Below are 65,949 nucleotides of genomic sequence, written 5' to 3'. Positions count from 1 at the left end.
CCCACTCCCCCACACCCCCACTAAACTGTTTTTGAGAACCTTAGCTTTGAGTCTTGTATGTGACCCGTAGCTTAGTCCTCACTATTCTGAGTGCTGCTGCTGCTAAGTCACTTCAGTCGTGTCTGACTCTGTGTGACCCCAGAGACGGCAGCCCACCAGGCTACCCTGTCCCTGGGATTCTCCAGGCAAGAACACTGGAGTGGGTTGCCATTTCCTTCTCCAATGCATGAAAGTGTGCAGCCTTGTGGTAAAATGAAAAAAAAAAAAAAAGCAACACAAAATAAACCCCATAACCTCTGGTTTAAGGTTATGCATTTCAAGCTTCCCTAAAGAATCAATAGTCAGGACTGAATTCAGCCAGCTTTGGATCACTCTTGATTTCTAGCACACAGCTTTGAGAGTCTAACCTTTCTCATTTGAGATTATGGCTCTATTGCCATACTTCCGGATAATGGCTAACTATATGAAACAAGCTGTTTATAGATGCCTGCATTTGAGAAGAGGTTAAGGAGACTCAGAGTGGCTTTAAGTCATAATAAATTAGGCTCCTGTGACATCACTTCATACGTAAAGAGGACCGAAGTCGTGTTCCAGGAGCCCTTGGGGGGCACACGGAGGCTTTCCGGGAGGCTTGCTGGTCGCTCATCATGAGAGCTGATGCCAACATCAGAGCTCCGTCTGTCCAGCGCTGTTACACTCAGCATAATCACTGCAATCTTTTAAGTAGGAACTTGAGTGTGCCCTATTTTCAGAACGCTCAAAATAGCAAAATTCAAAAAACAGAAATCAGGGACTAACGTCACAAATTAATTATTTGCTTTAAGGAAAGATTCACTGCCTGACTTCGTTTAAGGGGCAGACTCCCCAAAGGCATTTAACATGTAAGATGGTTAATATGAACTCTGTTTATGCAAAACATCTAGTAGCATAGAATAGCTGACATTTCTGTGGGGGCTGGTGGATTTCAAAAGGATTTGACATGGGTTTTCATATTTTATTTTGTCATCAGGATCACTTTGCAAGATGGGGGTGAGTATTGTCGTTCCAGTGTTACAGATGAGAAAACCAAGCCAAGAGAGCTAAGTTCTTGGCCTGAGGTCACATAGCTGGAAAGTGTCTGAGATGATGTTAGATCCCAGCTCGTGGGACTCTTCACTGAAACACTCTTCTTTATAAGCACACTTCTTTTTTAGAGTTACTTTTCCCTTTGTAGCAGAACTCAGATATTTAAGAGATATTTTGGAGTATATTCAAATTTGAAATGGAGAACTGTTTATAAAAAATGATTTGACTTCTTCCAAAGAGGGTAACTGGAGATCTGTGTGGTTCTGAAAAGAGGATCTAAAAATATGCTTCATCCAAATAACTGATGAAGCTTTAAAAAAAAAAAATGATCATCCCAGACTACAATTATACGCAATAAGAATTTCCAGGTGTGGGTTTGTTTGTTTTTCTTTAAAGAGGTGAGTCAGCTACAACTGAAAAGCACAAGTTTAAATGTGGCCAGAGTGAGGAAATCTGAGGATAGCTGAAACGATCAAGTTTTTCAAAGTAAATGGCTCCTGTGCTCATAGATTTATGCCATTTCCTTGCAGGAAAACTTAATAAAATTAATTTGCACTTAACTCCTCTAGCGGAGAAGAATGAATCATTTATAATTGAAGACAATCAAGAATAAGTTCTGTTTAGCTTTAGAACATGGTTCTTTATTTATGCTGAAGATCTAGCCTATAAGCTACTTCTAGAGTGACGGTTCTCACACACAGGTGGCTTAGTTATTATATTAATTAATACTACTTCTCTCAGAAGTTTGTCATGGTCTCCCATGACCCCCTAAATACCTGTAAGTCCATCAGTCCACATTAGAGTGCTTTTTCAGAAAGCACTAGATTTTATTTGTGTCTTTATCCATGTCCCTCAATTAAAATTCCCTTTACTTTTCTCTTCCCCAGTGTCTGCCTGCTAATTTCTGTCTGTGGGTTGACTGGACTCGCCTGGGAAGTTCTCAGTTGGGGAGTTTCCTGGGGTGCTATCTGGAGGGAAGCTGGGGCGGGAATCATCTGAAAGTTTGGCTGTCCCCGGGGAGGGCTCACACATGTGGCTAGCAGTGGATGCTGGCTATTGGTTGGAACTTGGCCAGGGCTGCTAACCAAAACATCTTCATGTTATCTCTCCAGGTAGTTTGGTCTTCTCACAGAATGACAGTCACATTCTAAGACTGAGCATCTCAAGAGCAATTGTCTAAAAGACTCAGGCAGAGTTAAGACTCATGACCCAAGGCTGTCATGAGCGAGTCTTGGAAGACCCAGAATGTCACTTCTGCTGTCTGCTGTTGTCCAAGCAAGTTACTAAGCCCAGACCACATTCAAGAGGCAGGAGATTAGATTCCACTTTTTGATGTGATGATCACTATGCAATCACAGGTCAAGAAGGCCTCAGTGGCAACCTTTCTGGAGGTCTACAATACCTTCGAATAAAGCTAGAACACTGCTGTAAGTGATGCCAAACCTTGGCCTCTGTGTACCGGTGCCAAATTGAATCTCAGAGACAGAGTTTGGGGTGGAAGTAGAAACTAGTAGCTTTATTGCTTTTCTAGGAAAAGGGGAACATAGCTAACACCCTCAAAACTGTGTGTTCCAACATGGGGGATTTGGTGAGGAGCTTTATAGCAGTGGTTCAAGGGGCGGGGGGGGGGTTTGCTGATAACGGTCAGGGTGTGTGCAGAGCCTACATTCCTTTAATCTGGGCTTAGGTGGTCTCCTGATGAGCTTCCATGGTTTTCAGGATTATCAGACTGTGACCTTCTCTCTGGAATGAAGAGTGCTTCATCAAGTGGTTAACACCTTCCATTTGTTGGGGGTTTTAGTTTTGCAGAAGAGCTCAAAGATACTGTTATATTTATCCTTTGAGATGGGACCAGGATCCTGTCCCAGAGCTGTATTGTTTCTTGACTGCTCTTCCCTTGTTTCTGCATTGCCTTCCTTTCCTAGTTAGCAGCCGTTTGAACCTGCCCTATGGAACTCAGGGAAGGTCATGGAGACTGAAGTCTATTCCCTACAAACAAGAAACGGAGGACACAGAAAGGTTTTCATGCCCAGGATCCCCACAGGGTCTTATTTGGTTTCATAAGCTCCATTCTCAGTGTAAGAGCAAAAAAGAAACAGACATGAGACAGAAGTAATAGACTTTGTTTGTGTGGACCCCTGAGATGCAGGTGGAAAATTTGAATCACAAGCCAGTTCCTGGGGAATTATGGCCAGAATTTTCACTATCTGTGTGGTATAAAAAAGAAATCCAGTAGTGAATTTAATCTAATGTGGTCATAGGATTGCAATGCATTCAAGAACCTGGCAGAAAATAAGGGCAAAACGTCTGTGGAGGAAAGTCAGTATGAGTCTCAAAATTTTTTCGCTGATCAAAATCCAAAGTATAGGAGCCCATAGTCACTACACCCCCCAGATTACTCCCTCCCGACTCCCAATCTCTACAAATAGGACCTCTATTTCCAACATCTTTTCCAAGAAGAAAAGTGAATTCTCTATAGAAATCCATCTCCCTTACTGATATCCCTCCTAACACATCTTTAACTAGTTTGATATGATCTCTACTCCAGTTCCTGGTGGCTCAGATGGTAAAGAATCTGCTTGCATTGTGGGAGACCCAGGTTCAATCCCTGGATTGGGAGGATCCCCTGGAGAAGGGAATGGCTACCCATTCCAGCATTCTTGCCTGGAGAATTCCATGGACAGAGGATCCTGGTGGACTACAGCCCATGGGGTCTCAAAGAGTTGGACACGACTGAGCGACTATCACATCACTACTCCAGAAAAGATTACAAATCAGCTTAACTAAATCAAAATCAGAGAATTGGTCATTTAAAATAGTTACAAAATAGAATGGCATTTGCCTTTTAGGTCCCATGGTAAAAGCACAGTCCCAGTATCATAATCCTACTAAAGTTTACACAACAAAAATCTTTTCTCCCCATTGAACAATATATGTACTTATTTGAAGAAATACCTAACTTTTCAAATAAAAAGGACTGTACCTAAAACCCCAGACACTCTTGGCTTTCACTTTAGTAAATGAAGAGCTCCCTTTTGTTTTACTGTTCAAGGACAACGTTCTTCACCCCAATGGGAAAAGGAAGTCTTGGGAAAGAAGAAAAGTAAATCATTAAATTCCTCTCTCTTAAACACACACACACACACACACACACACACCATAGACTTAAAGATACTAACTCACAATGTTGTCATCACTACTCACCCCAGGGATCCTTGGTTGCTCCCAGTATCCCTGGCTTTACTTAGGCTGACCCTTGGAAAGTTATTGAGATTTCTGTGCTGGGTTGTGCTCAGTTGCTTTAGACATGTCCGACTCTTTGAGACCCCATGCACTGCAGCCCATCAGGCTTCTCTGTCCATGGGATTCTCCAGACAAGAATACTGGAGTGGGTTGCCGTGCCCTCCTCCAGGGGATCTTCTTAATGAGATCAAACCCCTGTCTCTTGCGGCTCCTACATTGCAGGTAGATTCTTTACTGCTGAGCCACCTGGGAAGCCCCCATTGAGATTTCTAATTGCCATTTAAAAATATCTAAGACTGTACAATAAAAACATATGTTTTAGCTTTCACCCTTCTTTGAGAACATCATTCCTTCCACCCTGCTCAGTTGCTGGGTCTGTCGAATGGATTCAGATTATGTCCATTATAGATGGCTGGCTGGCTGGGGGTTCTCTTTCCACTTCACTTACAACACAGAATATGTGGTTTCTCTAAGCACCATTTCAACCTGTTCCCAGGTGAGATTTCAATGGGTTTAACCATAACCTTCTGCTATGGCTCAGCGGTATCTGTGTGCAATGAAGGGAACTCCGGTTTGATCCCTGGGTCAGGAAGATCCTTTGTAGGAGGGAATGACAACCCACTCCAGTATTCTTGCCTGGAGAATCACTTGGACAGAGGAGCCTGGCAGGCTACAGTCCTTAGGGTCACAAAGAGTTGGACATGACTGAAGCAACTTAGCATGCACGCAACCCTAATCCCTCTTTCTTTTTCCACTCATCTCTCTATTTATTTATTTTTATTGAAGTATACTGATTTACAGTATTGTATAGTTTCAGATGTACAGCACAGTCATTTATTATTTTTATTTATTATACTCAATTTAAAGTTGTTACAAAATAATGGCTATATTTCCCTGTGCTGCATAATACATCCTTGTTGATTGTTTATTTTATATGTTCAGTTCAGTTCAGTTGCTCAGTTGTGTCCAACTCTTTGCGACCCCATGAACCACAGCATGCCAGGCCTCCCTGTCCATCACCAACTCCCGGAGTTTACCCAAACTCATGTCCACTGAGTCAGTGATGCCATCTAACCATCCCATCCTCTGTCATCCCCTTCTCCTCCTGCCTTCAATCTTTCCCAACATCAGGGTCTTTTCAAATGAGTCAATTCTTCGCATCAGGTGGCCAAAATATTGGAATTTCAGCTTCAACATCAGTTCTTCCAGTGAACACCCAGGACTGATCTCCTTTAGGATGGATTGGTTGGATCTCCTTGCAGTCCAAGGGACTCTCAAGAGTCTTCTCCAACACCACAGTTCAAAAGCATTGATTCTTCAGTGCTCAGCTTTCTGTATAGTCCAACTCTCACATCCATACATGACCACTGGAAAAACCATAGCCTTGACTAGATGGACCTTTGTTGGCAAAGTAATGTCTCTGCTTTTCAATGTGCTGTCTAGGTTGGTCATAACTTTCCTTCCAAGGAGTGAGCGTCTTTTAATTTCATGGCTGCAGTCACCATCTGCAGTGATTTTGGAACCCCCCAAAAAAAAAGTCTGACACTGTTTCCACTGTTTCCCCATCTATTTCCCATGAAGTGATGGGACCAGATGCCATGATCTTCGTTTTCTGAATGTTGAGCTTTAAGCCAACTTTTTCACTCTCCTCTTTCACTTTCATCAACAGGCTCTTTAGTTCTTCACTTTCTGCCATAAGGGTGGTGTCATCTGTATATCTGAGGTTATTGATACTTCTCCCAGCAATCTTGATTCCAGCTTTTATAAGTAGCATCCCCTTATTTCTATCTCACCCCTCCACCTTTCCCTCTCTCCACTGGTAACTGCTAGTTTGCTCTCTATACTGTGAGTTGGTTTCTGTTTTGTTAAACACTTGTGATTGATTTATGGTTTCCACGTAGGTAAGACCCCTTAATTTCTTGTAGGGTAGGTTTAGCATTGATGAATGATATTCACTTTTGCTTACTTGAGAAATCTTTATCTCTCCTTCTATTCTATTTTATTATTTATTTATTTTGCTGCACTGGGTCTTAGCTGTGGCATGCAGAATCTAGTTCCCTGACCAGGGATCGAACCTGGGGGCCCCCTGCATTGGGAGTGTGGAGTCTTAGCCACTGGACCACTAGGGAAGTCTCTCCTTCTATTCCAAATGCTGATCTTGCTGGGTAGAGTATACTAGGTTGCAGCATTTTCCCTTCAACACTTTAAATATATTGTTGCACTCCCTCTGGCTTGTGAAGTTTCTCCTGAAAAATCAGCTTATAACCTTTAGGGTTTCTCTTGTACATGATTCTGTTTTTTTCTTGCTGCCTTTGGAATTCTCTCTTTATCTTTTAACATTTGCCATTTTAATTATTATATGTCTTGGTGTGGGTCTGTTTGGGACCATCTTGTTTGGAAACTTCTGTGCTTCCTGTACCTGGATATCTGTTTCCTTCTTCAGTTTGGGGAATTTTTCAGCCATTATTTCATCAAATACATTTTCAAACCCTTTCCCACATTTCTTTCTGGGACCATTATAATGTGAATATTGGTACCCTTGAGGCTGTCTCAGACTGTCCTCGTTTTTTAAATTTATTTTTCTTTTTGCTGTTCTGATTGGGTGGTTTATGCATTCATTCTTCTGTATCACATAGTCTGCTCTTAATTCCTGCTAGTGTGTTTTTCATTTCAGTTATTATATTCTTTATTTCTGACTGATGTTTCTCTATAGTTTCTGTTTCCTTGTTAAAATTCTCACTGTTTTCATCTGCTCTGTTCCCTAATCCAGTTACCATACTTTTTACTACTCTTCGTTTGTTTCATTAGTTGTCTTTTTAGGGGATTTTCTCTTGCCCTGTCAATTGAAAGAAATTTCTCTCTTTTCCTTTTGCTTAACTTTCTCTGTCTCTATGAAATTAGGAGAAACAGTTACCTATATGAAGGGGTCTTGAAGGGCTATCCTAGTATTGGGTCACCCCTGTACCCCCTGCATGTGCCACGGGCTTTGGTGGGAGACCTGGATCTGAACACGTGCGTGCTAAGTTGCTTCAGTAATGTCCTACGCTGTGCGACCCAATGGACTGTACCAGCCCACCAGGCTCCCCAGTCCATGGAATTCTCCAGGCAAGAATACTGGAGTAGGTTGGGATCTGAACACAAGTTCCATCTTCCTCAGGATGTGCTGGCAGCTATGGTCTTGGTAGGAGGTGGGGCTGGAGGTGGAGGGGCGAGAGTCAGAGCCCGATGTGTGTGGATCCAAGCTGGCTCTTTCCTTGTAAGCGTCTGCTCTGCCGGCTCCCAGAACTAGCAGCCCACCCCAGACGGGAGCAGTGCTGGAGCAACAAGGGCTTGCGCGGGCGCTTAGCATGGCTGGCGGCCTGGGCTGTGGGATCCAGATGCTTCTGCTTCTGCTGAGCTGCCTGTGGAAATAATGGCTGCCCCTCCCTCCACACACACACACTCAGCTACCAGTGGGGGAATCTGAGCCTCCTTTGTCCCTCAGCGGCCGCACTGCTGCAGCCCTTGCCCCAGCGCGGAGCTGCGTTGTGAAGCAAGCCGGGCTGGAGCCGTCCGTGGTTCAGGCGGGGGCGACTGTGGAAAACCACCGGGGCAGCCGTGCAGTTTCAACCCACCCTCTCCACCCTGATAAAACATTGTGTACATGTTTCTCACGAGTGGAGTCCAGCCTTCCCACAGTCCTCCTCTTAGTCTTACCAGGCCTCCAAGCAGCCAGAGGGACGCGTCTTCCTGGTGTCCAACCCCAGGGCAGGGGTGCCTGATATGTGGTTCTAACTGCTCACTCCCCAGGGAGGGTCTCCACACATGTAATCTCCCTTCTCTTCTGAGCCCCAGTAGCTTCTCTTCCCTTCCTACCTGATTCCGTGTGCATCTTTCTTATAGCTTTGATTGTACATGAGTGTTCCTGCCAGTCTCCAGTTAGTTTTCAGTCAGAATTGTTCCACGTATGGATGAATTTTGGATGTGTTTGTGGGGGGGGAAGTGAGGTCTGCATCCTCCTACTCCGCCATTTTGATCTCCTCCCCCAACTCCCTCTTGAGGTGTAGACTCTGTTCATCCTCACTCAGAGAAATCCCTTACTTCTTGGTTTATTAAAGAGCTGGTGTGTAATCTGAGTTGTTTAGTCACTAAGTTCTGTCTGACTTGTTTTTGAGTCCATGGACTGTAGCCCACCAGGCTCCTCTTTTCGAGGGATTTCCCAGGCAAAAATATTAGAGTAGGTTGTCATTGCCTTCTCCAGGGGATCTTCCCAACCCAGGGGTCTCCTTTATTAGCAGGAGTGTTCTTTATCATAGAACCGCTAGGGAAGCCCATGTAATCTGAGTAGGTCTATCAGAAGGAAGCCAGTGATTTTGTTAGATGACTTGGGCAGGATATACTATTTCTTTTCCTGGATACAAGTAAGGAAGCATGCAGCCCCTGGCTGTTTTGCAATCAGCTTATTTCCATGAGGTGATTCAGCCTTGGGACCAAGCCCAAACCCTAAAGAGGAAGCCTAATAGACATCCTGGCTGAATAGGACCTGAAGCCCAGCTTTCCTTTGTATGGTTCAGTTATATGATATAGTGACTGTTTAAGCCCCTTGTAGTTGGGTTTTCTGGTACTTGCAACTAAAAAAGAATTCTGTCATGCCAAATCACCCCTGACCTCATACTCCCCTCACCTCAAAATGGAGCTTCTTTTCTGTGGCAAGGCTGGGTGGGCTACCCTCAAGGGCCCAGATCCAAATGTACTCCTTTTCTGCTTTCCTTTCTTCTCTCAGTGTTCAATTTCCATTTCTGGTAGCCTTTCTTTTCTTCCTTGTCTTTTTTATTTTTTAAGGCAGAATTAATTTGAATTTTAAAATTTAATTTTGACTTAATTTTTATTTTATTTCAGCAATACATAGTCACAAGTTAGACAGTTAAATAGTTATTAAAAGGAAAAGAGAAATCCCCACCCTATCTTCCCATACCCAACTTCTCTCCAAAGGCAATCCTATCAATCATTTTTACTGTTTATTCTGGGCTTTAGCTTCTATTGTTAAATAACATTTTTATACAGGTAGTTATCATTCTTTAGCTTTAGTTATCATGCATTTTCTGTGATAAAAAGTAGGGACATAGATTTCTTATACCCCTCCCTCCACATACACAACCTCCCTCCTTCATTTCCTGAAAAAAATTATATCACAGTATTTTGCTATTTATATTCTCCATGTAAATATTGTTCATAGCTGAAACATGTAGAGTACTATGGTTTTATTTCCATTCTTGAACATCAGTTTCTTTCCCCTTAGTATTTAATAATTGCCTTGTCTTTTAACTTGCTTATTTTCCTGTGTATTGTTACCAGTTCATTCCACACTATCCAAGAAAGACATAAATCTCTCCAACACATGTAAATCAATCAGTTTCTTGTTTTTCTGCTGTACACCAACGTCCTAGGAATTTTCTTCATCTTTATCCTGTGTTGGAGTTTCTGCTTTCTAGATGTCATGTTTTCCTTTATCTTGGTTTACTCTTTTATTTTGGAGAAGCAAACTCTCCTGTAGCTTTCTGTTAAAAGATGCGAAGGTGTTGAAAATGTTGAGACCTTTCATACTGAAAATGTTTCTATCTACCCTCTAATTTCCTGTTGCTTTTTCACGTTCTGGCCCTTTTCTCCGATGTGTAGTAGTCATTGACTGCTATCCTCTAGGAGGGTCCTCCAGGCATCTGTCTTGACAAGGAGTGAGTCTGTTAGCATTCTGGCAGCTGAGTGACCAAAGAACTCTGAGGCTCCTGTTCACTATGAGGTCATTCCCTCAGTCTTTTCCTAGTTTCAGAACACCACCTCCTTCCCACCCTCCACTCTATATTGAGGCTGACAATTCCAAAGAGAGAAACTTCAGCCTTCAGTCTTTTAATGAGAGGGAGAAGGGGTAGGTACTTGATGAGGGAAGAAAACTCTCACTTAAGACGTTCAAGTAATGTCCCTGGAGGGTTGCCAGGGGAACGGTGGGTGAAGCACCCAGCCAACCCCTCTGTACAGATGTTTTTAAAATTCTTGTGGAGCTGTATGAACTTGAACAAAATTCTTAATTTCTCTGGGCTTTAGTTCCTTCATCTGTCAAATGAAAATACAGGGCTTTGGTGTGAGGGTTAAGTGGGATTAATGGATGAGTAGTGCCTTGCACAGGCTTCTCTGGTGGCTCAGCTGGTAAAGAATCCACCTGCAGTGTGGGAGATCTGGGTTCAGTCCCTGGGTTGGGAAGATCCCCTGGAGAAGGGCATGGCAACCCACTCCAGTATTCTTGGTGGAGAATCCCCAAGGACAGCAGAGCCTGGTGAGCCACAGTTCACGGTGTCACAAAGAGTCGGACATGACCGAGTGACTAAGCACAGCACAGCAGAGTGCCTTGCACAGTCTGCCCAGCACAGAGAGGGCACTCGACTGTTGGCAGTACAGTGGTCATGGTGGTAGCAGTAGGTAGTTGACTTGGTTTTGCTTCAGTGGGCAGACAGGACCCCGCCTCCCACAAACCAGTGCTTTTCTACACTCTCTCAGAAGAAAGCCACCCTTCTCATGTTCTGTCAAAATGTTCATCAAATTTCATAGAATTTCAGGGGTACCACAATCTTTGCAACTTGCTTTCCAGCTCACCCTCTCTCTGAGTGCCCAACCAAACCCTTAGCACCATCTCCTCTATTCTGGAGGTTTATCCCATCCAAATGGATTAACTTGTAGGATGAGAACTGCAGTAAACAGCCCGAACCCAAATCTCAAGAGTAAAATTGACCTCCTTCTTTCCTATTCTGCACATAATCCCTCCACCCTGAGGGCATCCTTCTCCTGATCTTCCTGTCTTTCCTAAGCCCCTGACAAGAGGAAGGCATAGCTTTTGCCTTTGGATTTTCATTTTGCACTGGAAATCCTCTTCTAGTGCTAAATGAAATTCTTTTTCCCCTTTCTCTCTTGTCCCAGGGCTTCTCTGTGTTTTTCCCCCTCAGTTCTTGTTGGGGACCTTGACTCTGCTTTGTTAGAGGGCAGATTTCCTCTTCACAATCTTTCCCCTGAATTCTAAGGATGCTTTTCTTATCTGTTCTGGGGCCTCCAATAGCTTTTTTAATTGGCTGTATCTCAGGAGAATGAGATGGTTATCATCACTGACTCAGTGGATATGAATTTGAGCAAACTCTGGGAGGCGGTGAAGGACAGGGAAGCCTGGCATGCTGCAGTCCACGGGGTCGCAAAGCATTGGACACATAGTGACTGAACAAGAATAACAACAGGAGCTCGAAGAAGGACGAGGAACAAGAGAAGCTGGAAATGCTGGGGTTGTCTTAAAACTAAGCATTTAGAATGCCTAGTGGGCCAGAGATCTGACTGATACAGAATTTGATGAGAAGCAGCAGCCACTGTGCTCAGCATGTTCTCCCAGTCTGACATTTCTGGTTGCAAGACTCTAAAGAGGATTTTTTCTGCTGTACTCCTTATTTAGGCTCAAACACTGAAGATACACCTAATGAAAAATCTGAAGTAGGTCTTATAATAAAATCACGGTCAATTAAATCTTGGGAATCGACCTTTGTTGGGAATGGTGTAAATACATGGTCTTTTGGATGAAGGTGGACACAAGACATAGGAAGAGCCTCGCCCAAGAACCCCTTACACTCTTGTTTCATTTTTCAGCCACACACAGAAAGGAAAGCTGCACTTTGGTTCCTGTGGATGATCTTTCCTGAGTGCAAACTTTAGTCTGTCCTTAAAGTTCTCCCCAGCAAAGTAATAAAGCAAAGGGTTGAAGCAGCTGTTGGCTGCCGCCATAGCCAGTGTGATGGCCACAGCTTTATGCAGCAGGTCTCTGCATGTATCCGCCTCCCACTGGAGCAGGTGGAGGGTTCTCAGTACATGATAGGGCAAGAAACACAGGAGAAAGATGACCAAGGCAATGATGATGGTGGTCAGTGCCTTCCTGTGAGAAAGCCGCAGCCCTGATTCTGGGACCTCCGCCTTCAGCAGAGCTCGAATGATCAGCAGGTAGCAGATGCTGAGCGTGCAGAAGGGCAGCAGAAAGCCCACCACCAAGGCAATGTAGTTCATGGTCTTCAGTTTAGGAGCTTTATTACGATTCAGCTCCAAGCACAATGTGACATTGCCCTTCAGCTCAGAGCCATTTTTCAGAAGCGTTGTTGAGGAAGCCATGATAAAGACCCATATGATGCCACAAACAATCCAGGCATTCTTGATGCTGGTGGCATGAAGGAGCCGGAAGGGGTGAACGGTGGCCAGGAAACGCACCACACTCAGCACAGTCAGGAAATAAATGCTGCTGTACATGTTGACATACATAGAGTAAGACATAATCCTGCAAGTCAGGTCCCCGAATATCCAGTTGGACCCTCTGAGGTAATAGTCCACCCTGAAGGGCAGTGTGGCTGTGAACAAGAGATCCGAAGTAGCCAGATTGAGCATGAAAATGTTCACAGATGTGGACTTCCTATAAGGTTGCAGGAAAACGTATATGGAAAAGCCATTTCCCAAGGCTCCCCAGATAAATATTACCAGGTACACGATGGGGTAAAATTCTCTCTTAAAGTTCTCAGCGGCGCAGTTCCTGTTGCTATGGTGATCGCTGAAGGTGCTGTTAGTTTCCATTTCTGAGGCGGAGATGGATGGAGATAAGGACACAAGTTTTCTTTCCATGCTGAATCAAAAAGAAACAGATACAAAAAGTTGCTTCCTGCTCATTGCTTACATTTATCCAGGTTTTAATGCAACAGAGAGAAATACTAGCTCTTCTTTGAAACTTGAATCAAAAAATATTGGCTATGTCCTACCATGTGCTTATCCTTTTACCATCTGTCTTTACTATATGTTTCATTTCATTTCATGATAAACTTCTAGAATGCAGAATAACCATTCATTTATTTGACTGAAGCTGAAGTCTCAGACTAGGGGAACTCTTGCTCAGGGTCCAGATGAAGATTATCTAAAGCTTGTCTCTGACCCTGGAGAAAGTCATCAATTACACATCTGCTGCTCTGGAAGCTGACAAAGATTCTCTTCTTGATGAAACTCTAGCCAGGCTCCTCTGAGTCCTCTTGTCAACCAGGTGTCAACCTTGGCTTACTCTGACTTGAATAACAACTAACATAAAAACACTAACATAGTTATGAACAACTCAAGACTGCATCTCAAGGATGACCATAACCTCCCCTTCTTACATAGCCTGAGAAATCTCAAGGCTGCCAGAAGAATTCAGTGTTTGTTCCAGCCAACACCTGGACATAGGGCCTCTGCCTCAAGCCTCTGTGGGAGGATAAGAGCCTAATCTCTTAAGTACCAGTTAGAAAACCCAGATACTTTCCACTTGGACCCAACCCCTCCTTCCTATTTGTAATTTTTAAAATTCCCTGACTCTACTGAGCCCCTGCTCACTCACTCCACTCTCCTTTCTCTCATTCTCTTTTTAAAACACCCAGGGACTTCCTTGGTGGTCCAATGGGTAAGAATCTTCCTTGCAGTGCAGGGAATGTGGGTTTGATTCCTGGTCAGGGAACTAAGATCCTACATGCCATGGAGCAACTGAGCTTGTGCCCTGCAACTACTGAGCATACATCCATGACTAGAGAGTCCAAGCACAGCAGTGAGAGATCCCATAGGATCCAACAAGGATCCTGTGTGTTGCAACTAAGACTCGGTACAGCCAAATAAATGAATAAGTAAGTATTTTTTTTAAAAAAATAAATAAAATAAAACATCCAGTTACTTCTGAGTTCAGTTCATGTTGGACTAGTATATTATTGAAAAAATTGCAATAGTATATTATTGAATACAATCCGTCTTACCACTCTTAGAAGTATGCAGGTTTGTTTATCTTTGACCAAGCATTGGTTTAAATGTAAATTTGCTAGGCATAGTTGTCATGCATGGTTCTTAATTTCTTCTTTTCTAGTTAAAGAGAAATTTATACTGAACACTTCTTGCCTTACCTACGTAAATACTACAGGACAGCCCATAACTACAGAGGTAGGGGCAGACTTCTAGATGTTTAGGGAAAAAACAAGTGGCTTGGGGAGACATATTTTCATTGTCTGGGTATGGCAGTCTGGGTCCCTATTTTACAGAGTTTTTTACAAGAACTAATAACCATTTTTGTTTCTGCAAAGTCCTCCATTTTTTTATCTAAATCCCAAATTACCTAACACAAGCCCAATTCCTGCAATAATTCTTTTCCAACACCCTCTTCCTGAGATATTCTGATTTCCTATGGTGTGCATTCTCCTTGATACAACAAGTCAATAAACTCAATGGTGTTCAACTACAGGGGTGTTCCTAAAGGCCTTTGACTAGAAGACACTGACTCTGAGAATTCACAGAATGATCTAAAGACTAAAAGAAGTATAGTAAAATGTTAGTTAAATTAACTTACCCAAATGGACGCTTTGTAAATGTATTTCCGATACGGCAAATATGTTTTTCAGTTCTCCTTCAGAGACTGATGTGAAGATGCAACTCAGAAAACATGGTTGGTATGTAAATGATGTAAAAGAAAAAAAAAGGCTTTTCTTTAGTTCAGCACTTCCCAAAGTATCTTCCACAAACTACGAATTCCATGAGATGTTCTGTGTAAGGAAAGGCTTCTGTGTTCAAATCAGCCTGAGAGACACAGCAAGCTTTAGTGTCCCTCTCTTGGAGATTCATAACACATGTCAAAACTCTAGGAGGTCCTATAAGAAAAAAACAATTCTGATTAATACAGGGTGTCCCTCTTTATTTATTTATTTTTTACTCTGAAAATGTTTTTGCACATTGAAACATTCTACTATTCCACAGAACTAATGTTCTATAAAATCGTCCCTGTGAAATGCTGCTGTTATTATATAATTTATCTAGAATATGATTTTGATAGATGAAGAGGATCCCTACTTAATGGGCCAGATCAACAAGCCAGGATTCAAATGTCTGGAATTAAAGAGTGACTGCAGCCATGAAATTAAAAGATGCTTACTCCTTGGAAGAAAAGTTATGACCAACCTAGATAGCATATTCAAAAGCAGAGACATTACTTTGCCAACAAAGGTCCATCTAGTCAAGGCTATGGTTTTGCCAGTGGTCATGTATGGATGTGAGAATTGGACTGTGAAGAAAGCTGAGTGCTGAAGAATTGATGCTTTTGAACTGTGGTGTTGGAGAAGACTCTTGAGAGTCCCTTGGACTGCAAGGAGATCCAACCAGTCCATTCTGAAGGAGATCAGCCCTGGGATTTCTTTGGAGGGAATGATGCTAAATCTGAAATTCCAGTACTTTGGCCACCTCATGCGAAGAGTTGACTCATTGGAAAAGACTCTGATGCTGGGAGGGATTGGGGGCAGGAGGAGAAGGGGACGACAGAGGATGAGATGGTTGGATGAAATCACTGACTCAATGGACGTGAGTCTGGGTGAACTCTGGGTGTTGGTGATGGACAGGGAGGCCTGGTGTGCTGCGATTCATGGGGTCGCAAAGAGTCGGACACAACTGAGCGACTGAACTGAACTGAACTGAGTGACTTCACTTTCACTTTCTACCTTTTATGTTAGAGTCAATGAAATTTGGAAATTTGGAAGCACTTACTATTGGGGGAATGAGCATTTCTAAGCATCCGTTACTTTGTGAAATGAGAGTTGTATTAGTTTCCTACGGCTCTTTAACAAAGTACCACAGGGAGTTCCCTGGTGGTCTAGTGGTTACAATTCAGCGCTTTCACTGCTGTGTCGCAGAGTCAATCCCCAAAACCATGCGGTGCAGTCAAAACAAACAAACAACAAATATACAAACAAAAAACACACACGGGGCTTTGCTGGTGGCTCAGCGGTAAAGAATCTGCCTATCAATGATCTTCCCTGTAGCTCAGACAGTAAAGAATCTGCCTGCAGTGCAGGAGACCTGGGTTCGATCCCTGGGTTTGGAAGATCCTCTGGAGAAGGGAATGGCAATCCAGTCCAGTATCCTTGTCATGGAGAATCCCATGGATAGAGGAGCTGGTGGGCTACAGTCCATGGGGTTGCAAAGAGTCAGACACGACTGAGCGGCTAACACTACTACTACTGCTATCAATGCAGTAGACATGGGTTCAATCCCTGCGTCAGGAAGATCCCCTGGAGAAGGATATGCCAACCCACTCCAGCATTCTTGCCTGGAAGATTCCATGGACAGAGGAGACTGGTGGGCTGCAGTCCTTGAGGCTGAAAAGAATCAAACACAGCTGAGCATGCCCACACAAGGAGGAAAGGGGTGGAGTGGGAGAAATTGGGAGACTGGGATTGATACATACACACTATCAATATGATGTACAAAATACACAACTGTTGGGAACACGGTGTGTAGCACGGGGAACTCTAACGCACTGTGATGTCCTACATGGCTTGTTATTTAGTCGCTAAGTCCTGCCTAACTCTCCTGAGACCCCATGGACTGTAGCCCACCAGGCTCCTCTGTCCATGGGATTTCCCAGGCAAGAGTACTGGAGTGGTTTGCCATTTGCTTCTCCAGGGGATCTTCCTGACCCAGGGATCAAACCCGCCTCTCCTGTATTGGCAGGTGAATTGAGCCACTTGGGAAGCCCATGTGTTCTATTACCAGTGGCCTTTTTAGAAAAGGACAGAGTCCTGTCCATATGGCCCTGACTTTGGAGCCAGAACTTGGATAGAATCTTAGGAAAAGTTTATATCAAGAAAGGATCTAAAATAATAGAAATAGACTTGAGAGCAATCAAGTCCTTAAATGTTTTGACCATAAAGACCTTAAAACTGCTTCTCCCATCTCAAGACCAACAGGATCCCTATGACTTGCAATGAGGAAGGCAGTCTGGCCCTGCACCCTGTCCTCTCCATCACTGGGGGTGGTGAGCCTGCAAGGAGAGCCACAGATGCTGTGAGAGTCCCTTCTCCCAGGCAGAGCATGGGGCCCAGAAGGTATGAGCATGGACAGGAGAGCAAAAACAGATGGTAGCAGTTGCTCCCTAGGATACTGATGGGTGTGAGGGAACCAACAAGAGCCCCTGGCAAGAGGAACTTTTTGAGCAATTGGGGAAGAAGGCAGAACTCAGGAGGGAAGGTCCATTGGCAGGCAGCGAGGCGCTTGTACTGCCAGGCCACGATGGAAAGAGAGGACTTTGGGCCTGAGAGGAGGCCTGGCCATTGCAGGCAGGCCCATCTTTGCGGGAGAACCTGAATGCTGGACAACACCTTGGGCGCAGAGATTTGAGCCAGGGATGCCAAGAGGGGGCCCTTTGCCTTTGTTGAGAAGGGGACCGAATCTCAGGAGTGAGAGAGATGCTCAGTTTTAGAATCAAGGCACCAGATCAGGAAGAGATCAACCCCGAGGGTAAGGAGAGTACCAGAGTTACCTCAAGTCCTCTGCCTCGGGTTGGGGTGTGTTCTGGGCCCCAGAGGGGCTGGAGGTCGGCGTGGGGTGGGGGGCAGGGAGCAGATGTGGCTCAAGGCCATCAAACTGCCCCAGTGGGAGGGAAAGGGCTGAGGCTACAGAAGCTGGGGCTTTGATTCGAAGAGCATCTTCATCCTTGGAAAGCTAAAGAAAGAAAAACACAAACCCCCCACCTAGAGGGTCTTCTCTGGTGGCTTAGCAGTAAAGAATCTGCCTGCAAAACAAGAAATGTGGGTTCAATCCCTGGATTGGGAAGATCCCCTAGAGGAGGAAATGGTAGCCCCGCTCTAGTATTCTTGCTTGGGAAATCCCATGGACAGAGGAGCCTGATAGGCTACAGTCCATGGGGTCGCAAAAAAGACACAATTGAGCAACTAAACAAAAACGCTTCCTAGAAGCCTCATTTAACTAAGAGTCACAGGTTAAAAGCGGGGCCAGCTAAAATCCAAAATTCCATTCAGTGCATGGCTTTCCTTTAAGAAACCTTTAAAACACTTTGTTCCTTACTGCCCATAAAAACATGCACTTGACTACACCATATATGTGGCTCTAAAAATCAGCCAGACAAATTAAGTATGTGACACGAAGCTGAGAAGAGGTAAATTCAAAGAAAATTAGGAAATAAATTGACAGCATAATTTGCACTGCTTTAGAGAGATAGGGCCGGCGCACTAAGTGCAGGCGGCGGCGGTGGCGCCAGGCACACTAAGCGTGGCCGAGAGCTACCCCGCGTCTGTGGTCAGGGGCGGCGGCCGAGAGGAGATACCCCGCATCCGAGGCCACGGATGGAGGACGGGAGGAACCACCCTGCATCCGAGGTCAAGGGCGACCGCCGAGAGGAGCAACCCCATGCCCGAGGCCAGGGTGGCGACAGGGAGGAGCAACTCCACGTCCAAGGAGTGGTGGCTGTGCGGGCTGAGGAGGGCCTAGAGGAGCCATCCCACGTTGAAGGTTAGGAAGGGCGGCGGGAGGAGATACCCCTCATCCAAGGTAAGGAGCAGCGGCTGTGCTTTGCTGGAGCAGCCGTGAAGAGATACCCCACGCCCAAGGTAAGAGAAACCCAAGTAAAATGGTAGGTGTTGTAAGAGGGCATCAGAGGGCAGACACACTGAAACCATACTCACAGAAAACTAGTCAATCTAATCACACTAGGACCACAGCCTTGTCTAACTCAATGAAACTAAGCCATGACTGCAGGGCAACCCAGGGTGGGCGGGTCATGGTGGAGAGGTCTGACAGAATGTGGTCCACTGGAGAAGGGAATGGCAAACCACTTCAGTATTCTTGCCTTGAGAACCCCATGAACAGTATGAAAAGGCAAAATGATAGGATACTGAAAGAGGAACTCCCCAGGTCGGTAGGTGCCCAATATGCTACTGGAGATCAGTGGAGAAGTAACTCCAGAAAGAATGAAGGGATGGAGCCAAAGCAAAAACCATACCCAGCTGTGGATGTGACTGGTGATAGAAGCAAGGTCCAATGCTGTAAAGAGCAATATTGCATAGGAACCTGGAATGTCAGGTCCATGAATCAAGGCAAATTGGAAGTGGTCAAACAAGAGATGGCAAGGGTGAACGTCGACATTCTAGGAATCAGCGAACTAAAATGGATTGGAATGGGTGAATTTAACTCAGATGACCATTATATCTACTACTGTGGGCAGGAATCCCTCAGAAGAAATGGAGTAGCCATCATGGTCAACAAAAGAGTCCAAAATGCAGTACTTGGATGCAATCTCAAAAACGACAGAATGATCTCTGTTCCTCTCCAAGGCAAACCATTCAATATCACAGTAATCCAAGTCTATGCCCCAACCAGTAACGCTGAAGAAGCTGAAGTTGAACGGTTCTATGAAGACCTACAAGACTTTTTAGAACTAACACCCCCAAAAGATGTCCTTTTCATTATAGGGGACTGGAATGCAAAAGTAGGAAGTCAAGAAACACCTAGAGTAACAGGCAAATTTGGCCTTGGAATACGGAATGAAGCAGGGCAAAGACTAATAGAGTTTTGCCAAGAAAACGCACTGGTCATAGCAAACACCCTCTTCCAACAACACAAAAGAAGACTTTACACGTGGACATCACCAGATGGTCAACACTGAAATCAGATTGATTATATTCTCTGCAGCCAAAGATGGAGAAGCTCTATACAGTCAACAAAAACAAGACCAGGAGCTGACTGAGGCTCAGATCATGAACTCCTTATTGCCAAATTCAGACTTAAATTGAAGAAAGTAGGGAAAACCACTAGCCCATTCAGGTATGACCTAAATCAAATCCCTTATGATTATACAGTGGAAGTGAGAAATAGATTTAAGGGCCTAGATCTGATAGATAGAGTGCCTGATGAACTATGGAATGAGGTTCGTGACATTGTACAGGAGACAGGGATCAAGACCATCCCCATGGAAAAGAAATGCAAAAAAGCAAAATGGCTGTCTGGGGAAGCCTTACAAATAGCTGTGAAAAGAAGAGAAGTGAAAAGCCAAGGAAAAAAGGAAAGATATAAGCATCTGAATGCAGAGTTCCAAAGAATAGCAAGAAGAGATAAGAAAGCCTTCTTCAGTGATCAATGCAAAGAAATAGAGGAAAAGAACAGAATGGGAATTACTAGAGATCTCCTCAAGAAAATTAGAGATACCAAGGGAACATTTCATGCAAAGATGGGCTCGATAAAGGACAGAAATGGTATGGACCTAACAGAAGCAGAAGATATTAAGAACAGGTGGCAAGAATACACAGAAGAACTGTACAAAAAAGATCTTCATGACCCGGATAATCACGATGGTGTGATCACTCATCTAGAGCCAGACATCCTGGAATGTGAAGTCAAGTGGGCCTTAGAAAGCATCACTACGAATGAAGCTAGTGGAGGTGATGGAATTCCGGTGGAGCTATTTCAAATCCTGAAAGATGATGCTGGGAAAGTGCTGCACTCAATATGCCAGCAAATTTGGAAAACTCAGCAGTGGCCACAGGACTGGAAAAGGTCAGTTTTCGTTCCAATCCCAAAGAAAGGCAATGCCAAAGAAGGCTCAAACTACCACACAATGTCACTCATCTCACACGCTAGCAAAGTAATGCTCAAAATTCTCCAAGCCAGACTTCAGCAATACGTGAACCATGAACTTCCTGATGTTCAAGCTGGTTTTAGAAAAGGCAGAGGAACCAGAGGTCGTATTGCCAACATCCGTTGGATCATGGAAAAAGCAAGAGAGTTCCAGAAAAACATCTATTTCTGCTTTATTGACTATGCCAAAGCCTTTGACTGTGTGGATCACAAGAAACTGTGGAAAATTCTGAAAGAGTTGGGAATACCAGACCACCTGACCTGCCTCTTGAGAAATCTGTATGCAGGTCAGGAAGCAACAGTTAGAACTGGACATGGAACAACAGACTGATTCCAAATAGGAAAAGGAGTACATCGAGGCTGTATATTGTCACCCTGCTTATTTAACTTCTATGCAGAGTACATTATAAGAAACGCTGGACTGGAAGAAACATAAGCTGAAATCAAGATTGCCGGGAGAAATATCAATAACCTCCGATATGCAGATGACACCACCCTTATGGCAGAAAGTGAAGAGGAACTCAAAAGCTTCTTGATGAAAGTGAAAGTGGAGAGTGAAAAAGTTGGCTTAAAGCTCAACATTCAGAAAACGAAGATCATGGCATCCAGTCCCATCACTTCATGGGAAATAGATGGGGAAACAGTGGAAACAGTGTCAGACTTTATTTTTTGGGGCTCCAAAATCACTGCAGATGGTGACTGCAGCCAGGAAATTAAAAGATGCTTACTCCTTGGAAGGAAAATTATGACCAACCTAGATAGCATATTGAAAAGCAGAGACATTACTTTGCCAACTAAGGTCCATCTAGTCAAGCCTATGGTTTTTCCAGTAGTCATGTATGGATGTGAGAGCTGGACTATACAGAAAGCTGAGTGCCGAAGAATTGATGCTTTTGAACTGTGGTGTTGGAGAAGACTCTTGAGGGTCCCTTGGACTGCAAGGAGATCCAACCAGTCCATTCTGAAGGAGATCAACCCTGGGATTTCTTTGGAAGGAATGATGCTAAAGCTGAAACTCCAGTAGTTTGGCCACCTCATGCAAAGAGTTGACTCATTGGAAAAGACTGTGATGCTGGGAGGGATTGAGGGCAGGAGGAGAAGGGGACGACAGAGGATGAGATGGCTGGATGGCATCACTGACTCGATGGACGCGAGTATGAGTGAACTCCAGGAGTTGGTGATGGACAGGGAGGCCTGGCATGCTGCTATTCATGGGGTCGCAAAGAGTCGGACACGACTGAGCGACTGAACAGAACTGAACTGAACTGAGAGAGATAGGAGAGGCTTCCCAGGTGGTGCTAGTGGTAAATAATCTGCCTGCCAATGCAGGAGATGTAAGAGATGTGGGTTTGATCTCTGGGTTGGGAAGATCCCCTGGAGGAGAGCTTGGCTTCCACTCCAGTATGGTTGCCTGGAGAATCCCATGGACAAAGGAACCTGGGCTGTATGGGCTCTCGTTCATAGGGTCACACAGAGTTGGACACAACTGAAGTGACTTAACATGAGTGCACGCAGAGAGAGGAGGGCTTGAGTATGCGCATAGCTTCCTGGACTGAAAGGGGCCTCAGAGCAAAGAAAGGATTGAGTCTTTGTCTCCTGCAGCTTTAATGGTACTAAAATGACAAAGAAGAAAGAGTGCAAAGCAGCAGCAGATGGAGATTCCGTGTTGCAGTTATGAAGAAAACTAAACATGCTGCATGTGCGCTGATGAGGACAAAGAGCTTACCTGGATGATTAACACGTCTTTATGGTCACTGCAACGGAGAAGGCACTGGCACCCCACTCCAGGACTCTTGCCTGGAAAATCTCATGGATGGAGGAGCCTGGTGGGCTGCAGTCCATGGGGTCCCTAAGTCAGGCACGACTAGGTAACTTCACTTTCACTTTTCACTTTCATGCATTGGAGAAGGAAATGGCAACCCACTCCAGTGTTCTTGCCTGGAGAATCCCAGGAACAGAGCCTGGTGGGCTGCCGTCTATGGAGTCGCACAGAGTTGGACACGACAGAAGCCACTTAGCAGCATGGTCACTGCAAAGCTGCAACTCTTCAAAACCTCACAGAAGTTTATTTTTATTTATACTTAGAAAAAAAATCTTTTATTTCTTTTTTTCTTTATTGGCCAACCTGCACCTCACAGCTTGCAGGATCTTAGTTCCCTGACCAGGGATCTGCAGTGGAAGTTTGGAGTCTTACCACTGGTTTGACAGGGAGGTCCCCATCCCAGAATCTTTTGCTGCTTTGCCAGGAGCTTGACAGACCCGTCACACATCCTGTCCGCACTCTCAGCACTGACCAGGACGGGGAGCCCACAGGTGTGCTTACCTTTGTGTCTCAGGTATGAGCCTGTGACCTGGCTGCCGACCCCAAAGACTGAGGCCCTAGGGCACAGTGACACAGTCCGAGAAACTGCACACATTCTAGTCCAGCTGAGGCATCAAAGGGAGGGCCAGGTGGGCAGAGGGTGAGAAGGGTGACTTACCTCCACACGGAGGCATTTGGGTTTTACCTTGAGGGCAATGGGAGCCCTTGAATGGTGGAAAGTGGATTTGCATTTTACAGGTGTGATGGAGGACAAGCCTAGGTCCCCAGAGACTCCCAGGGATGCTCTTGCAATTGTCCAGGAAAGCCGGTGTGTGTTTGTGTGTGTGTGTGTGTGCATGCGTGTGCAAACATATTTGAATGAGATTGAAAATATAAGGAAATAAGAGTTGACTGGAGTTGGGAATGGATTCATTATGGGAGGTTGGGAGGTCAGGAAAAGTTGGGGTAGGGGATTATTTTGTGAGAGAATGGTGTCTTATGTTAATAAAAAGAACATGAAAGGAACAAGAGTAAGTTGCTATTTGGGAAGGGGCATGTAAAATGAGTTCAGCTGAGCATTTTGAATTTGAAGCATTTATGAAACACACAGAAGTGTCCGATCGCAGTCTAGAGCCGGGGAGGAGGAGACAGGCAAGCCTGTTGGGTTTAGGGGCCACCAGCACTTGGTAATTGAAGCCAGAAGAGTAGACAAGCTCCTGCAGGGGTGTGACAGCAGAGATGGAAGAGGATCAGGGACAGAACTTTGGGGAACATCAACAATTAAGGAACAGGAAGAGAGAATGGAAACTTGGAAAGACAACCGAGAAAGTGATTGTATGATAAGAGATTAATCAGAAATGCCACTTTGGGGCAGCCCTGGTGGTCTAGTGGCTAAGACTTCATACTGCCAATGCAGGGGACCTGGGTTCAGTGCTTGGTCAGGGAACTAGATCTCGCATGCCACAACGTCTTAAGACCTAGTGGAGCACCACCCTCCCCCAAAACTCAGAGAACTTAGAGAAAAGAGAGAGAACGCAGCTTCAGGGAGGCCAAGACGCTTTAAGGAGTTTAAGGAGGAAGGAGTGGTCATGGGGGATAAAAAGCATTGCAAGATTTCACAGTAAGCTTATCAGTGCTCCTGGGGGAGAGCAGGTGTGGTGGCTTGGGAGCCCAAGGCCAGAGAGCTGATAAAGGAGCAGGGGTTAAATAAGTGGCCACTCTGAGAGGTGAGAATGTCTCAGTCAGCTTCAGTGAAGTGTTTGTTGCTGGAGGAAGTCAGGGAGGAAAGACACATTCTTTTCTCTGCAGACACCCTCTTAACTCTCAGCCCATCTCCAGATGGGCTTCCATCTCTTCTTCTGTTCATTCTCGTCCTATCTCCTCAATCTTCATACACCTGAACCAAGCTAGAGTAGAATGGACACTGAACCTGAAATTTGACTTCCAGCTTCCCCAATTTCTAGCTGTTAAGAACTTGCACCACTGGTCACAGTTTATACCTGCATTTTTATAAATGAGAGTCAGCTAACGGAGCCATGCCACAAGGCTACAGATGGTGGAAAACCACAGAAGTCTGGGTCCTGCTCTGTCAGTTTCTAGATACATGTGGCCTTGGCTAACACATCACTTAGCTTATTTGGGGAAGTGTATCTATGAAATGAGTATAATGCTCTCCACTGACTCTAACTGAAAAGAGCTCCAAGAGAAGCAAATGCAGGTACAGCACTTTGAAAACCACGAAGCTGGCATTATCGCTATTATTTTGCTGCTCCTCAATGCCAGGAAGCTGGGGACTGGGTTTGTACTTCTTCAGGTATGTACCCGTGCTGCTCACTGTGCTACTTTTTTTTTTTTTTCCTGGCCATGACTGCAGCGTGTGAGATGTTAGTTTCACAATCAGGAATCAAACCTGTGGCCCTTGCATTGGAGGCATGGAGTCCTGAACACTGGACTGTCTACTCTGTTCTCTTTTATCTCCACCTTTTCCCCTCTTCTCTATCTCCCTCCTCCCCAATCTTCAAGGTACCCAATTCTGTGTGTGTGTGCTTAGTCACTCAGTCATGTCCAACTCTCTGCCACCCCATGGATTGTAGCCTGCCAGGCTCCTCTGTCCATGGGGACTCTCCAGGCAAGAGTACTGGAATGAGTTTCCTTGCCCTTCTCCAGGGGATCTTCCCAACCCAGGGATCGAACTCAGGCCTCCTGCATTGCAGGCAGATTCTTTACTGACTGAGCCACCAGGGAAGGCCAACTCTAGTCAAACCAAATCTTCAACACCTGCATCACCTTTTGCACATTGCCTTATCCAACTGACGCTTTCACAGGTCTCTCTCATCACTCCTGAAGCTCTTGTAATGTCCTTGTTAAAGTTCGCAGAAATGTCGGTGTAAGGAGCTGCCACTTACAAGCTTGGGAATCTTGCACAATTTATCTTCTCCGAGTTTCAGTTTCCTCATCTGTAAGTGGCATGATGACTTTAAAGTGTTTCACACTTTAAAGGTGAGCACTCAATGACATCAACTACCATGATTAAATCTCAAAGTGTGGGCAGAGACCCATGATAAAGAGATGAAAAGGATCTCAGAGCATTAGTAAAAATATGAAAGGCTGAAAGTGAAAGTGAAGTCACTCAATCATGTCCGACTCTTTGCGACCCCATGGACGGTAGCCTACCAGGCTCCATCCATGGGATTTTCCAGGCAAGAATACTGGAGTGGGCTGCCATTTCTTTCTCCAGGGGATCTTCCCAACCCAGGGATCGAACATGGGTCTCCTGCATTCCAGACAGACACTTTACCGTCTGAGCCACCAGGGAAGCCCCATGAAAGGCTGAGAGGTGATTTAGTGATAAAGATGGTGAAAGGATGACAGGGGTTCCCCTCTACAGCAGGCAAGCAGTACTAGAGCAGCAGGTGAGAGCTAAAACTTTGGTTTGAAACCGAGTTCTTTCACTCACCAACTTTGTGATGTTGGACCTTATCTCACTGAGCCTCAGTGAAGAGGAACTAAAAAGCCTCTTGATGAAAGTGAAAGAGGAGAGTGAAAAAGTTGGCTTAAAGCTCAACATTCAGAAAACTAAGATCATGGCATCTGGTCCCATCACTTCAGGGGAAATAGATGGGGAAACAGTGTCAGACTTTATTTTGGGGGGCTCCAAAATCACTGCAGATGGTGATTGCAGTCATGAAATTAAAAGACGCTTACTCCTTGGGAGAAAAGTTATGACCAACCTAGACAGCATATTAAAAAGCAGAGACATTACTTTGCCACCAAGTGTCCGTCTAGTCAAGGCTATGGTTTTTCCAGTAGTGATGGATGGATGTGAGAGTTGGACTATAAAGAAAGCTGAGTGCTGAAGAATTGATGCTATTGAACTGTGGTGTTGGAGAAGACTCTTGAGAATCCCTTGGACTGCAAGGAGATCCAACCTGTGCATCCTAAAGGAAGTCAGTCCTGGGTGTTCATTGGAAGGACTGATGTTGAAGCTGAAACTCCAATACTTTGACCACCTGATGCATAGAACTGACTGATCTGAAAAGACTCTGATGCTCGGAAAGATTGAAGGCAGGAGGGAAGGGGATGACAGAGGATGAGATGGTTGGATGGCATCACTGACTCAATGGACATGAGTTTGAGTAAACTCCGGGAGTTGGTGATGGACAGGGAGGCCTGGCCTGCTGCAGTCCATGGGGTCGCAAAGATCTGGACATGACTGAGGGACTGAATTGAACTGAACTGAGACCAGATTAGAGGAATGTAGGCTCTGGACACACGCTAATCTTATCAGCACTCCCACCCTTGAATCATTTGCTATAAAACTTCTCATCAAATCCTTCTGGGCTGGGATACACTGTTTTGAGGGCAGGAGCCCATTGTGCCCCCTTTGCCTGGCAAAGCAATAAAGCTATTCTTTTCTGCTTCACCCCAAACTTTGTCTCCAAGATTCTCTGAGCTTTCAGCATCATTTCACCAATACTGTAGTCGATAGCCTTTCCCTTCTCCAGGGTAGCCTCCCAACTCAGGAATCTAAACCAGGTCCCCTGCATTGAGGGTAGATTCTTTACTGTCTGAGAGACCAGGGAAGAATTAAAGAATTAAAATTGTTAGTAGCTCAGTCATGTCCAACTCTTTGCAAACCCATGGACTGTAGCCCACCAGGCTCCTCTGTCCAAGGAATTCTCCAGGCAAGAATACTGGAGTGGGTAACAATTTCCTTCTCCAGGGGGTCTTCCTGACTCAGGGATCAAACCTGGGTCTCCTGCATTTGCAAGCAGATTCTTTACTGTCTGAGCCACCTGGAAAGCCCTTCTGCATCATTAGCTGTTATTACTGCAAAAGTTCACAGACTTAGCTCCCTGAAGTTGTGCAAAGAGGACTCGACCTTCTGGATTGAAACGTTTTACAGCCTCAAAATCCCAGAGGCCCCAGAGTGGTAGCTAATATACCCTCCAAAATAGAGAAGTATCAGTGAGTGCCTTGTTCTTGAAATCCAACCCTGCTAGCTCAGCCCTCAGTTATAACAGGCTCCAAATGTCCAGGTGAAAACGTATAGCTTGAGACCCTTCTTTAGCCTCCCAGAAACAGTCTTGCATTAATACTTTTAGAGTTTTTCAAGGGCTAACATGAATTAGAAGCTTACAGATCAAAACAGAAATACAAACGAACAGATCTGAGATTACCATATCTTTTGAATGAGGAACTGAGCTGGTCTCTGGGCTTCTACAAAAAACAGGGGGCAGATGAGTGAACCACTCAGAGCCTTGTTCTATGGAGTCAGCATCTTGGAGTGTTCTGGCGCTCTGATCCTCCACCCCGTCTGTCCCATAGTGCCAATCCCTCCCATCCTTTCCCGTACCACCAGCCTAATGGTCCTTTGTCTGCCAAATGCCATTTTCCTCCCACACTTCACAGCTATGATGTCAGCCTGTCAGTGAAAGAGTGCTGTCGGATCTGCTGTAAACCAGTAGGTGTTAAATAGCATTTAGGGCTTGGGAAGTTCCCACAGGAGCAAATTCTCCAGTCTGTTTAACAGATCTGGGGCCCAGTGGGACCCCTCAACCAGAGTCCTGGGCCTGATAGGATGACCTTGAAGCTTCCCCTCCAGGGCCCGACTTTCATTGTCTCCTATCTGTCCTCTGCCTAGGAGTTCATGTGTGGAAGTACAAAGCTCGTAAGGCCCAACCTCTCCTCCCAGATCCCAACCAAACTGTACCAGACTTGCTCCAGGGCTCAGCAGACAGAAAAGTCAGAGTGCCCTTCATGAAATTTCCAGAAGTTCCTGGGGAGCTTGAAGACCCAAGGAGCAGTCTTTGGATCTGGTCTCTTTGTCATCAGGGGAAGAGTGGAGTGAGTTTTTGCAGCAAGGGTGGGAGTCCTTGTAGCGGAGGGCTCCTGTGGGAGACTGAATGCCCTGAGTAGTTTCCTGCTTATAATTGCCTCCTCTCACTGGCTTCTTTTATAAGGAAGCTGCCTGGCCTGCCTTCATCTCTCCGCAGGTTTCTCTGGAACCCCACAGGATTCAGCAAACAGGAAGGGGGAAAGTGTTAGTCACTCAGTTGTGTTTCTGACTCTTTGCAACACTATGGACTATATAGCCCGCCAGGCTCCTCTGTCAGTGGAATTCTCCAGGCAAGAATAACGGAGTGGGGAGGATCCAGGGGATCCTGCTGATCTAAGGATGGAAGCCCTGGAGCCACCAGAACCTTCCTTGCCTGGACTCAGCCTCAGGCTGCTTGAAATACTGTGTGTCAGGCCCCATGGGGGTGGGGTGCACATGCGGTGCACAGCAGCTGTGGCCTGCTGCCACCAAAAGGAGAACTTGACTCAGATGCAGAGTGTGTGGTCAATGACATTCACCACCGCAAGACTCAGGAAGAAGAACCTCGAGAAGAAGCATGGTGCCCGGCCACCATCAGGGCAAAGACCAGCACAGATACATGAAAGGTGACAATTTGGAGAGCACTGGCATTGCCAAAATGTCAGCTCCTTTGAGTCTCAGCTTCTTGCTGATGGGTTAGCAATAGCTGCCTTTTCTCTCTCTTTTGCCGACCAGTTGTCCCCCCTCTGTTCACTTGATCGGTCAGTTTGCAATTCTCTTCCGAAATTCCACTCTCGAGAATTTCCCTGTGCCCAAAGGTGCCCATGGGTTATGGACATATATGGGGAGAACTACGCCTTAATACTGCAGTCTCTGCACAATTTTGTTATTTGGTGTGCTATTTGGAGGAGAAAAATGCTTCCAGAGAACAGTTTATTCCAGGGGATTGAACCCTAGGGGAGGGTTAACACCCAAGCCAGTGAGGGGCCTTTCTGCCTCTGAGAGCGAGATGCATGGCTCACATCAGTGGACTGATTCAATGGACACGAACTTGGGCAAACTCCGGGAAAGAGTGAGGGACAGGGAGGTCTGGTGTGAGTTGCAAAGTGTTGGATACGACTGAGTGACTGAACAACAGCCGCAACAAAGCTGATTATGGATTTAATTTCATAAAGAATCTGAGCATTTAAAAAAATTGTTTTCTAATGCACTTCATCAGTCTGTGAAGATTGGAAGTATCTGTTATTAACCCAATTTCTGATCCAAGAAATATCAAGAAACATCCAAGAAACATCACAGACTCATTCTGCAGCTGAGCCTCTGATTTCCAAGTCTTCTGATTCCAAAGACAGAAAACCAGCAAGTGTGATCTCAGAGGCCATTGCCCTACTCACCTCAGTAATTTCACAGGGGTCGTGTCAGCATCAGGACTCTCGCTGGCCACAATCCAAGTGACTACGAGACACAACTCAGGGGCTCCCCGAAAGCCCACTTACTCAAATGAAAACTCCCTCTTTGTCTTTCCCCTTCCACCCTAGCATTTCACCTTCCATTATTAAATTCGCTTCTTGGAGCAAAGGAATTATTGACCAAGGTAGGCAGTTAAGCATCATATGATTCCTGGCAGGATACAGTGGCGGGATGAAGGCATAGAAAAATTTGGGGAGTAAATCCCAACAGGATCCAAACCCTAGCTCTAGCTCTTAGAGGTGGCCTGAGCATTTTCAGCAAGTACTCAGCCTTTCGGCATCATTGAGAGGACCAGGGAGACAACACCATGAAAGACCCCCCCACAGCTGCATGGAGCCTGCACATCACACACTTTCAAGGCATCAGCAGCCTGTGCAAGCCTGGCTACTGCCAGGGGGAAAATAGTATGCCAGGCACAGGAGACCTGTAAAGAATGGTAAAAAAAAAAAAAAAAAAAACTGTAAGGCAGTGGTCTCCAGGCTTTTCTGCACCAGGGATGGGTTTCATGGAAGATAATTTTCCTGTGGATCGGGGTGGGGGATGATGGTTTGGGGATGATTCAAGCATATCACATTACCTGTGCACTTTATGTCTATTATTATTGTTACATCAGCTCCACCTCAGATCATCAGGCATTAGATCCTGGAGGTTAGGAGGTTAGGGTTACCCTTGCTATAAAGGAAAGTAAGAAAGCTGTAAAGGATAAGAAGAAAATGTTTCCCTAGGTCTCAAAAAAAAATTGAAAATCAGGAGAATTGTCCAGGAAGGTGTCCTAACCAGCTGCCAGTAGCCTGGGGGACAGTGGACATGGGTGACCTAAAAGGGAGGGTCAAAGGACAAAGCCCACCACCGGCTCCCCCCACCCCTCAGCCCACAACCCCAGATCGTCCTGCCACCCAATGTCTTCTTCAAGGAAGGCCTGCCCTTGCTACCCAAGCTTCCCACCAGCCCCTCTTTCCACCCAGGGGCCCTCTCAAGGCCACCCACGACAGGCTGTCATCTCTCAACCGCTGTCCTCAGAAAAATCCACTCCAGCCTCATAACTTAGTTCAATGCTCTGAACACACCAGACTCTGTCTTACCTACTTAGTCTGAACTCCAGTTCCTTACCTGGCCCTTTATTTGCATATGTGTGTGTGCTCAGTCGTGTCTGACTCTTTGCAACCCTATGGACTGTATGAAGCCCACCAGACTCCTCTGTCCATGGAATTTTCCAGGCAAGAATACTGGAGTGGGCTGCCATTTCCTACTCCAGGCTCTTTCTTACCAGCCTCAAGTTTCTTCCCAGAATCACTTTTAGAAAGAGCATTCTCTGAGCCCTCTGGGTCTTGGCTGTTCCAGTGCTTCCTGTCTTCACACCACCCACAGGGTAGCCACTAGCTCCTGCTTATCCCTATGCCTCAGAGAGTTCACTCAACGAAGCAAGAACACCTCACTTGTCACTGCTGTATCCTGGGCCCTGGCATAGCTCGTGGCCATAAATGTGCACAAAGAAATAACCAGTGAGCGAGCAAAGGAAGCTATGATTCACCCACTCCCTGCTCATTTTGTGTTTCACGATAGATATCTTCCAGGGAAGAAAAATTCTCAATGGTCTTTTACAACAGAATTGAAGAACTGACTCACTGGAAAAGACCCAGATGCTGAGAAAGACTGAGGCAAAAGGAGAAGAGGGCCACAGAGGATGAGATGGTTGGATGGCATCACTGACTCAATGGACATGAGTTTGAGCAAACTCTGGGAGATAGTGAAGGACAGGGAAGCCTGGTGTGCTGCAGTCCATGGGGTTGCAAAGAGTCGGACACGACTGAGCAAATGAACTGAACTGAACTGATGTCCAGGCATTTTTCCTCACAAACTTTTTGTCTCTGAAGTTCAAATCTAAGATCTGGGGACAGGAATGCATGTGAGTGCTTAGCCCCTCAGTTGTGTGTCTCACTCTTTGCGACCCTTTGGACTGTAGCCCGCCAGGCTCCTCCATCCATGGGGTTTTTTAAGGCAAGAATACTGGAGTGGGTTGCCATGGATCTTGCTCATCCAGGGATCAAGCACATGTCTTCTGTGTCTCCTGCATTGCAGATGGATTCTTTACCTGCTGAGCCATCGGGGACAGGAATATATCAGGTCAATGGTCTATAAGAGGAAGGTTGCAAAACACACCCAGACATCATAGGAGGTGACTCTTTTTATTTCTGAGGGTTGCAAATAGTCTTTCTGACTCTGGGCCAATAACTTCCACTGCAACTAACAAAAGGAGTCCCTTTCAAATCTCTCAGAATTTGCAAGAGAACAAAGTTCTACTTGAGGTAAGATTCAAAATAAAAAGAAACAAACTTATTTCAAAGAATCTGTGATGCCTTCGAGCATTTTGTAGATGATTGTGTTTCCTGTACTAGAGGAACAAACAAGATAAAACTATAATCCCACAGGAAGGCACTTGGGGAATGGTGTTTTGTTTTTTCCATGATAAACATATTCTTGTTTTCATAACATGCAATAGAAATAATAACCATGGATTGGACCCTTTTTGACTCTCCCAGCTTGATGAACATCCGGAGCAAATAGATTCCCCTTCCTACCCCTTCTTCCTCTCTCTTCCTTTCGCTGCTCCCCCCTGACTTATCCACCTATCCTCCCTTCTTCTTGTTCTTCCTCAGATCTGCTTGCTTCTTTAAAACCTCTTTTTGAAACACTGAAGATGTAAAAAGCTTCTGCACTAACACTGGCTCTTCCTGAGGATGCTCCAACTTTAAGATTCTCTGGTTCCAGGTTGCTGTTCCAGCTTCCATTACTTTCTCTGTCCAAGGGGTCAGCCCTTACTGCCACCAATCCAGAGAAATTTTCCTTTAAAGATTGTCCAAGACTATACCACTTTCTCCATGGGTCAATTCACATAAAGAGGTTAATAGGTTCCACAGAGATAAAAAGAAGCTGTTAACTAAAGTTTACATTCATTGATGAATTAATGTATTTACACCTGCCCGTTTATTCTTAGGGCTTCCCAAGTGACTCAGTGATAATTTGCCTGCCAATGCAGGAGACATAGGTTCGATCCCTGGGTTGGGAAGATCCTCTGGAGCAGGAAATGGCAACTCACTCACTCCAGTATTCTTGCCTGGGAAATCCACTGAACAGAGGAGCCATGTGGGCTACAGTTCATGGCATCACAAAAGAGTCGGACACGACTTAGCAATAAACAGTATTTATTCTTAATGGAGTCCGTGTACTAGGCTGTCTGCAGAGACTCCATCTTCAGTCGTTCTTCATCCAGCAAAAGGAATGAGACTCACACATAAGTAATTCCAACACAGAGAAGTAGTGGGCAGTTCTGTGAGAACACCATAGATACAGTGCTGTGGGTTCTGTTGTGGATTTGATAAGGCTGTACAGAAAAGCTGATAAACCCAGGGCAATTCTTGACTTTCTCAACATTGCCCAGTTTGGCTGCTGTATAAACCAGAGCTCATTGGGTCATTGCACTATCCCTTGTTAGGCTTCTACCTTCCAGATTTAGCCTTGGGGGATTAGCATGCCTCAGATGTCTGGTGAGAAAGACAGACTAGGAAAGCAGGAGTCTCTGAGTCTGGAGCACACATGAGATACTCAAATGCCCAAGGTGATCCCGACATATAGCAATGTTGTTGTTCAGTCACTAATCATGTCCAACTCTTTGCAACCCCATGGACTGCAGCACGCCAGGCTTCCCTTCCTTCACTATCTCCCAGAGTTTGCTCAAACTCATGTCCATTGAGTCAGTGATGCCATCCAACCATCTCATCCTCTGTGGCCCTCTTCTCCTTTTGCCTTCAGTCTTTCTTATCATCAGGGTCTTTTCTAATGCAATGCTGCTAAGTCGCTTCAGTCGTGTCTGACTCTGTGCGACCCCAGAGACGGCAGCCCACCAGGCTCCCCCATCCCTGGGATTCTCCAGGCAAGAACACTGGAGTGGGTTGCCATTTCCTTCTCCGATGCATGAAAGTGAAAAGTGAAAGTGAAGTCGCTCAGTCGTGTCTGACCCTCAGCGACCCCATGGACTGCAGCCCACCAGGCTCCTCCATCCATGGGATTTTCCAGGCAAGAGTACTGGAGTGGGGTGCCATTGCCTTCTCCGTCCAGTGCAATGAGTACACCACAAAAAATACATCACTTTCTTTCCCAATGAGTGATGTGTACATGATGCAGGGTACCCTTCATGACCTCAGGTCAGGGAGGAAAGATGGTATAACGAATGAAAACATGTGTTTGAGTTAGAGGGGATCTAGGTTTGAGCCTCAGCTCTGCCTCTTGGTCACTCTTATTCCTGTGCTTCAAGACCTTCATCCGCAGAGGGAAGACTGGGCATTGATGAGGAAAACTGATACAATTAACTCAATGTCTGACACTTGGTAAGTTTCCAGGTAATGCTAGCTAACAATAATAAGAACATGCTAGCTAACAATAACAGGAATTATTTGTGACAAGTATGAACAAAACTCATCAAGAATAAAAGAAAGGCTTCTTTATGGCCAAGTAAAATGAGTTGGTACCATTGTATCTGGAGAAGAGCCAACCAGAAAGATAAGAACAATTCCATTCAATTTACTTCACATCTTTATTACACAAGCAATGAATGTGGTTAAAAAAAGGTAACATAATACCAGCTGAAATAAACTTAAATGATAAGATTTACCACCAACCAGACACATACAAATGTTTGTGCCTTTACTTCCTTTCACTTTTCTTCAAATATACATATTTTCAAACAAAAATGAGTCCATATTTTAATGCTATTTTGTAACCTTGCTTTTTTCTTCTTGCTAAATCATGATCATTGTCATGTAAATAACTATTACATGTCAATGTCATGTAAAGAGCTAGAAGAATATTCAATTATATAGACATAACAAAATTTGAACAAATTTTTTCTACAATAACCATTACTCAAGATGTGTGTGCCCTGAACTGAACCAGATTGGGCCAGTTCTGGTTCGACCCTAGGAAAGATCCTGTGTCCTGTTGGCCTCACTTTCTTATTTTAAAGTAAGAGTTACACACTCCAGCAGTCATGTGAATCAAATGAATGACTGTATGTGAAGGAATTTTGTAAACAGTGAAGGCAGTATTGAAAGGGAGACTTAGACAGCTTGCTTGATAGTGTATCCCCTTTCCCTTAAAATGTATAGCTTTCAGGTATGGGTCAGAGAGAGAAATACTACAAATGACCTAGTTTGGTTGTTATTACGCTTCTCATCCGTTAGAGCCACCTGAGAAATTTTTAAAAGTTAAAACAACAGCAACAACAACAGATGAGTGGCTCCTCACCAAAGTTAATTTTCAATTATTCTAAAGATAAGTTTCTAATCTCCCCAGAATCAAGTGATTCTGATGGAATGTACAGCCAGAGTTGAGAACCACTGGCTGAGGTCCCCAAAGGGTCACAAGCAGATTATAAGCACACGGTCTCATACACATCTTCCCTCTCACTGTGCCTCTCAGTAAAACTGAGAGCTGAAATCTACATCCTCAAGTTTAACCTCCTCTCCTCAAAAAACAAGACTCTGAAAGGAAAAAAAATATATCTTATGTTATCAAATGACCCACTCTATGAAAAAAGGAAAATTGCTATATGACCCTATATAGGGGAATGCTTGGGCAAAGTACAGAAAATTTCCTCCATGTAATACTATGTAGCAATTTTAAATTATGATTGTAAAGCATTTACAGCAATGTGGGGAAATGTCTGCTGTAACGGAAAAAAGGAATATAAACGTATCTGTTGTGTACAAGCATGACTACGAAAATTAACTAAAATCATAGGTAGACACACATAATAAATGGAAAGAAATAACCCCCCAAACATCAATAGCAGCTATCTCAGTGGTGGTTTTTGCTTCCTTCTACTTTTTTTGTACTTTTCCAATATTTTTTAAAGTACCATGTAGTAGAAAAAAGTTTATAGTAGAACAAAATTAACTTACTTTTAAAAATTATTCTTCTTCCTATGAAGCATAGCAAAGCACAATTTTTAACAACAAGTTAACAGGACAAAGATAAAAATGCTCACCTGAGTTTGCTTTCTTTCAGCTGCCTTGGCTCTGTCTCCCCTGTCTCTGCTGTCTTCCTCCTCCAAGTAATTCAGTTTGCTTGTTTAAAAAAAAAAGCAAAACAGCAAATTGTATTTTATGAAGGGTATCAGCCAATGGCAAGAGAAGAAGGAACTCCGGTCAGACAGCCATTTGTGCTGTAAGGAACTTTGGTGTCAGAGCTGGTGCTGGCTTCCTTCTCAAGATAAAGAGTGTAAAATTTCTACTTAGGGACCACAACTAAAGGAAGAAATCTGTATTAGCTCCTCCCCTCTCATTGTTTTTATTGGCATCTTTCACAACAAATCAAGGGGACGTGATGGGCTGGAGTCAGGAGTTTTAAGTGGCTTTAGTTCTCCTACATGTTTTTTGTTTCTATGACGACACTAAAATCAACACCACCTTATTAGTATAGCACTTCAAAGCTGTTCAGGGCGATTCCAACACCCACTTGCTTTTTCGACTTACTTGTACTTAGGCAGAGATGTTATCCATTCTGGTGAAAATGCTGTCAAATGCTGTCATGGTATCCTCGTTGCTCACTTAAAGGTCCTGTTTTAGTCCTCATCTTCCTTCCTCAATTTGTTTTGCACAGTTAACCACCGTCAGTTTCTTGAAACTTTCTCCTCGTTGTTTCTCTGACTCTCTTGGTTCCTATGCTATTCCTTGGATTATTTCTTCTTTGCTTCCTTTCTGATTCTCCTTCTTTTCTCCTTTTTCTAAATGTGAGCTTTCAGAAATGGGCTACAAGACCAGAAGACACAACAGTCTGCCTTCTGATCTCTTCTCATCATATTCTGCTTTTATCTATATTACCCACCTGGATGCATGCTCAGTCACTCTATCGTGTCTGACTTGCGACCCCAAGAACTGTGGCCTGCCAGGTCCCCGGTCCATGGGGTTATCCCAGCAAGAACACTGCAGTGGGTTGCCATTTCCTCCTCTAGGGGATCTTCTTGGCCCAGGAATTGAACCTGCATCTCTTGTGTCTCCTGAATTGGCAGGCAGATTCTTTACCACTGAGCCACTTGGGAAGCCTGTATTATCCACATTCATGGACATAATATGGCCAAACAGAGCTTTTCTCTTCCCTACCCAAGGACACACCCTCTCATTTACCCAAAATCTAATGAAATGGCACCACAGTGATTCAGCCAGTCAATCTCACATAAACCTAGAGGCCATCCTTAACTTCTCTCTTTCTCCCACAACCAACATGCAAGCCAATAATTCCGTTCGTTCTACCTGCAATACATGTTCTAAGTCTAACCATTTCCCACTTTCCCCATTTCATTAAATATCTTCAGCATTAATGCTGCAATAACATTAGGCAAGAAATAAAACCCACACCAGTATTCTTGCCCAAGGGCTACAATCCATGGGGTTGCAAAGAGTCAGACATGCAAAAGGCATCCAAATTGGAAAGAAGGAAGTAAAATTATGTCTGTTCATAGAGGATATAATCCTACATGTAGAAAACACTAAAGACTGCACATACACAGAGACCTGACAGAACTAATCAAACACATTTCAAAATGGCAGGCTACACAAAAATCAGTTGCATTTCTATGCACTAACAATGATCAATCCAACAAGGAAATTTCATTTATAATACCATCAAAAAATCCCCATAAGAATCAACTTAACCAAGGAGGTTAAAGATTTGTACACTGAAAATAAAACATGGCTGAAAAGTATGAAAGACATAAATAAATGGAAAGATATCCCATGTTCATGAATTGGAAGGCTTCATATCATTAATATGCTACCCAAACTGATCTACAGATTCAGCACAATCCCTATCAATGGTGCTTTTTAGAGAAACAGAAAAAATCCATCCTAAAATTCATGCTGTGAAAAAAAATTCCTTGAAAATTCCAACAGCAAACAAAACCCGATTGCCCAAATAAAGCTAAACTAAAATAATTTTAATTAAGCCTAATTTATTTTGCAAGAGGAACTTAACCTCAGTAAAATCGTTTTGACAAACTTCCCAAAAGCAAATTGTAAACTGGAGTCGTTTGTATCTGGAAGCAAGTTGAGATTTTGTAGAAGGCCCCTAGAACATCACAAAAGATTTATCTTGTCTTTTAAAGGAGATAAGTTAAACTGATTAGGTTTATTTAATATGTTAAATTAAGCTCTCTTTATGTTGTATTTGTATAGTTACATGCCATGTATTCTAGGAGAAGGGGGCAACAAGAGGATGAGATGGCTGGATGGCATCACAGATGCAATGGACATGAGTTTGAGCAAGCTCCAGGAGATAGTGGAGGGCAGGGAAGCCTGATGAACTATGGATGGAGGTTCATGACGTTGTACAGGAGACAGGGATCAAGATCATCCCCATGGAAAAGAAATGCAAAAAAGCAAAATGGTTGTCTGAGGAAGCCTTACAAATAGCTGAGAAAAGAAGAGAAGCAAAAAGCAAAGGAGAAAAGGAAAGATACAGCCATTTGAATGCAGAGTTCCAAAGAATAGCAAGGAGAGATAAGAAAGCCTTCCTCAGCGATCAGTGCAAAGAACTAGAGGAAAATAACAGAGTGGGAAAGACTAGAGATCTCTTCAAGAAAATTAGAGATACCAAGGGAAAATGTCATGCAAATATGGGCTCAGTAAAGGACAGATGGTATGGACCTAACAGAAGCAGAAGGTATTAAGAAGAGGTGGCAAGAATACACAGAACTATACATAAAAGATCTTCACGACCCAGATAATCACGATGGTGTGATCACTCACCTAAAGCCAGACATCCTGGAATGTGAAGTCAAGTGGGCCCCAGGAAGCATCAGTTCAGTTCAGTCGCTCAATTGTGTCTGACTCTTTAGTGGAGGTGATGGAATTCCAGTTGAGCTATTTCAAGTCCTAAAAGATGACACTGTGAAAGTGCTGCACTCAATATGCCAGCAAATTTGGAAAACTCAGCAGTGGCCACAGGACTGGAAAAGGTCAGTTTTCACTCTAATCCCAAAGAAAGGCAATGCCAAAGAATGCTCAAACTACCACACAATGGCACTCATCTCACATGCTAGCAAAGTAATGCTCAAAATTCTCCAAGCCAGGCTTCAACAGTATGTGAACCGTGAACTTCCAGATGTTCAAGCTGGTTTTAGAAAAGGCAGAGGAACCAGAGATCAAATGGCCAACATCCACTGGATCATTGAAAAAGCAAGAGAATTCCAGAAAAACATCTATTTCTGCTTTATTGACTATGCCAAAGCCTTTGACTGTGTGGATCACAACAAACTGTGGAAAATTCTGAAAGAGATGGGAATATCAGACCACCTGACCTGCCTCTTGAGAAACCTATATGCAGGTCAGGAAGCAACAGTTAAAACTGGACATGGAACAACAGACTGGTTCCAAATAGGAAAAGGAGTATGTCAAGGCTGTATATTGTCACCCTGCTTATTTAACTTATATGCAAAGTACATCATGAGAAACGCTGGGCTGGAGGAAGCACAGGCTGGAATCAAGATTGCTGGGAGAAATATCAATAACCTCAGAGATGCAGGTGACACCACCCTTATGGCAGAGAGTGAAGAAGAACTAAAGAGCCTCTTGATGAAAGTGAAAGAGGAGAGTGAAAAAGTTGGCTTAAAGCTCAACATTCAGAAAACTAAAAAGATCATGGCATCTGGTCCCATCACTTCATGGCAAATAGATGGGGAAACAGTGGAAACAGTGTCAGACTTTATTTTTGGGGGCTCCAAAATCACTGCAGATGGTGACTGCAGCCATGAAATTAAAGACCCTTATTCCTCAGAAGAAAAGCTATGACCAACCTAGAGAGCATATTAAAAAGCAGAGACATTAATTTGCCAACAAAGGTCCATCTAGTCAAGGCTATGGTTTTTCCAGTAGTCATGTAGAGATGTGAGAGTTGGACTATAAAGAAAGCTGAGCGCCAAAGAATTGATGGTTTTGAACTGTGGTGTTGGGAAGACTCTTGAGAGTCCCTTGGACAGCAAGGAGATCCAACCAGTCAATCTTAAAGGAAAACAGTCCTGAATATTCACTGGAAGGACTGATGTTGAAGCTGAAGCTCCAATACTATGGCCACCTGATGTGAAGAACTGACTCCTTGGAAAAGACCCTGATGCTGAGAAAGATTGAAGGCCGGAGGAGAAGGGTACGACAGAGAATGAGATGGTTGGATGGCACCACTGACTCAATGGACATGAGTTTGCTTAAACTCTGGGAGTTGGTGATGGACAGGGAGGCCTGGAGCCCTGCAATCCATGGGGTCGCAAAGAGTCGGACACAACTGAGCAACTGAACTGAACTGAACTGAGGGAAGCCTGGCATGCTGCAGTCCGTGGGGTCACGAAAAGTTGGACATGACTGAGCAACTAAACAGCAACAACATGTTCTAGAAATTAAATAATATAAAATTCCTAAAATTCTGATATAATTGTCAACTACAAATTGGCACTTATCAATTGCCAATGATGGGAAAACATGGAAACAGTGTCAGACTTTATTTTTTGGGGCTCCAAAATCACTGCAGATGGTGATTGTAGCCATGCAATTAAAAGACACTTACTCCTTGGAAGGAAAGTTATGACCAACGTAGATAGCATATTCAAAAGCAGAGACATTGCTTTGCCAACAAAGGTCTATCTAGTCAAGGCTATGGTTTTTCTAGTGGTCATGTATGGATGTGAGAGTTGGACTGTGAAGAAGGCTGAGCGCCGAAGAATTGATGCTTTTGAACTGTAGTGTTGGAGAAGACTCCTGAGAGTCCCTTGGACTGCAAGGAGATCAGTCCTGGGTGTTCTTTGGAAGGACTGATGCTAAAGCTGAAACTCCAATACTTTGGCCACCTCATGTGAAGAGCTGATTCATTGGAAAAGACTCTGATGCAGGGAGGGATTGGGGGCAGGAGGAGAAGGGGACGACCGAGGATGAGATGGCTGGATGGCATCACGGACTCGATGGACGTGAGTCTGAGTGAACTCTGGGAGCTGGTGATGGATAGGGAAGCCTGGCGTGCTGTGATTCATGGGGTCGAAAAGAGTCGGACACGACTGAGTGACTGACCTGAACTGAACTGAACTGAACAACAAAGGCATTTGCCATCTGCCATGAACTGAACTGAACTGATGGAGACTGAACCCCACGCTGCTACAGCGGTTGACCTGCATGCAACACCCACTGAGGGAGTTCAGGGTGGAGTGAGGCACCCTGTGCTCCAGGGAATCTGGTGGGACAGGACTTTAGATAGTTGGATGTTTTTAGGAACAGGTTTTATGGTCTCAATCCTTGCATCTCCTCATATGTAGAGAAGCACTAAATCCCTTCATGGTGACATCAGATCCTCATGACTAACAAAAAGCCTTTTGTAAAATGCGTGCTTCATCATATTGAACTTGCTTCACCAAAACCTTATATATTGACCTTCCCCCACTGTAGCTTTGGAGCAGTCTTTCAGAGCGATCGGAGGTGCTGCCTCCTGGGCTGCAGTCCTCATTTTGCCCCAGATAAAACTTAACTCACAAGTCTCAAGTTGTACATCTTTTTTGGTCGACATAATGTTTTCAGTTATCATTTTTAAATGTATGTCAGAGGATAACTAAATTTATTTGTCAATTGCCATTTTTTGTGTGTGTCTGTTTGTGCCCTTTCACTCAATCTATAAACATGGCTGTATTTTAGTTTTCTGTCATTTGTCGATGGTTACTGCTTTACCCTGATGCTTTTGCAAAAGTGCTCTTGCAAAATTTCTTCAAAGATATTATAAAATATTGCAAAAATATTGCAAAATATTTCTTCTCCATGAATTTCTTCATGGAGAAGACCCTGACAAGTACTTTAGAATGAGGTTTTCTGATAACTTGAAGATCATAATAATAAACAAAGTAAGAATTTCTAAAACTCTGATGGAAAACTGATGAATTTATAAAATTGCTAAAAACAGATCAAGATAAATAAGAATTAATTATAGGCTACTAGATGAACTGATGAGGATGACTATAATTTTTATGACTTCATATAAAACACTGCTGCTTCTTTCATGTTTTACTTCTGGGATTCAAAGGACCCCCTTTTCTCCACTCTTTAAAGCAATCTATCAATAACTTCTGACAATTTGGTAAAGGGTATCTTTGCAACAAAAGTTAGCACGCTTACATTTTCCTCCTTACCTGATCCCTCCAGAATTTTGAATTTCTTATTAAAGATTTTTATTTTTCATGACAATGTTTGTATTTGTCTATGTTCAATAGGAATTTAATCTCCTCTCTGTTGTTGTTGTTTAGTGGCTAAGTCATGTCCAACTCTTTTGCAACCCCATGGACTGTAGCCTGCCAGGCTCTTCTGTCCGTGAGACTTCCCAGGCAAGAATACTGGAGTGGGTTGCCATTTCCTTCTCCAGGAGATCTTCGTGGATAGGGGATCGAACCCGAGTCTCCTGAATAGGCAAGCAAATTCTTTACCATTGAGCCAGGGCACAACTGGACAAGTTCTTACCTTGACTTCTTAGCCTTGAGAGGTTTCTTCTTTCTTTCCATCTTTGCTTTTATTTATTTATTTTGAGAGTCTTTTGAAAGTTCAAGCTGCGATTCCTGACTAAAGTTCTAGCAGAGATTTAAAATAATATAGTCAATCACTATTCATGCTGCACTTATATAAATAATCAGGTCAAGTTAATTGGAACTAAGCTTAATTTGCAAATAAATTTGTCTTACTGTAATCAGCTGTGATTTAAAAAAGAGGGGAAGATTATAGAGAGAAAAAATTGTATTTTATTAATACCCCTTTTTGGATATCAGATCCTAGTGCTGTCATCTTTAACGTTTTGTTTTCTACCTATTCACTGGAATAAAAACTGAATTCTTCTAGTTTCCTCCAATACTTGGCTAGAACTTCCCAAATAAACATTTCTGATTTTTTCCCATTTTGACTTGTAAACAAAAACTGTCATTTTTCCCAAAGTCATGCAAGCCAAAGCTGAACAAGTTAAAATAAACTTCAGAGGAATCATCACAACAGCTCACGTGTGGTCCATTTTGTTCCTGTTGCTATGTGATCACTTAGAAAAATCACCCGAGATATTCACATTGCAAACCAGGGAAACCTATTGCTGCTGCTTGCCCACCTTCCACCTGAAGAAGGGCAAACTCAACATCTGGAAATTTTCCCAACTGGCTGCTCTCCAAACTCAGAAACTGAATTTATAATTTGCTCAGAAATGGAATTTATAATTTTATATTAACCTTTATTTTTCTTTTGTTTCCATGGAAACTACTCTCATTAAATTACCTGGTTGCTCACACTCTGTGCTGTGTGCAGAGCCCCTTCAGTCATGTACAACTCTTTGTGGCCTCATGGACTGTAACCCGCCAGGCTCCACTGTCCATGGGATTCTCCAGGCAAGACTATTGGAGTAGGTTGCCATTTCCTTCTCCAGGGGATTTTCCCGCCCCAGGAACCCACATCTCCTGCAAGTCTCCCTCATTGTACGTGGATTCTTTACTGCTGGGCCAGTGGGGAAGCCCAGCTTACACCCTATAGAACCTTAATCTTAGTGGAAACTCACCTTCAATACCATCTCTTGAATTACAACATCTTCATGTTCATCTTGCAACCATGAGAATATGAGGATATGTGTTTGCTATTACATCATGCTAAGTCCATGTAAATAAGTTAAAAAATTTAAACCCAATTACACGCTATCCAAAAAAATTGTAAATAGATTTAGAGGTAAAACTTGCATCTGATTATACCCATTTGAATTATTTAATTCCTTAAATCTTGTCTCCTGGGGGAATGTCTGCTTCAGGAAACTTTCCAATCCTTGGCTATTAGTTTCCTTGTAGTTATCATATTAACTTCCTGAAGACATTGCATTCTCTTGAGGATTTTTAAAGCCTGTCAGAGCCGCTCTCACGCGAAGTGGTATCCATCACAATCGGACAACCAGGTGAAATCAACAATAACCACGTAAATAATGAAGATGATGACCACACGGCCCTCTGGCCTTATGATTCAATTAATGGACACAGCGAACATGCCATTCTTTGGCCTGACTATCCGTCAACAGTAGGTAAAGGAGAGCAATGCCGTATCAGTTGGTGATACTCTCAGCTGCTGAAAGAATGACCAGAAGGACTCTAAAAAAGGCTGAGCATGGAAGAATCGAAGCTTTTGACTGTATGCAGAAGAAGACTCTTGAGAGTCCTTTGGACAGCAAGGAAATCAAATCAGTCAATCCTAAAGGAACACAACCCTGAATATAAATTGGAAGGACTGATGCTTAAGTTGAAGCTCCAATACTTTGGCCACCTGACGTGAAGAGCACACTCACTGGAAAAGGCCCTGATGCCGGGAAAGACCGAGGGCAGGAGAAGGGGATAACAGAGGATGAGACGGTTGGATGGCATCACCGACTCAATGGACATGAGTTTGAGCGAACTTTGGGAGATGGTAAAGGACAGGGAAGCCTGGTGTGCTGCAGTCCATGGGATCGCCAAGAATTGGACACAATTTAGTGACTAAACAACAATTAAAATAAAAAATAAATGGAGACCAGCCTTGAAAAACAAAACCAGTTTAGTTATATAAAGCTTAATTTCGTTTACTGGCAAGACTAACACTGCTGGGGTCATTTCTTGCTTATGCCTCTGGAAATCATAAGCAAAACTTGAACTATTTCCCAAGACTGGTATGAGTCAATCACTGAAAATTCTAATATTATAACCAGTCACTGTGAAAAATGAACCAATCACTGTGAAGAATGAGCAGTTACTACTTTCTCCCTATAGAAGCTGCTTTATAACAATATACTTTTGCTCCTCATTCCAGGTTTTGATTCGAAGCCTCCCAATCTGTAGTATCTTTTCAATATGTGCACAATAAACTTTTACTCATTACTACTTCAGGGATTCATTGGCTTTGCTTCAGCTATTCCTGAACGTTCAAAATGGAGAATTTAAAGGGACCCCTAAAGAGCCAAAACAATGTTTAAAAAGGAGAAAAAAGGTGGAGGTCAAACATTTCCTGATTTCAAAACTTGCTACAAAACTACAATAATAAAAAAATGTGTAGGGTTAGCATAAAGACAGATATATTGCTTACCGGTGCGGCATAGAGAGCTGAGAAACAATCATTTTTTGACAAGTTTGCCAAGACCACACTTAGGCCTGTGGACACTCCAGCCTTCATGTCTGTTTTGCTGTCCCTGCAAACAGCCACTCTTGGCTACCTTAGGCCACAGACGTACACAAGATGTATGCTCCAGCACATCCAGGGAAGAGAGCACACAGCCCCTGGGAATATTTGACTGGGGGATTCTCAGGAAGGGCTGAGGGGATGGGCACACCCTTTAGCCCCACAGACTCTCAGCCCCCTTCTGACAGAAAGGGCTGGGAGAAGACCAGAGCGGGGTGGACCAAAGCCTGACACCCAGGGCAGTGTCTCGCCATGCCTGAGGCTACCAGCAGTTCCGCCCTCAAGGTCCCATCTGAGGCTTTCTTTCTGGTCACATGTCCTGTTAAGGAGCCCTCTTGCTCCTTACCCACACTCCAGTCAAACTGAACTATTTGTTCATCTCCCAAAATAAAAAGCACTATTTTCAGGCCTGAGAAGAGGGCAAAATGGTAAGGAGTTTATTGTGTTGGATAAAAATAAATAAATTGTTCCTTGAATTGTAAGAAGGCTTTGGTTGTTTTGCTTGTTTATAGTTTATTTGCTGGAACTATAAAAGATCTGGGGAAAAAAAAGAAAAGATCATGATCCATATGAAGAAACAGAGGCTCAGAGCTGCTGAACCGTTCACTCCCCTCCCCAGTTCCTGCACACAGCCAGTAAATATTCCTCTAGGCCTGGATGCCAGAGCAGGCATCTGAAAAACTGCTAAGAGTCCATGATGCCTGCTTCCCCTTCTGCCTTCTGTTGACCTAGAGGCCGTAGGAAAGACAAGCTATCTCTGGGCACACGCTCATCCTTGGACTCCTCCGTCCCTAGAAACCAGTCAATTCAGCGCCCAGCCCCAGTCCTTCCCAGCCCTGGTCCTGACCTTCCTCATCCAATCTGTAGCTCCCCAAAATGACAAAAATCTTGAGACTTACATAGTACATAGCGGCGCATGGTGTTAGTTGCTCAGTCATGTCCGACTCTGTGTGACCCCAAGGACTGTAGCCCACCGGGTCCTCTGTCCATGGGATTCTCCAGGCAAGAATGCAGGAGTGGTTGCCATTTCCTTCTCTAGGGGATCTTCCCTACCCAGGGGTTGAACCCAGGTCTCCCACATTGCAAGCAGACTCTTTACTGTCTGAGCCACCAGGGAAGACTTAAGACAATGAAAAATAGGTCTTCCTTGAAAGCTCTGGGCTGCTGCTGCCAAGATGGAGAGGCAGGAGGCTCCTGGATCTGTTGCCTGAATGTCCCACTGCTCTCTGGCCATGACTGTGGCCAGGACAGTGCGGTGGTCTGACCTTCACACTGAAGAACTGAGTATGAGGGCGGGCAGTTCTCTGTGCTGCTTCTTCGTGGAGCTGTGGAGAAGGGGCTGAGGCCAAGCCTGTTGCTCTGAAAACAAGATTCTTCTAAGCCTGTGACTCTATTTCTAATATTTAATTACTCAAGTGGAAATTCACAGTGTACAGATATTAAAACACTACTGTTCTTACTCCTAGGGGGGGAAAAAAAAAGCTTGAAAAAATAATTCAACAATTGACCACTATAGGTTTTCATTCCTTTCCCCAAAAGTCCAATAGATGGACTAATTTTCTTGTTCAGTCACTAAGTCATGTCTGACTCTTGCAACCCCATGGACTGCAGCACACCAGACTTCCCCATCCTTCACTATCTCCTGGAGTTTGCTCAAACTCATGTCCATCAAGTTGGTGATGTCATCCAACCATCTCATTCTCTGTCATCCCTTTCTCTTCCTGCCTTCAATCTTTCCTGGTATTGAGGTCTTTTCCAATGAGTCAGTTCTTCGAATTGGGTGGCCAAAGTATTGGAGTTTCAGCTTCAGCAGCAATCCTTCCAATGAATATTCAGGATTGATTTCCTTTAGGATTAACTGATTTCATCTCCTTGCTGTCCAAGGGACTCTCAAGAGTCTTGACTAATGTACATCTCATTAAAATAAAGTTAAAAAGAAATTCAACCCTCTACTTCCAGAGCTAACTCTGCATGCCAAGTTTTCAAGGAGCAGAACAAGACTCTTTTTTAAGAATGATATGGAGAGAAAAGTTTCTTCTTCATTTTTTTTCCTCCCTACCTCTCAACATGTTAACCTCAGGGAAAGGAGAAATCTCTTCAAGATTTTATTTTTAGAACAGCCTAGGATTTCGAATAGCTATATAGACAGGATGAAAAGTACCCATTATAAACTCTTTCCTTGTACAACTTGATCTGAGAACATAAAGAAATAAAATCTCATTTTAATCAGATTTGCCAGGATGAAAAAATGAAATTGTTTGTTTGCAGTAGACAGGAAAAGAGTCCATGGCTTTAAAGAGAAGATAATCCGAAGACAGCAGAGAAATGAATCAACACATTTTTCAACTTGTTACTCCTGATGACCTTGAGAAATAAATAGCAACAACAAAAATGGCAGCATGTTCAATATACACAGTGCACAGAGAACTTCTCTGGAACTCTAAAGGGCCTGAAGAAGTCATCAAAGATGAGAATCAACTCTAATTTTGAAGGAGATTTTAAGTTTATTCCTGGATGACAAAGTGCGTTAAGGAGAAATGGGGCCAATTTCTTGCTGGTTACACTAAAGCACTAGTCACAGCTTGTTGACTCAGACTTTTAGACATAAGCTTGGCTCAGCTGGTAAAGAATCTGCCTGAGTTTGATCTCTGGATCTGGAAGATATCCTGGAGAAGGAAATGGCAATCCACTCCAGTCTTCTTGCCTGGAGAATCCCATAGACAGAGGAGCCCAGCAGGCTACAGTCTATGGGGGTCACAAAAGAGTTGGACACAGGTGATCAACTAAACCACCACCACCACCAAGCTTGACTCTAGCATGTATGTGCTCACAAACACAAATCTGGGATTTTTAAATAATCAGAACCAGAAAGAGTAGCTTATTTTCAGAACACAAGGAAGAAGTAAACAGGAATCATGTTTCTATTTAGGTCATTTTTTTTTGTTCAGTCACTAAGTTGTGTCTGACTCTTTTTGACCCCATTGACTGCAGCACACCAGGCTTCCCTGTCCTTCACTATCTCCTGGAGTTTGCTCAAACTCATGTCCATTGGGTCGGTGATGCCAATCAACCATCGCATCCTCTGTCACCCTCTTCTCCTCCCACCTTCAATCTTTCCCCGCACCAGGTGGTCATTTCCAATGAGTCAGCTCTTTGCACCATGTATTGGCCAAAGTATTGGAGCTTCAGCTTCAGCATCAGTCCTTCCAGTGAATGTTCTGGGTTGATCTCCTTTCATTTCAGTTCAGTCGCTCAGTCGTGTCCGACTCTTTGCGACCCCATGAATCGCAGCACGCCAGGGCTCCCCATCCATTACCAACTCCCGGAGTTCACTCAGACTCACGTCCATTGAGTCAGTGATGCCACCCAGCTATCTCATCCTCTGTCATCCCCTTCTCCTCCTGCCCCTAATCCCTCCCAGCATCAGAGTCTTTTCCAATGAGTCAACTCTTCCCATGAGGTGGCCAAAGTACTGGAGTTTTAGCTTTAGCATCATTCCTTCCAAAGAAATCCCAGGGCTGATCTCCTTCAGGATTGACTATTTGATCTCCTTGCAGTCCAAGAGACTCTCAAGAGTCTTCTCCAACACCACAGCTCAAAAGCATCAATTATTCAGCACTCAGCCTTCGTTATGATCCAACTTTCACATCCATACATGACTGCTGGGGTCCAGCCCCGGTGGATCCAGGGTGATTCAAAGGGGAGACGGATAGGTGAGGAAAACTTATGTATTTAGAGATATAAGATTAGATTAGGAAGAAATAGTGTAGTAGGAAAATTAAGTGGAGGAAAGAGGCTGAATAACTTGGTATACGTGGAAAGCCAATAACGTTCCAGACAAGGAGCTTGCACCATCTACGTTAGGCCACTGGCGTCCGTTTGAATATCGGAGAGTGCCCTGCCTTGGGCTCTCTCTCTTATGGATCTTAGAAGCCGGGGCAAGTAAGTAGACATGGCGAGCCTCCATGCCCCAGATGGGAATTCAGCTGAAAAAGGGGAGAAAAGAATGACATGGGGAAGCCCAGCATAGGTGCAAGACTCCAAAAACTCCACTTACAAAATCAGCTTGTATACCCCAAGTTGTACATAAAGAAATAATGGAATATGCAGAGTTATGCAGGGGGAGCAATCCTGACCCTCATTGAGACAAACAAGGCTTTCTTTTTGCATACCCTCCTGTATACAAAAGGTCTCAGGTGGTTTACATTATCTTCTGGCCAAGAGGCTTGTTAACATTTTTATGGCTCTCTTCCTGGATAATTGTCCAGAAAACTCCTTTTCCCTAGAAGTGTTTTTTCTTTACTCTGCATCATCCTCAAAGTACTAAATAAAGTTACATTCCTGTAGAACAAAGGTGCAGTGGGTTATAACAAAGAAAGTACTTAACTCAAAGATCTAATGTTGCTAATACCAGGTCCACTACCTGTTTTTCTATACACCAACTATATCTAAAAATAAAAGATATGAAAATTTGGCAGCAAGTATTGGCTCAACAAATGAAACCTTTAATCAGTCCTATTCTAATGATTTTGACTCCTTGGAAGCCCCTACATTCCTAGGATGTTTTAAGCTTCCTGTGCCTCCCACAGTCAGGAGGCCTCAAACAATCACATGTGCAGCTGTACGAGTCCTGCAGGCAGGCTAAAAAGCCATTAGAGGGGTTTTTGGATTGAAACACCCTTTCAAATGCAGAAGACTAAAGCCTTGAGATGACTTTTTCCAGAGTGTGTCAAGAGAGTGGAAAAGTACAATACAATAAGGCAGGCATATTCTTATTTTTTGGGGTACATGCTCAGGAAATACCAGGGGGAAAACCTGAGATCTGACTCAACCTTGCACATCAGATCTCTGCCGCATGACCTTGTCACAGGTGGGATTCCTCACGCTGGCTCCCGGCACATGACTACTGGAAAAAACATAGCTTTGACTATACAGACATTTGTTGGCAAAGTGATGTCTCTGTTTTTAATATGCTGTCTAGTTTTGTCATAGCTTTTTTCCAAGGAGCAAGCATCTTTTAATTTCACTGCTGCAGTCACCATCCTCAGTGATTTTGGAGCCCAAGAAAATAAAATCTGTCATTGTTTCCACTTTTTCCCCATCTATTTGCCATGAAGTAATGGGACCGGATGCCATGATCTTTGTTTTTTCAATGTTGAGTTTTAAGCCAGCTTTTTCACTCTCCTCTTTCACCCTCAAAAGGAGGCTCTTTAGTTCCTCTTTGATTTCTGCCATTAAAGTGGTATCATCTATATATCATATTTCTCCCGACAGTCTTGATTTCAGCTTGTAAGTCATCCAGCCTGCCGTTTCTCATGATGTACTCTGCATAGAAGTTCAATAAGCAGGGTGACAGTATACAGCCTTGATGTATTCCTTTCCCAATTTTTAACTAGTTCATTGTTCCCCATCCATTTCTAACTGTTACATCTTGACCTGCATAGAGGTTACTCAGGAGACAGGTAAGGTGGTCTGGTATTCCCATTTCTTGAAGAATTTTCCACAGTTTGTTGTGATCCACACAGTCAAAGGCTTTAGCATAGTTAATGAAGCCAAAGTTTTTCAGGAATTCCCTTGTTTTTTCTATGTTGCCAATTTGATCTCTGGTCTCTATGCCTTTTCTCAGTCCCACTTAGGTAATTTGCAAAGGGAAAAAAATGAAAGCAAAACTTGAAAACTCATGCAATTTAGAAAACAACAAACTTCAGGTGCAGTTGGACTCATTCTGTGATAAGAGAAAAGAATTACCCAGTGTAGTGAACTGAATGGTAGCACCAAAAATATGTCTACATCCTAGCCCCAGAATCTGTACATGTTTTGGAGAGATGTTCTAAATTTATTCTGAATCAGATTAAATTATGTTTAGTATGGCTCAGTTCTTTGCAAATCAGAAGTCTTGGATATGTGTTAAAACACTTACCTGGTTCTGATGTTTATTCCTTAGTTATACCTGATACACATCAGTTTAATTCTACAAAAGGCAACGCTGGTGTGGTTTACTGTGATGCAATGTGTGGTGAGGAGACCCTGACCTAGCAATTGGCGAGTGAGAAATCCACAGAAACCCTTTAGGACCTCCTTCCTCCCAGGCCATCTCTTGAGTGCCCACTCTTCAGGCATCCCTTGATGTTGAAGTAGAACAAAATCTACAACCAGAGTTTAATATTGCAGTGACTGGGCTTGTCCCAGTAACTTAAAATTTAAAAAACAAAAGAAGCAAAAAGAAAGCATACTTGACAGTTAAAGTACTTCATCCTTGGGACTTCCCTGGCGGTCTGGTGGTTAAGAGTTCTAATGAAGGGGGTGCAGATTCAACCCCTGGTCGGGGAACTAAGATCCCATACGCCACATGATATTGCCAAAGAGTTCAAGTTCTTCACCCTCTCCAGTCTGGCTTCTCTGATGTTCAGAAAGATCACCTAATACTGCCTTATATGGCAAACGTTGTGACTGATACAAGGATCCCAAGAGGGGGAATCACTCCTGGATTACTCAGGTGGGCTCAAAATGCGATCACAGGGATTGTTGTAACAGAGGGGCCGAGGGACGTCTGACAGAACCCCGCAGGGAGAAGGCCCCCTGAAGTGGACCGAGTGGATCCGCTGTCCTTGATTCTAACCGGAAGCCACAGAAGCTGGAAAAAACAAGGAAGGATTCCCCTGGAACCTCCGGAGGGTGCTCTCCCAACACCTTGATGTCAGAAAACTGGTTCCGGAGCTGTGAGAGAATAAATTTTTTATTGTTTTAAGCCAAGCTAATGGCAGTTTGCACGACAGTCTTAGGGAGCTCATACCCCTACCTTCTCCAACCTCGAGGATCTAACATTCAGGAAGAAAGTAGTCGGTTGCCATGAACCATCCAGAAGTTTAATCCATAGAGGACTTAGTTTTTATTAAGATAAAAATTCTCTTATTTTAATATTTTGATTTTCAGTCTTGATCAACTTAACTTCCCAAGGAGGGCTGACTCCTTGGAGAGATGCTGAGGCTGGAAGGAGCATTGCGTGCTGTGCTAAGTCACTTCAGTCGTGTCTGACTCTTTGCGACCCCATAGACTGTAGCCCTTCAGGCTCCTCTGTCCATGGGATTCTCCAGGCAAGAATACTAGAGTCGGTAGCCACACCGTCCTCTAGGGGATCTTCCTCACCCAGGGATCGAACCCGAGTCTCTTGGGTCTCCTGCATGTCTCTTGTGTCTCCAGTCAGGTTCTTTACCGTTAGCACCACCTCGGAAGCCTGACGTGAACATTAACAGCCACTATAGTCCAGCCAATCAGAGAGCAGGAAGAAGGAGATGGAGAACCATGCTGCTGGTCAGTCACGTGATACATTACAGCGCCCCCTCCCCACCCCCAACACACACACACTTATCCCATTGCAAAATACTTTAAAAAAAAAAAATTATTTATTCATCTTTAACTGTGCTGGGTCTTCCTCGCTGCACTGTTCTCTAGTTGCCGGGAGCACGGGATTACCCTCCATCCACACTTCAGGGGCTTCTCATTGCCGTGGCTTCTCCTATTGCAGAGCAGAGGCTCTAGGGCACAGGCTCAGGAGTTGTGGAGCACAGGCTGTGCTGCTGTGAGGCATGTGGGCTCTTCCCAAGGTAGGGCTCAAACCCGTCTCCTGCACTGGCAGGCAGATTCTCTACTACTGAGCCACCAGGGAAACCCTGCAAAGAGCTTTTTAAAACAAAGTTGAGCAAATTGGTGATGCGTTGCTGAGTTGAGAAGTCTAACAGGAGGTTAATTTTCCTTGCAGGATATTGCATGGTAATGAGTCAGGAGACTCCAGGTCTAGACATTAAGGGGCCCAGCTGACAGTCTTGGCAAAGAAGCAAGTTTGTTTTCCTCAGTATGATGTGTACAATCGAGTTTATGCAGAAGTTTCTTTGTGAAGGGGGTAAACAGGAGCCTGGCAGGCTACAGTCCATGGGGTTGCAAAGAGTCAGACACTTCTGAGCGACTAACATACGAAGATGGCAAAGCCCTCTCACTCTTCATTCCCTTATCAGACCCCCTTCCCCTCCTTTTCAGGCCCCCCTCTCTGAGCCCCTGAAAATCTCTTGCTGCCCATCCTAGACCTTTTAGAGGAAACAAAGTTGCTTATGATAAATTAAGGCCTAAGAAATGGCACTCCAGTGTTCTTGCCTGGAGAATCCCAGGGACTGGGGAGCCTGGTGGGCTGCCATCTATGGGGTCGTACAGAGTTGGACACGACTGAAGTGACTTAGCAACAGCAATGTATTAGAATATAACAGCATTCTGGAAAAAGCCCACAGAATTAGAGCCTGAACAAAACACATGTACAGAAGAGAATTGAAACTCACTTGTTTAGTCTCAAATCTGGAATTGCTCATTGTTGCCTTCTGCTGCTGCTGTGTCACTTCAGTCTTGTCTGACTCTGTGTGACCCCATAGATGGCAGCCCACCAGGCACCCCTGTCCCTGGGATTCTCCAGGCAAGAATACTGGAGTGGGGAGCCACTGCCTTCTCCGATGCATGAAAGTGAAAAGTGAAAGTGAAGTCACTCAGTCATGTCCGACTCTTAGAGACTCCATGGACTGCAGCCTGCCAGGCTCCCCCGTCCATGGGATTTTCCAGGCAAGAGTACTGGAGTGGGGTGCCATTGCCTTCTGGTTTCCTCTAAATCCCAACGATGACGTCATGAGCCCAGCCTGACCAGTTCTCAAGTCTCTCTCCCTGCCCTCTGTGACTTCCATCTTGGAAACTGACTGCCTTCTTCATCCCCATCTTTGCCTGAGGTGACACGTGGCTAGATAAGAACCCTGAAAAGAGAGTCAAGAGATAGTCTGGTCCGATGTCTTCAGCCTATATTGTGTGGTTTTGGAAACACACTGAAACTCCTCCATGGGGCAAGGGGAAGAAATTGAGGATACAAAGGCAAGTATGATCAGTTAATCAGACTACTAGTAGTAATGTCAGCTGCTCATTTGTGTCTGACTCTTTGCGACCCCAAGGATGGTAACCCGCCAGGGTCCTCTGTCCATGGGATTTCCCAGGGAAAGGATACTGGAGTGGGTAACCATTCCCTTCTCCAAGGGATCTTCCCAACCCAGGGATCAAACCCAGGTCTCCTGCATTGTAGGCAGAATCTTCGCCAGGTGAGCCACCAGGGAACCCCATCATCAATCATTCTAAAAAGCTCCCAAACACAGCATTTTCCTGCACTGCCTTCTGGACATTTTACTCTGGTGTTTGCTCATTTGTCACTTCCCGTGTTTGACATAAATTTTCATTCCACTTTTCCCTCACCATACACTTTAACAGATCTTCCCATGTCAGTATACACATTTTAATGACTGAACTCATCAGCAAGAGGCACTATAGCTGGGAGAATAAATTGTCTTCATTGTTATCTGTTTTCCCCTGATGCATGAAGCTTTTCACAAATTTGGGGTGACAGACTGCTGTGGATGGCTCCGGGTAGGTTTCAATAACAGAATGTAAGGAGGGAGTTTGTAAACATTAAGCTCAATAGAGCAGATAATGGAAACATTCTTGAAATAAATGACAAATGAGCCATCAGAAAATCCTAAAAAATGTTCTGCTTTCCACATTCCCTGAGTTGAATCTGAGGCCAGGGTTTTAAGAACTACTAATATAGGTGGCTCGTGGAGCGGAGTATCCCCTAATATGATACCCCAAGTCCAAGCGCCTGGGGGTGTGAAAAATCCTACTTCTTTCCAACTCTGGGCAGAGTGCATGCACTGCAGAGCGTGGTGTTGCTGGAATTCTGTGTTGCTTGGCGGGCTCAGACCTTGCACGCGCGCTGACATTTAGACAGCGGTGCTGTCCTGATGGCGCAGTGGGCCTGCTGTCTGTTCTCCTTTTCCAACTGTAGATGGAAGAATGACCCAGCTTGAGCAGAACACCTCAGGGACATCGGGGAAACAGAGGCATGGGGCCGACTGAGGGCAAGGACAGGAGAGGAGGAGATGGGATGGAAACAAACTCACCCCAGATGAAGAGCTGGGAGCCAGACCACTTCACTTGGTCCCTCTGCTCCAGAGGCTCTGGAGCCAGCTGGGTCTCCCAGGGCCTGGGCCTGTTGACTCACAGCTGTGTTCCTGTTTCTCCCCTGTTCTTGCTCTTAGTGGGGCATGGAACTAGTGGAAGAAAGGGAGAAAAAAGCCATGGTATTTCTTCTCATCTGCTCCTCATGTGACATTTCTGTCCTTTTTTTTGGCAGTGCTGCATGGCATGCCAGGGGTTGAACCCAGCTCCCCTGCAGTGGAAGTGCAGAGTCTTAACCACTGGACCACCAGGAAAGTCCCTCAGGTGGCATTTCTGATGGCAGCTGTGTCTTCACGGTGGCTCCAGCTTCTGCCCACCCCCCACCTGCCATGGGTCCAACTTCTGCTGGGTGACCCCTGAGCTTGGGGAAGGCCATGTTTGCCCTCTGTCCACGTAGCCCATGATGGTCACATGGGCTGTTAGTCTCAGTTACCCTAGTCTGTCTTTTCCTCTTTTGGTCTCTCAGCTCTTGCATCACCTGAGCACACCTTCCCTGTTTATTTTATTTTTTTTGGTTGTCCCACATGGCATGTGGGATCTTAGTTCCCTGACCAGGGATTGAACCCCAGGCCCACAGCAGTGAAAGTGTGGAGTCCTAACCATTGAACTGCTAGAGAAGTCCCCAAACCTTCCCTGTTTTAAATATTCAGAATGGCTTCTATGTTTCTGGTTAGTCTTTGGTGACTGTGTCACCAAGGTCCAGGAAAACTGAGGGAGGGGCTTCCCTAATGAGCTCCTCATCTTTGAGGGATGTGTTTACCACACTCACTTCTCCAGCAGTCAGCTGCTGGCCACTCTTCATTTGCCAGCCCCATGCCAGGCACTGCCCCACACAGATTTCATGTAGGGATTGCAGTGACAGTAAAATACAGTCCTATCTCATAATATCTAAATGATAAGGATCCTGAATTTCAGAAAAGTTGAGTAATCATGCATGCGTGCCAAGTCACTTCAGTCGTGTCCAACTCTTTGCAACCCCATGGTCTGTATGCCACCAGGCTCCTTAGTACATGGGATTCTCCAAGGTAAGAATACTGGAGTGGGTTGCCATTCCCTTCTCCAGGGGATCTTCCCCATCCAGGGATGGAACCCGAGTCTGTTTTGTCTCCTGCATTGGCAGCCGGGTTCATTACCTCTAGGCTGGGAAGCCTGAGTAATCATGCATCCTCCTATCATTAGCAAATACTAACAATACCAACTGTACTTCCTTTGGCTATGATATTAGCCATCCTGCCCATATTAGGGAATTTCTGTTTACTAACAGAACCAACAGCTTCTCTTAGCCTTGCTGAGCGTTTATGTGACACTCACATTCACTGAGCCCCATTGTTTCCTCAGTTAAGCAGGCTTCTGTGCATCTTAACAGCTTGAGGATACGAGCAGCAAGGGCCTCTTGGACAGGCCAAACTAAAATGAAACTGGGCATGTGCAACAGAATAGATGGGTGAAGAAAACGAAACAAAACAAAAAACATGTATCATGTGTTTAAGTACCTAAAGAGAGCTTCTCTGGTGGCTCAGTGGTAAAGAATCCAACCGCCAGTGCAGGAGACGGGTTCAATCCCTGATCAGGGAAGATCCCACGTGCTGCCAGCAACTAAGCTCATGCACCATAACTATTGAACCTGTGCTCTAGAGCCTGGGAACCTCAACTACTGAGCCCACATGCTCCAACGGAAGCCCCTGTGCCTTGGGGCCCATGCTGCATGACAGGAGAAGCCACTGTAGTGAGAACCAGAGCCCCCAAACTATAGAAAAATCCACCCAGAAATGAAGATCCAGCACAGCCTAAATAAATAAATAGAATTATATATTTAATAAAGTATCTCAAGAGTACTTTGCAGTTGCTCTACTAGCTGGAAGGATTGAGGGCAGGAGGAGAAGGTGACGACAGAGGAGAGATGGCTGGATGGCATCACTGACTCGATGGATGCGAGTCTGAGTGAACTCCGGGAGTTGGTGATGGACAAGGAGGCCTGGCATGCTGAGGTTCATGGGGTCGCAGAGTCGGACACGACTGAGTGACTGAACTAAACTGAATAGCTGGAGACTTCAGAAATCTGCAAAGCCCAGGAAATTGTATTATTTCATCCAAGTCATTACGGAGGTCCAAGTACCAAGCCCTTGGAACTGCCCAGAACAGCCAATTCACTTTGCTTCTCATAGACAAGTCAGGAGGCTCCTGTTGATGACAAGCCAGGGTGCAATTAGAGGCTGCTTTCTGCGCTGGTGGGGAGCAGAGGAGCTTGATGCTGTGGAAGGAAAGGAGCCTGGGCTCCATCCTGGTGGTGTGCAGGGAGGTGGGCTTGGTAAAGGTGTGGGTGCTGCAGATAAACAGATGGGAAATGCACAGTGGAGAAGGCATTCTTCTTGTTGCTTTTTTTTTTTTTTTGGCCACACCACGAGGCTTGTGGGATCTTCATTCCATTATCAGGGATTGAACTCAAGCCCTCAGTAGTGTGAGCATGGAGTCCTAATCATTGGACCACCAGGGAATTCACCAGGGAAGGCATTCTGAATTTCTCACACTCTAGGGGTGTCAGTGCTTATAAATTCTTTATGCTGGTGCACATAGAAACACTCTTCTGTTTTGATCATGTATAGTAATTAGGAGCCTGGAAGGATGAAACCCCAGAAAACCTACCAGGGTGTGTTAAGGAACCAGCTTGATGTAAGGCTGATGTTTTTTCTTTCTGTGTAAAGTGATTGAAAAGAAAAAAATGAGTTTCTTCTTATGATCCAGAATTAGAACACCCAAGGTGTCTCTCTAGCCCCACTGTCTCCTAAGGCATGGTTGTTTTTATTCAGTTGCTAAGTCCTGTCCAACTCTTTGCAACCCCATAGACTGTAGCACACCAGGCTACCCTGTCCTTCACTATCCCCGAGTTTGCTCAAACACATGTCCATTGAGTCAGTGATGCCATCCAACCATCTCATCCATTGCCTCCCTCTTCTCCTCCTGTCCTCAATCTTTTCCAGCATCAGGCTCTTTTCCAGTGAGTCAGCTCAAAGTCTAGTAGTTCAGATAAGACACTTATACAAAAATTATACTCCAAGTAGAATGTGAAAGTTCTGCAGAGGAGATGATTAAATTTAGACTCTTTAATGTTGAATTATCTTCTAGGCAGGTATTATAGCTGATTTTATGTATCAACTTGGCTAAGTTACGGTGCTCAGTCGTTTAGTCAAACACCAGTCTGGATGTTGCTGTGGTGGTGTTTTTTCAGATGAGATGAACAATTAAATCAGCAGACTTTGAGCAAAGCTAATTATCCTGTATCATGTCTGTGTGGGCCTTATCCTATTAGTTGAAGGCCTTGAGAGCAAAGACTAAGATTCCCCAGAGCAGGAGGAATTTTCAAGATGGCAACACAGAAACGCTGCCTGAGATTCCAGCCTACCGCCCTGGGGGATTTGGACTCAAGACTACAACACAACTCTTACTAGAATTCCCAGCCTACTAGACTGTTTTGTGGTTTTTGAACTTGACCCCATATTCATGTGAATCAGTACCTTAAAATAAACTTCTGCGTGCCTGTGTCCTCTTGGTTCTGTTTCTCTGGAGAAAACTTGATAAGTACAACATATGGCATAAATGTGTGAGAAATAAGTAAGACTGATATACAAGGGAGACAGTAGGCTAAAAGCTGCTCTCTCTGGGGAATACAAATTCAGAGCATTTTTGAAGTGAGGTGGGGGGTATATGGGAAATAGATGGGGAAACAGTGGAAACAGTGACAGACCTTATTTTTTTGGGCTCCCAAATCACTGCAGATGGTGATTGCAGCCATGAAATTAAAAGACGCTTACTCCTTGGAAGGAAAGCTATAACTAACCTAGATAGCATATGCAAAAGCAGAGATATTACATTGCCAACGAAGGTCCGTCTAGTCAAGGTTATGGTTTTTCCAGTGGTCATGTATGGATGTGAGGGTTGGACTGTGAAGAAAGCTGAGCGCTAAAGAATCGATGCTTTTGAACTGTGGTGTTGGGGAAGACTCTTGAGAGTCCCTTGGACTGCAAGGAGATCCAACCTGTCCATCCTCAAGGAGACTGGTCCTGGGTGTTCATTGGAAGGACTGATGCTGAAGATAAAACTTCAATACTTTGGCCACCTCATGTGAAAAGTTGACTCATCGGAAAGGACTCTGATGCTGGGAGGGATAGGGGGCAGGAGGAGAAGGGGACAACAGAGGATGAGATGGCTGGATGGCATCACTGACTCAATAGACATGAGTTTGAGTGAACTCCGGGAGTTGGTGATGGACAGGGAGGCCTGGCGTGCTGCAATTCATGGGGTCTGAAAGAGTCAGACATGACTGAAGAGACTGAACTGAACTGAGGGGGTGTATAATAACCAAGCAATCAGTCCAACTCTCTGTGAGTTTCTGATTTGGGGCCTCTTCAATCTCAGTTCCACGTTGCATTAAAGCTTGTCTTCCATGGGGACTTTCCTGGTAGTCCAGTGGCTAAGACTCCACACTTGCAATGCAGAGGACCTGGATTTGATCCCTTGTCAGGGAACTAGATCCCACATGCAGGAACTAAGACCTAGTGCAGGCAAATAAATAAAATTAAAAAACAAAACAAACAAAAAGAACTCAGGCCTGCAGAGACTCTAACAATCCTCTCAAGGAATTTACTTCACTGTCAACAGTGCGTGCTAAGTTGCTTTGGTTGTATCTGACACTTTGCAACCCTATGGACCATAGCCCTCCAGGCTCCTCTGTCCATGGGATTCTCGAGGTGAGAAAACTGGAGTGGGTTGCCACTTCCTTCTCCAGGGGATCTTCCCCACCCAGGGATCAGACCCTCATCTCTCATGTCTCCTGCCATGGTGAGTGGATGCTTTACCTCTAGCACAATCTGGGAAGCCCGGCAATGATGTGTAAGGCTTTTATTTACTGTTTGGCACTTCATTGAACCTGCCTGACATTCTAACACCTGGGTTTTGCCCTCTCTCCAACTACAGTATCAGTTCAGTTCAGTTCAGTTCAGTCGCTCAGTCGTGTCTGACTCTGCAACCCCATGAATTGCAGCACGCCAGGCCTCCCTGTCCATCACCAACTCCCGGAGTTCACTCAGACTCATGTCCATCGAGTCAGTGTAGCCATCCAGCAATCTCATCCTCGGTCGTCCCCTTCTCCTCCTGCCCCCAATCCCTCCCAGCATCAGAGTCTTTTCCAATGAGCCAACTCTTCACATGAGGTGTCCAAAGGACTGGAGTTTCAGCTTTAGCATCATTCCTTCCAAAGAAATCCCAGGGCTGATCTCCTTTAGAATGGACTGGTTGGATCTCCTTGCAGTCCAGGGGACTCTCAAGAGTCTTCTCCAACACCACAGTTCAATAGCATCAATTCTTCGGTGCTCAGCCTTCTTCACAGTCCAACCATAGCCTTGACTAGACGGACCTTAGTCGGCAAAGTAATGTCTCTGCTTTTGAATATGCTATCTAGGTTGGTCATAACTTTTTTTCCAAGGAGTAAGCGTCTTTTAATTTCATGGCTGCAATCACCATCTGCAGTGATTTTGGAGCTGAAAAAAATAAAGTCTGACACTGTTTCCACTGTTTCCCCATCTACTTCCCATGAAGTGATGGAACAGGATGCCATGATCTTTGTTTTCTGAATGTTGAGCTTTAAGCCAACTTTGTCACTCTCCTCTTTCATTTTCGTCAAGAGGCTTTTTAGTTCCTCTTCACTTTCTGCCATAAGGGTGGTGTCATCTGCATATCTGAGGTTATTGATATTTCTCCCGGCAATCTTGATTTCAGCTTGTGTTTCTTCCAGTCCAGCGTTTCTCTTGATGTACTCTGCATATAAGTTAAATAAGCAGGGTGACAATATACAGCCTTGATGTACTCCTTTTCCTATTTGGAACCAGTCTGTTGTTCCATGTCCAGTTCTAACTGTTGCTTCCTGACCTGCATACAGGTTTCTCAAGAGGCAGGTCAGGTGGTCTGGTATTCCCATCTTTCTCAGAATTTTCAACAGTTTATTGTGATCCACACAGTCAAAGGCTTTGGCATAGTCAATAAAGCAGAAATAGATGTTTTTCTGGAACTCTCTTGCTTTTTCCACGATCCAGCGGATGTTGGCAATTTGATCTCTGGTTCCTCTGCCTTTTATAAAACCAGCTTGAACATCAGGAAGTTCATGGTTCATGTATTGCTGAAGCCTGGCTTGGACAATTTTGAGCATTACTTTACTAGCATGTGAGATGAGTGCAATTGTGTGGTAGTTTGAGCCTTCTTTGGCATTGCCTTTCTTTGGGATTGGAATGAAAACTGACCTTTTCCAGTCCTGTGGCCACTGCTGAGTTTTCCAAATTTGCTGGCATATTGAGTGCAGCACTTTCACAGCATCATCTTTCAGGATTTGAAATAGCTCCACTGGAATTCCATCACTTCCACTAGCTTTGTTTGTAGTGATGCTTTCTAAGGCCCACTTGACTTCACCTTCCAGGATGTCTGGCTCTAGATGAGTGATCACACCATCGTGATTATCTGGGTCGTGAAGATCTTTTTTGTACAGTTCTTCTGTGTATTCTTGCCATCTCTTCTTAATATCTTCTGCTTGTTAGGTCCATACCATTTCTGTCCTTTATTGAGCCCATCTTTGCATGAAATGTTCCCTTTGTATCTCTAATTTTCTTGAAGAGATCTCTAGTCTTTCCCATTCTGTTGTTTTCCTCTATTTCTTTACATTGATCACTGAAGAAGGCTTTCTTATCTCTTCTTGCTATTCTTTGGAACTTTGCATTCAGATGCTTATATCTTTCCTTTTCTCCTTGGCTTTTCACTTCTCTTCTTTTCACAGCTATTTGTAAGGCCTCCCCAGACAGCCATTTTGCTTTTTTGCATTTCTTTTCCATGGGGATGGTCTTGATCCCTGTCTCCTGTACAATGTCACGAACCTCATTCCATAGTTCATCAGGCACTCTATCTATCAGATCTAGGCCCTTAAATCTATTTCTCACTTCTACTGTATAATCATAAGGGATTTGATTTAGGTCATACCTGAATGGTCTAGTGGTTTTCCCTACTTTCTTCAATATAAGTCTGAATTTGGCAATAAGGAGTTCATGATCTGAGCCACAGTCAGCTCCTGGTCTTGTTTTTGTTGACTGTATAGAGCTTCTCCATCTTTGGCTGCAGAGAATGTAATCAATCTGATTTCAGTGTTGACCATCTAGTGATGTCCACGTGTAAAGTCTTCTCTTGTGTTGTTGGAAGAGGGTGTTTGCTATGACCAGTGCATTTTCTTGGCAAAACACTATTAGTCTTTGCCCTGCTTCATTCCGCATTCCAAGGCCAAATTTGCCTGTTACCTCAGGTGTTTCTTGACTTCCTACTTTTGCATTCCAGTCCCCTATAATGAAAAGGACATCTTTTGGGGGTGTTAGTTCTAAAAGGTCTTGTAGGTTTTCATAGACCCGTTCAACTTCAGCTTCTTCAGTGTTACTGGTTAGGGCGTAGACTTGGATTACTGTGATATTGAATGGTTTGCCTTGGAGAGGAACAGAGATCATTCTGTCGTTTTTGAGATTGCATCCAAGTACTGCATTTCGGACTCTTCTGTTGACCATGATGGCTACTCCATTTCTTCTGAGGGATTTTTGCCTGCAGTAGTAGATATAATGGTCATCTGAGTTAAATTCACCCATTCCAATCCATTTTAGTTCGCTGATTCCTAGAATGTCGACGTTCACCCTTGCCATCTCTTGTTTGACCACTTCCAATTTGCCTTGATTCATGGACCTGACATTCCAGGTTCCTATGCAATATTGCTCTTTACAGCATCCCACTTTGCTTCTATCACCAGTCACATCCACAGCTGGGTATTGTTTTTGCTTTGGCTCCATCCCTTCATTCTTTCTGGAGTTATTTCTCCACTGATCTCCAGTAGCATATTGGGCACCTACTGACCTGGGGAGTACCTCTTTCAGTATCCTATCATTTTGCCTTTTCATACTGTTCATGGGGTTCTCAAGGCAAGAATACTGAAGTGGTTTGTCATTCCCTTCTTCATTGGACCACATTCTGTCAGACCTCTCCACCATAACCCACTCGGCATATACACTGAAACCATACTAACAGAAAACTAGTCAATCTAATCACACTAGGACCACAGCCTTGTCTAACTCAATGAAACTAAGCCATGCCCCCGGGGAAACTACAGTATAAACCTCTCTAGTTAGTCTAGGCATAGAACTTGCCATTCTAAACACAGTGAAAGTGAAAGCGAAGTCGTGAAGTCATGCCTGACTGTGTTGCCACCCCATGGATAGTAGCCTGCACCAAGCTCCTCCGTCCATGGGATTTTCAAGGCAAGAGTACTGGAGTGGGTTGCCATTTCCTTCTCCAGGGAATCTTCCCAACCCAGGGATGGAACCCAGGTCTCTCACATTGTAGACAGATGCTTTACCATCTGAGCCTCCAGGACAGTAGATGCTCAGTAAAATTGGTCAAATTGAATGGAATCAAATATGTCTTCCCATGGACCTCAGATTACTCTGCTAGAGGCTATTAAAGTCTCCCAAGTGATAGCTTTCTAGGCAGGCCCAAGGGGACAGGAGATGATTTAGAAACTGCTCTTCCCTCTTTTTCCCCCCTCCCCCTCCCTCCACACTCATTACTAAATCCATCCCTGCTCCCTCTTCCCCTCTGCACCTGGCCTCTGGCCCTTCTTTAGCCAACAGTTCCCAAGAACTGATAGAATGTAGGGCCTGGTGGGAGCGGAAAGGACCTGAACTCCAGCCTCTTGGCTTCTTGGCTGCAATGTTCACTTTCTCCACCCACTCTCAGCCATCCCCCAGGAGCAGCCTCAGCTCCGTCTGCACCATTAACCACATGTTCTCCAAATCCTTTATTTCAAACATCTTATTCATGCATGACCACCAGTTCCTCAGCTCCTGACTCATTCATTCATGTTCCCCCATTTCAGTTACATTTCAAAATCACGAAGTGCCCTGATCAGTACACACACGCACACACATGGACACACACAGACACACACACAGCATACAAAAGAGCCACCCTCTCCATCTCTTCCATTCCCAGCTCAGAGTTCAGCATTCTAGCCCCTCTCCTACAAACAGCCCTGGTCTCCTGTCTCTCTCATGCCATTGAAGTCACTTGGCAGAACTCCAGCCCTAATTAAACTCAACTATCTGCCTACCTCATGCAGGCACTCCAGCTGCCAAAACCAGATGAAGAAAACCAAACATCCTATTGCTTTTTTTGTTTTATTTTAAATTGATGATAGCTCTTAACTGGGTGGGTTTCCCTGCTGGCTTAGTGGTAAAGAACCCACCTGCCAACACAGGAGAAGTGGGTTTGATTCCTAGGTCAGGAAAATCTCCTAGAGAAGGAAATGGCAACCCATTCCAGTATTTTTGTCTCAGAAATCCCATGGACAGAGGCACCTGGCAGACTATAGTCCATAGGGTCCCAAAGGGTTGAACATGACTGAGCGACTAAACAACAACAACTTAACTGGGCATTCTGTTTCTCCATGTGAATCCAGTCCCTTCTCTTGAATCAGATTATTTGGCATCTTCTCCTTCATCTTCAAACCTCCAAGAAACTTTCCCCCTCACTTTCAGCTTGTGACCTCATTTCAAACTCTATGAAGAAAATAGATAAATTAGATGAGAACTACCTCATTTTCCCACCACCAAACCCAGGACCTGTGTTGGGACCACACATTTTGCCTTCTTGATTGATAGTGGGGAGTGAAGATGAGCACTCCTTTCCAAAACCAGTTCTCTCCTGTGCTCTCTCCAACCATCTCTCTCTACTCAAGCTCCTGTTCCTACAGCATCAAGTTCTTCATCATTCCAATCACCATATTGATAGGCTTTAATAGTGGAAGTGAAAGTGTTAATCACTCAGTTGTGTCTGATGTTTGCAACCCCATGGACTGTAGCCCTCTAGGCTCCTCTATCCATGGGATTCTCCAGGCAAGAATACTGGAAGAGTCTACCATTCCCTTCTCCAAGGGATCTTCCCAACCCAGGGATTGAACTGGGGTCTCCTGCATTACAGGCAGGTTCAATGAATTTCTTGACCCCACACCTTTCTGGCTACTCATCCATTTCTCTGTTCTTCTTTAGAGCAAAGACACTGTCTATCTTTTTCATTCTACTGTCTCATCCTCCATTCTCTTACACAACCCCCCTTCCAGCCAGGCTTTTGTCCTCATCAACCCACTGATGACTCTTAAGAAGATCAGTAGTGACAGCTCTCTTATCATATCCAGCGGCCAGTTCTCTGTCCTCATCTTGTTCACCCTCAGCAGCACTGGCCATTGACCATCGTTTCCTTCACAGACACATTCTCTCTAGGTTCCACGGCACCGCAGTCTTTTCTTACAATCCTACTTGTGTGGCTACTTTCCACTCTCCACCTACCTGCATTATTTATTTATTTATTTATCTGGCTGTGCTGGGTCTCAGTGGGCAGCCTGCAAACTCTGAGTTGCAACACATGGGATCTAGTTCCCCGACTAGAGATCGAACCCGGGCCCCCTGCATTGGGAGCATAGGGTCTTAGCCACAGGACCACCAGGGAAGTCGCCTCCCTGCTTTTTAAAACTTTTTATTATAGAAAAATTTTCAATATGTACAAAAATAAACAGAAGAGATACATGTATGATTGAGTCCCTTTTCCGTCCACCTGAAACTATCACAACATTGTTAATTGGCTCTATGGCAAGACAAAACAAAAAGAGCTTAATAAAAATAAAAGTACACAGAAGAGTCTAAAGAATTCCCACGGTCTTATCAGTCAGCTGCACTCATGATGTGTCTTGTTTTATC

At 44.4% G+C, this 65,949-nt stretch overlaps 1 protein-coding gene across 2 annotated transcripts; it reads right to left on the bottom strand.

The window, feature by feature from the left end:
• Window positions 1-9,153: 9,153 nt before the first annotated feature.
• Window positions 9,154-36,350, bottom strand: CYSLTR2 (cysteinyl leukotriene receptor 2). Of its 2 annotated transcripts, XM_040266932.1 has the most exons (4): window positions 35,905-36,128; window positions 14,705-15,002; window positions 11,942-12,976; window positions 9,776-9,845 (listed from the first exon to the last, which is right to left on the bottom strand). In XM_040266932.1, exons 3-4 carry the CDS (start codon window positions 12,973-12,975, stop codon window positions 9,776-9,778), a joined length of 1,104 nt encoding a protein of 367 aa, XP_040122866.1. In that variant the 5' UTR covers window position 12,976; window positions 14,705-15,002; window positions 35,905-36,128. The 2 variants fall into 2 exon arrangements, with proteins under 2 accessions (XP_040122865.1, XP_040122866.1); XM_040266931.1 differs by having other exon boundaries at window positions 9,154-12,976; window positions 35,905-36,350.
• Window positions 36,351-65,949: the final 29,599 nt, after the last annotated feature.

This window comes from Oryx dammah, unplaced genomic scaffold (genome assembly GCF_014754425.2).
Source record: "Oryx dammah isolate SB20612 unplaced genomic scaffold, SCBI_Odam_1.1 HiC_scaffold_24, whole genome shotgun sequence".
NCBI lineage: Eukaryota > Metazoa > Chordata > Mammalia > Artiodactyla > Bovidae > Oryx > Oryx dammah.
Note: the sequence above shows the minus strand (reverse complement) of the source record. Positions and strands in the feature narration are given on the sequence as shown.

Bases quoted from the DNA above. Each gene is read 5' to 3' on its own strand.
- CYSLTR2 (XM_040266932.1), bottom strand. From the start codon at position 12,975: ATGGAAAGAAAACTTGTGTCCTTATCTCCATCCATCTCCGCCTCAGAA. The intron at 9,846-11,941 runs GTAAGGGGTTCT...ATCTTTTAACAG, and splicing joins CTGAAAAATGAAACAAGAGT to AAAGCTACAGGAGAGTTTGC.